We start from the raw sequence: 60,948 nt of genomic DNA, 5'->3' as shown, positions 1-60,948 counted from the left end.
CTACAGAGTAAAACCTCTATTAAATTCATATCGTACATAAATAAGAAGAATACCTATTTGTGCAGGTATGAACAACCAAAAGCCTCACCATACAAGTATTTATTTATAAGCTAAAAATGTACAGGTCCCTTGAGATGAAAAACAAAACAAATATAAAACTGAATATAGATAAATAACTTGTACAGTAAGTCATATTTTGATAGTTATTATTCTCAAAATAACTATCAGAGATATCAACCGCTAAAGTGGAAGGATCATTGTTTTAGGGGAGATTAACAACATGAATATTAAATAGAGGGGATTATGTTCCATCAGTGACCCTCTTGGAGCAGATGTTAACATGGAGAGGAGGGATAACCTCCTGGGACATGATGGGGGCAGGAGAGACCCAGAGCTGATTCACACTATGCCAATCTCCTTCGTAGGGCCATTGTCAGTGTGTCAGTGTGCATCCCATCACCATGCATCTCCAAGTATCTGTCTCCTATTACAGGCCTCAGGCCAGATTAACTCTGACAGCCACTGCCATTAGACTTGACCTTGGTTAACTGGTAATATGATATTTGATGCTCAGACATCACCTCTCATTAACTTTGCAAATCACATTGTTTTCTGTGTTTTGAACTTGTTTACATCCTTAATATAAAACAAAGGACACAAGAAGAATTGCGGGTGTGGAAACATATGGGCTAGTGTCTATATGGGCTATAGACATCCCATCTCATACAGCAGAGCAGCCGAAACAGGTCGACTGTATAATGGTATTGTATTAATACAGCCACCAGCCCTCATTCTGCTTGTTAATTTCTTTGGAATGAAAGGACAATTTTAGTATTTTCCAGGTCACAGTGAAATAATCCACCATTAGTCTCTCCTTCAGTTTTGTTCGCCCATCCCCTATCCCCCATCCCTCATTTAAAGATGAGGTGTCATGTGACTGGGGGATACTGTGGAGGAAGCTTGATGGATTTTTGTTTGTGAATTTCCAGTTTTTCTTCCGTGTGTCTCTCTGTAACTCTTGTTCCACATTTTCTTAGCTAAAGCCATATTAGCATATTAGCATATTAGTAGGATGTTATTGTAAAATGTATTATTAATTAACTGACTTGCCTAGTTAAATAAAGGTTAAATAAAAATTAAATACAAAAATAACAACACTGTTCATTTCCTGCATATATTTCATAATGTTGATCTTAACGAAAGTGTAACAAAATGCAATATTAGAAAAAATATATATTTAAGACCAGACCATGTGACATAGGAAGAGTTCGTTTTTGTGTTAATTTGAAAAAAATGCAAACATTCTTACTCTAGAAAACACTTTCAAATACAATTTTAACATTAACGACTATTCTAAAACATTAATAGATTTTTTATAATATTTTCAAGCTACGTTTTTTATCCTGGTTTTGACGACATCAGTTTGTACAATATTTGTACAGCGATAACAGACTTGAGTGGATAATCCTGGACTTCCTCTTGATTTACACTACCATCTAGTGGATTTAATGTACACTAATTGGCACAGTAGCCTAATATCTTAATTTATGCCAGAAACATTTTGGTATAGTATTCTAGGTATTAAAAACAACAATATTGTAGAATATCTTTAGTTTGTAACATGTATAAATTGCATTATTTTAGCTGGCTTTTGTTTTCTCTGTATATGCCTAATCATCACCACTGAGGAACGTCACAGAAAACAATCAGTTGTTTATTTTATTTGGCGCCATCTAGAGTGTTCAGAGTACATAACTGCGGAAAATAACAAATGTTTTCAAATGACAGTTTATCAAATTTGTTTAGGATATTTGTATTTTAGCCACTGTCAATACGTGCGAAAGTTTCACGGGGAAAGAATGCCGTCAGACTCAGGAATTGTTCCAGATATTGAGGTCGACAAAGATTTTCAGGACGAATCCAAAACGTTTAACGAGTTGAAAAGCAAGCCCTTGAAAAACAGGTCAGTCCAGATGTTTACAACCTACTGCCTGCCCTGGAGCTGGATGAGTATGATGATGATTCATTTATGAATGTTCTTTATAATTGCTGATAGACAGATCTGCACATTCAGCCAAAATGTTTCACCAGAAATGTGAGATTTTATTTCTAAACCTTTCAAGCAACTTTCCTGACATTTTAGCAACATATTGTGCAGATACCATGCTACTTAAATAAAACATCATAACCCAATAATCCATTGCATTTGGGGACACCAGGTTTAAGACTAAAGCAAACCAGATATGTATCCCTGTATGCATATTTCCCACTCTGGATTTTCAGTGCAGATTAAGCTAAATTTGTCAACACCGTGTAGTGCAGTAAATCTGACAGACAGGCTCATTAAAGTGCACATGGTTTGTTGATGTTTTCAAATATATGAATGTGTCTAATTAGCTAAAATTATGATGGATCATCAGAGTAAGTCTATTCTGTCCCACTGGGCACAGACGTCAGTTCATCTCTGTGCCCAGTTCACGTACATTTGGTTGAGTTGTCAACTAACGTGAATTCAACATGAAATCAACAAAAAATGTCACTATGTCATTGGATTTAGGTTAATAATAGTTGTCTGTGGAAAAAAACAACGAGTTTCCATGTTTATTCAATGTCATCAGATGTTTGTGTTGAAATGACGTGGAAACAAAGTTGATTCAACCAGTTTTTGCCCAGTGGGTGTAACATGTACATCATGGGCCATTCTCTGTTTGGACTGTAGGTAGCACCAATGTGGAGACAACATGTGACTCATTTACTGAACTGCATTACCCCTGGAATGAAGACCTTGTCTGAACACTGCTCTCCAGTGTTCATCCAATTCAATGCTTTAAGCACTGGAGCTGAGCATGTTTCACATTTCTTTCTCCCTCTCCCTTCTCTGTGGTAAATGTACATCACTGAAGTGTAGCAAGTGTATAATTCTGTCCAGCAGAATTGCTGAAACCTTATTGATATACATGAATCTTTATCATGATAAAATAATGAATATGGCCGTTGTGTGCTTATCAGGTTTGTACCTTTGTCTTAAGATTGACCAGAACTGTGCAGAAAGTAAAATTGGCACCCATAACCAAATCTCACATGGCCACAGATGTGAAAAGACTGGTATTGTCATGTGGTATCTCAGATTGTTCTAGGAGGAAGGATGTTTGACATGCACAAATATTTTCAGACTATCCTGGCATAGAATCACCTTTTTATCAGAGCAGACGTCCTTTTTGCAGAGACAGTTATCCCTGTTGTGAATGGGTTGTCCCGTCCGGCACCTTATTGTAATCGTTATTCAACTGATCCCACAGTGATGCTAACATACTGCTTTGTGTTGTCAAGCTTGCTCTGACAGGCCTCCCTGTCTGGGTGGTGTATGAAGGTGTGGTCCCTTATAGGAAAGATGCAGATTGAGAGAGCAGGAATTTGCCCCAAGGGATTGAGATGACATGTCTGTGAGCTGTACAAACATGTGACATGGATTCACTGAACGGGAAGTGTCTGTATACTCACCTGATGCAGTCAATGAAACTGAAAATGTTCAATGAGATCAGTCATGTAACTACTTTCAAAATGGACATGTTTGCTATTTAAGGCTATGCAATTTGGTTACATGAATGCAGAAATGTGAGTGAGATCTTCTGTACATGTACTGTATACAGCACAGAATGTCTTGATGATTTTGTATGGATTCAATTTGGTTGATTATAATTTCTACTCAATCATATTCCCCTCTAAGGTAAACTGTACTGAACCAGTATGCTATCTGATACTCTACTGAGTTTTTGTAATATTACAGCATTTTATACATTAAAGTAAATGTATTACAGTATATTATCTGTGTACTTGTGAAGTGAACACAAGATGGTGCTTTAACTCCCATTACTAAAGTGGTCCAAAAACACATTTTCATGTAATCACGTGATCTTGTCTGGCGTTAATTTGATAACATGTGATAACATGAAAATATACATGTGATAACACGTGATCACATGTGAAGTGTTCTAAAAACACGTTTTCACATAATTTCACATATGATGTTGCATCTGAAATCATGTGATTTCCCACATGTGAAATCAGATGTGGATTTTCATACCTCATAAAGTAGTGGACAGATATTCCAGTATACTAAAATATCTAATTAGTTACTTCATTCAGAGATACTGTGCATTTGCTATGAACCAAGTTGATATGCCAATGCGAAGACTGGTGTTACTTATGAAGCGTCTTGTGTATGTGTTGCGCAACAATCTTGGTTTGGTTTGTGTTATGGCATTACCTTCCACTCCTTGCTTTATTTAACTGCTAATGATTACCTTATTTTGCTGGGATTTCCTTTAGAATAATATCCTTGAAACAAATGTTGTTGCAAGAGAGATACTATATAGGCTCGGGCCTATTCAGTATTCACCCACTGCATTTGGATACATGCAATAGCACTTCTGTGTACCTCTCCATAACTTAAGACCCTACATGCCATTAGCTTACTTATTTGGCAGGTTAACATGTTGTCATCTGTGATATTGTGAAATGGCATGTGAATTATGAAATGGATGGCAATGCACTGATAATAATAAGTTGTGGAACAGGATCCTACAGAGTGATTCATTTTTATCTCAAAGTTATTGAACTATAGTAGAGGACTTTACTAGTAGAGGATTTCCACTCATGCAACAATAGGAAGGTGAAACATTTTACTAGAGTCTGGAACAGAGAACACTTTATTTTTATACCATTACTACATGGAAACAGTTGAATCACAGCCCATCCTTCCTGTTATTCTGTGACCACAGGCTGTACTAAATATATTGAAATAAGTGTCTTGGAAAATGTGTACTTTGAGATGGAGACTCAGATATTTTAGTAAAAATCACAAGGTCTTCCAAAGATATCTTTAGGATTGTTTTGCAGCAATTATTTAGAAACACCATGTATTTTTATGAGTTTAGTGTCTCAACATGTATTTTTATGAGTTTAGTGTCTCAACATGTCTTTTTTTTACGAGTGTTTTGTGTACGGCTGTGTGTTTTATTGTGTGCATGTGGTGTGTATCTGAGACAAACTGATCATTTACTAGGTCAGAATGATGAACAGTCATGTTTCAAAAGAAGCAAGTCAACACATTTGCGCTGCAGGATACAAACCGTTTGCGTTTACATGTTTTTACAGACATATATGTTATTGCAATAAATATAGTGTTACCCAAATTTTTCCCAACGTGAAATATGGTTAGAGGGAGTGTATCTGGATTTATTTATCATGTTTAGTGTAAATAATCAACATTATCAATGAAAGTATCACAGCTAATTGCATGTAAGGCATATTACCTCTAGACATTCAACGATACTTCAGAAAGCAGAGTGGGGATCTGAAAGTGAGACATTATTGTGTCATAACCGGAAGTACGGCCATCCTCTTGTCCTTTAAAAGGACCCTAGGTTTTAAACCACATACATATTGATGTTAGTCTCAAAAGAGCCACTGCCAATCATGATAATAAAAAGGTAGGACATTATCAACTGTCTTTCATGAAATACATTATGATACCTAATCTACAGAGTGTAATCTGCTCATACTTAACAATATTTAGGCTATTTGACACATTATTATACCTCGCTTTGTAATTGCTTTGAGAGTTTACTTCTTCCAGTTTCGATTCAACATAACTTCTGGGGTTATCTAGGTTTATTGGTTGGAACCACTTATTGATGCATGCATGCTTGGTGCTAAACCTTTCACCATTGCCATATCTACCCAATTGGCAACACTTGATGATTTGTGGCCAAGGGTAGTTGTTTACTCTGGTTTACTATTGATTACTATGGAGGAAATGGCTGGAGAACATTGTGTTTTATCTAGCGGCATGGGACATTGAGGTCAGTCCTCCCCTAGTTGTCATGCATGCTTGTTTTTCTTTGATATTTTAGGATATTTTATGGGAAGAAACAACTTTGTCAATTTTATATTTGAATACTGAATTGGTATCCCCAGTGAGTTCGGTGCATGTGCTCCCAAATTCTTCTTGCTACGTGCTTTTACCAATATTATGATTCTTTAAAAAAATATATATATATATTCCAGGTGTATGATATTGCCTGAGCATATTTGGTTCTCTTCAATCAGCCTTTTGAAGGATTGTCCCTGGCTGCAATTTGATACTTTGTAACTGCTAACCAGACCAGAAAATGTATGTTAGTGAATTGGCAAAAGCCACTCTAGTGATATATGGAACAATAACTGCATTGTTGCATATCTATACATTTCACAGTGTCTCAATACATTTCAAATATCTCAATAGCATGTTGTGCTATTTAAATGTATTAAGATTAGGAAGTAGATTAAACATTGAGACATCCTTGCATTGTGATGTGTTTAATTTATCTCAGCGGTCTGGATCATTCTGTCACCAGACCTTTTTATTAGCTTAGCATCCATAATTAGCATCCATAATAATAATGATTATTTAATGTGTGGGACACACTGCTATTACAACCTATTCTATAATTATAAATGAATCGACTGATCAGTACAAGCTAATACTACATGGTGGCCTTGCTAATTTAGCAACAACAACAAAAACTATTAAGCAGTTTCAAAAGACTTATTTTGCTCTATGGAAAGCTGAGACTTTTAAGAACACTCTCTACGATGCCCACACACTTCACAGGACTCGTGAGAAAGTCACTGTAACTGTGAGGTAAGAAATGACTGAATATGATTTTTGGGGACCAGGGTTACATATGTAACCTTTTTTTTTTTTGCTTTCCTATATCTCTCAGACACCTCAAACCATACTTCCTTTTGATACGTTTTGGGATTTAAAAAAAATAGCAATGTATGAATGTTATTCAGTGCGTTTCTATGGGATAATAGCAGTAAAGTCAAATTCAATGTTTCATCAAAAACTCTAAATCAAATAGCTAAATGGTCCATCTTATAACAATTCCATATGTTAGCTTACTAGATAACAGCATCTAGAGGCTTAGACTCTTAGGGGTTAATGTTTTGTGGCTATGGTCAATGATGAGGTCAGTCAATCACAGCCTGAAGATTACCCTATATATGCTAGTATGATAAATGTTTTCTTCGGAAGGAATGCTGTTGTCCCTATAAGGCACAATGATGATTTGATATTTGGTTTGGTAAATTTCTGTACCCTCTCCCTGATGTCTCTCTGTACCTTAAGTGGCCACAAACTACACAAACTTCATGTCTTTATAAAGGCCTTTATCAACGTATGTATAGTTACTTTAACTGTATGTCCATAGACGAGAGCCATTGCCCGGGACCTCACGATGCGATATTATCGCGATACTGAGGTGCCGAAGATACGATATGTATTAATTGCCAGGGACCTCACAATGCGATATTATCACAATACTTAGATGCCGATATGATATGTATTAATTGCCAGGGAACTCACGATGCAATATTATCACGGTACTTAGGTGCCGACACAATATGTATTACAATTCTCGCGATACTTGCGTTTCGATCCTACGATTTTATTGCGATTTGATGTTTCAAACTTATTACTCACTATATGTCTGCTGCAGCGAGACAAGAGAGCATATGAGAACATTTGTTTTGATCAGTCATGGAAATAAAAGTGCTGAAAACATGTTGGCTCACGATTTAAAAAGAAGATGGAGAACAAGCTATAGGATGGAAAATACCTGCGTTTTGGCGCAGGAACAGCTGACTAGCGCTAGCTAACACTGCCTAGCATATATATATATTTTTTACAAATCGATACTTGAAATCAAATTATCTATATAATAATGCAAAAGTAGTATTGTGATCTATAACTGTTGTCTAGACATTTATGTTGGAGCTATAAGATGATGAAGCCTCCACTGTGCTGTAGTATGTGCATGGTAATGCTAAGTGATAGTTGCAGACCGTGGCTAGATTTGACATGACTTGCTAATTAGTGCGATTATCACACAGATGCACGGGCTGAGAGGCTTTGCAGTGGTTTTATCAAAAGGATCACTTACCTAGGGAATGCCTCGTCCTGACAGCGCATGCATTGCCACATCCATTTAGGTTTGGGATGGGCAGAGTCCGTCTTGAGAAACATATTGTACATTATTTCATAAGGGAGATTATAGTGATAGATGGAGAGGAATGACTTATTGCTCATTTATGCAATGGGTGAGTCTAATCTTAAAATTCTGATTGGTTAAAACATTTGTATTTATGCCCGTGAGTAAGAGTGCATTGTTTTATGAAACTAGATGTGGAGTCTTGTTCCAAGCCAGTCTGCTGTTGCCACTTGCCAGGTCTCTGAGATTATATGAGCATGTGTTGGAAGCATGAGAAGGAGGATATGTGAAAGAGGTACATATTATGAAGGTAGCAAGCAGGTGCAGTTACATCTAGGAACTACATGTATAGGATCACTCTTTGGTTGAAAAGAATTTTCCTGCAAGATGAGCAGAAATGTAGATGAGCTTCGTGATTTACATAAATTCACTGAGAACCCGCACTAACATAAAAAAAATATATTTATTTCACCTTTATTTAACCAGGTAGGCCAGTTGAGAACAAGTTCTCATTTACAACTGCGACCTGGCCATGATAAAGCAAAGCCGTGCGACAAAAACAACAACACAGAGTTACACATAAACAAACGTCTAGTCAATAACACAATAGAGAAATGTATATACAGTGTGTGCAAATGGAGAATATTAGGGAGGTAAGGCAATAAATAGGCCATAGAGGCACAATAATTACAATTTAGCAATTAACACTGGAGTGACAGATGTGCAGATGATGATGTGCAAGTAGAGATACTTGGGTGCAAAAGAGCAAGAAGATAAATAACAATATGGGGATGAGGTAGTTGGCTGTGTACAGGCACAGTGATCTGTAAATTGCTCTGACAGCTGATGCTTAAAGATAGACAGGGGGATATAACTCTCCAGCTTCAATGATTTTTGCAATTTGTTCCAGTCATTGGCAGCAGACAATTGGAAGGAAAAGCAGCCAAAGAAGGTGTTGGCTTTGGGGATGTCCATTGAAATATACCTGCGGGAGCGCGTGCTACAGGTGGGTTTTGCTATGGTGACCAGTGAGCTGAGATAAGGCAGAGCTTTACCTAGCAAAGACGTATAGATGACCTGAAGCCAGTGGGTTTGGAGACGAATATGTAGCAAGGACCAGCCAACGAGAGCGTACAGGTCACAGTGGTGGGTAGTATATGGGGCTTTGGTGACAAAATGGATGGAACTGTGATAGACTGCATCCTATTTGCTGAGTAGAGTGTTGGAGGCTATTTTGTAAATGATATCGCCAAAGTCAAGGATCGGTAGGATAGTCAGTTTTCCGAGGGTATGTTTGGAAGCATGAGTGAAGGAGGCTTTGTTGCGAAATAGGAAGCCGATTCTAGATTTAATTTTGGATTGAAGATGCTTAATGTTAGTTTGGAAGGAGAGCTTACAGTCTAACCAGACACCTAGGTATTTGTATTCTGTAGAACCGGTAGAACCGTCCAGAATAGTGATGTTGGTCGGGCGGGCGGGTGCGGGCAGCAATCGGTTGAAGAGCATGCATTTAATTTTACTTGCATTTTAAAGCAGTTAGAGGCCATGGAAGGAGTGTTGTATGGCACTGAAGTTCGTTTGGAGGTTTGCTAACACAGTGTCCAAAGAAGGGCCAGATGTATACAGAATGGTGTCGTCTGCATAGAGGTGGATCAGAGAATCACCAGCAGCAAGAGAAAAGAGTCAGCCTGAGAATTTAACCCCCATAGAGACTGCCACGGGTCCGGAAAACATGCCCTCGGATTTGACACACTGATCTCTATCTGAGATGTAGTTGGTGCAGGGGGTGCAGAGCTGTTGGCCAGGGTAGGGGTAGCCAGGTGGAAAGCATGGCCAACCATAGAAAAATGCTTATTGAAATGATCGATTATCATAGATTTATCGGTGGTGACAACGTTTCCTTGCCTCAGTGCAGTGGGCAGCTGGGAGGAGGTGCTCTTATTCTCCATGGACTTTACAGTGTCCCAAAACTTTTTGGAATTAGTGCTACAGGATGCACATTTCTGTTTGAGAAAGCTAGCCTTAGCTTTTCTAACTGGCTGTGTATATTGATTCCTGACGTCCCTGAAAAGTTGCATATCGCGGGGGCTATTCAATGCTAATGCAGAATGGCACAGGATGTTTTTGTGCTGGTCAAGGGCAGTCAAATCTGGGGTGAACCAAGGGCTAAATCTGTTCTTAGTTCTACATTTTCTTCAAGGGCATGCTTATAGATGGTGAGGAAAGCACTTTTAAAGAACAACCAGGCATCCTCTACTGAAGGAATGAGGTCAATATCCTTCCATGATACCCGGGCCAGGTCGATTAGAAAGTCCTGCTCGCTGAAGTGTTTTAGGGAGCGTTTACGGACGCAGGCAATGAGACAGTGATCGTTGAAATCCTGGTTGAAGACATTAGAGGTGTATTTAGAGGGCAAGTTGGTCAGGATGATATCTATGAGGCTGCCCATGTTTACGGATTTGGTGTTGTACCTGGTAGGCTACTTGATAATTTGTGTGAGATTGAGGGCATCTAGATTAGATTGAAGGACAGCCTGGGTCTTAAGTATATCCCAGTTTAGGTCACCTAACAGTACAAACTCTGAAGATAGATAGGGGGCAATCAATTCACATATGGTGTCCAGGGCACAGCTAGGGGCTGAGGGGGGTCTATAACAAGCGGCAACAGTGAGAGACTTATTTCTGGAAAGGTGGATTTTTAGAAGTAGAAGCTTGAATTGTTTGGGCACAGGCCTGGATAGTATGACAGAACTATGGAGGCTATCTCTGCAGTAGATTGCAACTCCACATCCTTTGGCAGTTCTATCGTGTCAGAAAATGTTGTAGTTGGGGGTGGAAATGTCAGTATTTTTGGTGGCCTTCCTAAGCCAGGATTCAGACACGGCTAGGACATCCGGGTTGGCAGAGTGTGCTAAAGCAGTGAATAAAACAAACTTGGGGAGGAGGCTTCTGATGTTAACATGCATGAAACCAAGGCTTTTACGGTTACAGAAGTCAACAAATGAGAGCGCCTGGGGAATTGGAGTGGTACTGGGGGCTGCAGGGCCTGGATTAACCTCTACATCACCAGAGGAACAGAGGAGGAGTCGGACAAGGGTATGGCTAAAGGCTATAAGAACTGGTCGTCTAGTGTGTTCGGAACAGAGAGTGAAAGGATTTCTGGGCTTGGAAGAATAGATTCAAGGCATAATATACTGACAAAGGTATGGTAGGATGTGAGTACAGTGGAGTTAAACCTAGACATTGAGTGACGATGTGAGAGGTTTGTCTCTAGAGGCACCAGTTAAGCCAGATGAGGTCACCGCATGTGTGGGGGGTGGGACAAAAGGGCTATCTAAGGCATATTGGGTAGGCCTGGGGGCTCTACAGTGAAATAAGACAATAATCACTAACCAAAACAGCAATAGACAAGGCATATTGACATTAGGGAGAGGCATGTGTTGCCGAGTGATAATAGAGTCCAATGAGTAGCAATAGGTGAGTCAGGGAGCCGATTCAGTAGTCGCTACTATGCTAGGTGAGCTGGAAACACGGCGATTCATACAGCTAGCGGGCCGGGGATAGATGGGCTTTTGGCGACGTCGCAACGGAAGAGCCTGTTGACGATTACGCTGGCAGACCATAACATGCTGTTATGCAAATGGAATAGACAACAGGTGGAAATTATAGGCAATTAGCAAGATACCCCCAATAAAGGAGTGGTTCTGCAGGTGGTGACCAGACCACTTCTCAGTTCCTATGCTTCCTGGCTGTTTTGGTCACTTTTGAATGCTGGCGGCGCTTTCACTCTAGTGGTAGCATGAGACGGAGTCTACAACCCACACAAGTGGCTCAGGTAGTGCAGCTCATCCAGGATGACACATCAATGCGAGCTGTGGCAAGAAGGTTTGCTGTGTCTGTCAGCGTAGTGTCCAGAACATGGAGGCGCTACGAGGAGACAGGCCAGTACATCAGGAGACGTGGAGGAGGCCGTGAGAGGGCAACAACCCAGCAGCAGGACCGCTACCTCCGCCTTTGTGCAAGGGGGAGCAGGCGGAGCACTGCCAGAGCCCTGCAAAATGACCTCCAGCAGGCCACAAATGTGCATGTGTCTGCTCAAACTGTCAGAAACAGACTCCATGAGGGTGGTATGAGGGCCCGATGTGCTTACAGCCCAACACCGTGCAGGACGTTTGGCATTTGCCAGAAAACACCAAGATTGGCAAATTCGCCACTGGCGCCCTGTGCTCTTCACAGATGTAAGCAGGTTCACACTGAGCAGTCTGGAGACACCGTGGAGAACGTTCTGCTTGCCTGCAACATCCTCCAGCATGACCAGTTTGGCAGTGGGTCAGTCATGGTGTGGGGTGGCATTTCGTTGGGGGGCCGCAAAGCCCTCCATGTGCTCGCCAGAGGTATCCTGACTGCCATTAGGTACCGAGATGAGATCCTCAGACCCCTTGTGAGACCATATGCTGGTGCGGTTGGCCCTGGGTTCCTCCTAATGCAAGACCATGCTAGACCTCATGTGGCTGGAGTGTGTCAGTAGTTCCTGCAAGAGGAAGGCATTGATGCTATGGACTGGCCCGCCCATTCCCCAGACCTGAATCCAATTGAGCACATCTGGGACATCATGTCTTGCTCCATCCACCAATGCCACGTTGTACCACAGACTGTTCAGGAGTTGGCGGATGCTTTAGTCCACGTCTGGGAGGAGATCGCTCAGGAGACCATCCGCCACCTCATCAGGAGCATGCCCAGGCATTGTAGGGAGGTCATACAGGCACACGGAGGCCACACACACTACTGAGCCTCATTTTGACTTGTTTTAAGGACATTACATCAAAGTTGGATCAGCCTGTAGTGTGGTTTTCCACTTTAATTTTGAGTGTGACTTCAAATCCAGACCTCCATGGGTTGAAAAATTAGATTTCCATTGATAATTTTTGTGTGATTTTGTTGTCAGCACATTCAACTATGTAAAGAAAAAAGTATTTAATAAGAATATTTCATTCATCCAGATCTAGGATGTGTTATTTTAGTGTCCCCTTTATTTTTTTTGAGCAGTGTATAAAAATAGCAGATCCGTACCACATTTTGGTGAGGTGGGTTTCAGGAGAGTATATTCAGTCCCTAGATGGAAAGTGAGATTGAAATATATACGGAAAAAACCCACAGGAAAACAATATTTACACAGGACAGGCCGGGACAAGGCAAAACACATGTCCGACTGCTACCCCATCTTGGTACACAACTAACACACAGAAATATGAATATTCTACTTTGCATGAAGCCTCAGTTCATTAATAGCCTAACCACTGATCAAGCAACATTGTGGACTCAACATTCAAATCCTGTTGCTGCAGGATTATTTTGCTGCGACAATAAAGGTCAAATTAAGGTCCTACATCTGTAACTGCACCTGCTTGCTACCTTCATACTATTTACCTCTTTCACATATCCTCTTTCTCATGCTCCCAACACATACTCATAATGCCTCTCTCTACCTCCCTCTATCATTGAATTGTATTCTAATATGATGTTTGTTTGAACCTGGATGGCTCAGAATAATGCAATCAGCCTATCACTGTGTGTGTCCTGATTGACTGTGACTTTCTCCCCACCACTGCCCTGCTCTGGTTGGGCCGTGGCCTGCAGTGATCCTCTGGACCAACATGGGTTCCCCAAGCCCCCCCAGAGCCCCACAGTGCTCCCCACAGAGACGTCACGTGTCCTGCTCCACCAGCAGCTGATGCGGGACCAGCTCCAGGAGCAGGACCAGCGGGAACAGAGAGAACAGAGAGAGAGGAGCACCAGGCACCCCGCACACCATCTCCTGCACCCCAGCTGCCCCCAGACCCCTCCCATCAATGTCACGCTGCCCTCCAACCTGCCCACTGTGACCCATGTACCCATGGAAGTCCTCAAGGTAAGCCGTCTACAGTGCCAGGCAGGTAATTTTGGACACTCTCGTTCACCCCTCACTAGAGGAGCTGCCAGAAGGTAGGGGTTCTCATCTGAAACTTTTACTGATAGATTCCTAGGTACATGGGTTCCTATTGTTAGTGCTGCAGTGGAATTGTCTTTCAGTGCCCAGTTTTTCTGAATTTCATTTAGATCCTTGATTAAACGTGATTACAAACAGATTACAGTTTATAGCATTTTGTTTAGATTGTTAATTTAACTAGGTTATGCTACAGAAATTCTGGTGACGGTGCCACTTTAAAACTAAAAATTACAGCTCTTTAAGACTGAACTGTGTTAAATCCATAGCGGGGATTATCTCCTGAAAGAATTCCTCTGTTTCCAGACATTCAACATGTTTAATCCTATTTGCTCCACTACATTGACGTATTTTCATTGCTTTGATTTCTGGTATGTCCGAGTGCATTCTAAAAACTGATATTATGTTTCTGTAATGAGACAGAGGATGTTACTGATGTAGAAACCAATGTTTTCCCAAGCCAACTCTTAGGAATCAACAACGGGTAAGATTTGATATTCTCTACATTGCATGTATTCGTTGTTTTATTTGACTGTCACTAATCGTCGTGATAAATGGTTTTACAAAGATGATCCGTGTAGATTTACAACCCATTGTTATTTGATGCCAAATTCTCCTGATCAAACGAACCTACTGCATGGAGAATGTACAGTATGTGATTGTTATAAACAGGAAAGGGGGTCAGGCAGCAACTCTCTGCGTTTCAAATGTGTCAAATCATAACATCCTAGCAGAATAAGATTGGCTCAGTATTGGAGACTAATAGCATGCATTTGTCTGCCATTAGTCTAAGTAGTTATAAACTGTATGTTTATTTTTGCTTATGCTGGTTGACTGATTGTTTGGCAGCGTGTCCTCTTCTACTAAATGCTCCACCAGAGATGAATATTCAGAGATATGCATGAGCTGCATTTGTGGCTAATAAGATATTTGAGTAAAGAATCTAGCAATGTTATACAGATGTAGGATCTTAATTTGACCTATATTGTCACAGCTAAATAATCCTGCAGCAACAGGATTTTAATATTTACTCTATAATGTTGCTTGAGCGGTGGTTAGGCTATTAGCTGGACAAAAGTAGGCTATATGAAAAGTGCAATACTGTTAATATAGCTGTGTGTTGGTGTGTGTTTTCAGTAAATCACAAAGCTCATCTGCATTTCTCAGCAACAAAAGAGTGATCAAATTAAGATCCCACATCTATAGGTGTTCTGATCTTGATGTTATTGGTAAACAATGAGAGATCTACTGTATGTGAGCAAAGTATCCGCTCCTAACTGCACACGTGGCACACAATCGTTTTTAGGAGAAATTATGTGCAAGTTTTTGATCTGGAAGTATTTTTTAAACATTTGTATATTCTACTTACATTCTGATTATCAGTGTAGTCTGAGTAGTGACCAACAGAATTTGTCCACATGTGATATCCTTGTATCTCCATTCTGCTGCAGACTTATCAGACATCTTATTTCTATTTGAGTCACACAGTGGTTGTGGCCCCACCCTACTACAACCTTGCAAAACACGTTGGTTCATGTTTTGTTTTCATAAATGTTGTTTTTTCAAGTTTCTTTGGTTTTAAGATGGTTGTAATATATTCTGAAAATATTATACATTTTACATTCAATAACGTTAAAACTGAGCTGTGAGGCTTTACTGGAGCATCAAACTGTTTCCAGGAAAGCTTTGGGGTTACTAACTGGAGAAATAATTAACATTAAAGAGGTTCTTAGATGTGTAGGGTTTTCTTTCATTGTAAAAATTACCAACCAGAATCTAAAGACCTTGGTAAATGCATTGTGGCAGTTTGAACTTGACCTGGCTATGCTTAGATTAACAGGGTCCCACCAAAACTATGCAGGCAGGCAAAATTAGCTTAGAGAGGTACCAGGCAGAGCCGCTGGGCCATGAAAGTGAAAACATTAAGCTCAGATGAGTTTGTCTAAAGACCGAGGAGACCCTTAATTAGCAAAGTTACCTCTGACCCCGCAAGAAACTAGTAAGAACTCAGTTCAGGGATCAAGACAATGGCAGGCACAGAGTTTTACCACACACAGAACACTAAGTCAGCAAAGAATGCTCGTAATTAGGCCCAATACTTTCATTCTTGAGCTTGTTTAAGAAGAAAAAACTACTGCATTGAAATAATGATCATAGGTTAGTATCCAATGAGCTCAAAATTGTCAGACACATTAACACAGTTAATGTTTGAAATTTCAGGTCGCACATACCAAAAATACAATTTCCTAGTTACTATATGAGTGACCCTTAATAAAATTGTTAATGTCATGAAAACCTGGTGGTTCATAAGTCCTCTCCCCAAGGCTGCGTTTAAGCAGGCAGCCCAATTCTGATATTTTTTCCATTAATTGGTCTTTTGACCGATAACATCTGATCTTTTCACATCAGATATTGTTTTTCTTCACAAAAATATTAGAATTGGGCAGCCTGTGTAAACACAGACTAAGAAGACTACAATCCTACTTATTGGATTCCAAGTGAATATTACAGGAGTCTTAAAAACACAACTGCTCACTAGCCACTATAAATACAATATTTCATAGGTACATATAGCCATTTGTGTACAGACTTACAATGAAGTCTAGCTTAACCTCGGTACTGTATACAGTACATTTGCTTGTTGATTCTCAGTGGTTAATGTGATTTTCAAACTTATCTGGTGTTGGGTACTCAAGAAAACACTTAAGTTGTTATTTGGTGTGAACATGTTTTTATTTATGGCAGAGGTCCCCAATTACATTCAGCCAAGGGCCAATTCTTTTGTGTGTTCCGGCCCCCCGGATGGTCGGGGGTCGGAACACAATTAGAAATCATTTGTAAACTGCAAATTGACCGCAAGATACCCAAACAGATATATACATCATATACACATATATACATACATATATACACTGCTCAAAAAAATAAAGGGAACACTTAAACAACACAATGTAACTCCAAGTCGATCACACTTCTGTGAAATCAAACTATCCACTCAGGAAGCAACACTGATTGACAATACATTTCACATGCTGTTGTGCAAATGGAATAGACAACAGGTGGAAATTATAGGCAATTAGCAAGACACCCCCAATAAAGGAGTGGTTCTGCAGGTGGGGACCGCAGACCACTTCTCAGTTCCTATGCTTCCTGGCTGATGTTTTGGTCACTTTTGAATGCTGGCGGTGCTTTCACTCTAGTGGTAGCATGAGACGGAGTCGACAACCCACACAAGTGGCTCAGGTAGTGCAGCTCATCCAGGATGGCACATCAATGCGAGCTGTGGCAAGAAGGTTTGCTGTGTCTGTCAGCGTAGTGTCCAGAGCATGGAGGCGCTACAAGGAGACAGGCCAGTACATCAGGAGATGTGGAGGAGGCCGTAGGAGGGCAACAACCCAGCAGCAGGACCGCTACCTCCGACCTTTGTGCAAGGAGGAGCACTGCCAGAGCCCGGCAAAATGACCTCCAGCAGGCCAAAAATGTGCATGTGTCTGCTCAAACGGTCAGAAACAGACTCCATGAGGGTGGTATGAGGGCCCGACGTCCAAAGGTGGGGGTTGTGCTTACAGTCCAACACCGTGCAGGACGTTTGGCATTTGCCAGAGAACACCAAGATTGGCAAATTCGCCACTGGCATCCTGTGCTCTTCACAGATGAAAGCAGGTTCACACTGAGCACATGTGACAGACGTGACAGAGTCTGGAGACGCCGTGGAGAACGGTCTGCTGCCTGCAACATCCTCCAGCATTACCGGTTTGGTGGTGGGTCAGTCATGGTGTGGGGTGGCATTTCTTTGGGGGGCAGCACAGCCCTCCATATGCTCGCCAGAGGTAGCCTGACTACCATTAGGTACCGAGATGAGATCCTCAGACCCCTTGCTGGTGCGGTTGGCCCTGGGTTCCTCCTAATGCAAGACAATGCTAGACCTCATGTGGCTAGAGTGTGTCAGCAGTTCCTGCAAGAGGAAGGCATTGATGCTATGGACTGGCCCGCCCGTTCCCCAGAGCTGAATCCAATTGAGCACATCTGGGACATCATGTCTCGCTCTATCCACCAACGCCACGTTGCACCACAGACTGTCCAGGAGTTGACGGATGCTTTAGTCCAGGTCTGGGAGGAGACCATCCGCCACCTCATCAGGAGCATGCCCAGGCGTTGTAGGGAGGTCATACAGGCACGTGGAGACCACACACACTACTGAGCCTCATTTTGACTTGTTTTAAGGACATTACATCAAAGTTGGATCAGCCTGTAGTGTGGTTTTCCAATTTAATTTTGAGTGTGACTTCAAATCCAGACCTCCATGGGTTTAAAAATTTGATTTCCATTGATAATTTCTGTGTGATTTCGTTCTCAGCACATTCAACTATGTAAAGAAAAATGTATTTAATAAGAATATTTCATTCATACAGATCTAGGATGTGTTATTTTAGTGTTCCCTTTATTTTTTGAGCAGTGTATATATACACAGTACCAGTCAAAAGTTTGGACACCAACTCATTCAAGGGTTTTCCTTTATTTTATGTTCTACATTGAGGAATAATATTGAAGACATGAAAACTATGAAATAACACATGGAATCCTGTAGCAACCAAAAAAGTGTTAAACAAATCAAATAAATTTTAGATTTTACAAAGTAGCCACCCGTTGCCTTGATGACAGCTTTGCACACTCTTGGCATTCTCTCAACCAGCTTCACCTGGAATGGTTTTCCAACAGTCTTGAAAGAGTTCCCATATATGCTGAGGACTTGTTGGCTGCTTTTCATTCACTCTGTGGCCAACTCCTCCAAAATTGGGTCGAGGTCGGGTGATTGTGGAGGCCAGGTCATCTGATGCAGCACTCCATCACTCTCCTTCTTGGTCAAATAGCTCTTACACAGCCTGGCGGTATGTTGGGTCATTGTCCTGTTGAAAAACAAATGATAGTCCCACGAAGCGCAAACCAGATTTGCTGACAGACAGTGTCACCAGCAAAGCACACCCACACCATCACACCTCCTCCTCCATGCAGAGATCATCCGTTCACCTACTCTGCGTCTCACAAAGACACGGCAGTTGGACCAAAGGACATATTTCCACAGGTCTAAGGTCCTTTGCTCATGTTTCTTGGGCCAAGCAAGTCTCTTCTTATTATTGGTGTCCTTTAGTAATGCTTTATTTTCAGCAATTCGACCATGAAGGCCTGATTCACACAGTATTCTCTGAACAGTTGATGTTAAGATGTGTCTGTTACTTGAACTTTGTGAAGCATTTATTTGGGCTGCAATCTGAGGCTGGTAATTCTAATGAACGTATCCTCAGCAGCAGAGGTAAATCTGGGTCTTCCTTTTTTGTGGCGGTCCTTATTAGAGCCAGTTTCATCAAAGCACTTGATGGTTTTTGCGACTGCACTTGAAGAAACTTGAAAAGTTCTTTGAATGTTCCGGATTGACTGACCTTCATGTCTTAAAGTAACAATGGACTGTTGTTTCTCTTTGGTTATTTGAACTGTTCTTGCCATAAAATTTACTTGGTATTTTATCAAATATTGATATCTTCTGTATACCACCCCTACCTGGTCACAACACAACTGAATGACTCAAACGCATTAAAAGGAAAGAAATTCCACAAATAAACTTTTAAGAAGGCACACCTGTTAATTGAAATGCATTCCAGATGACGACCTCATAAAGCTGGTTGAGAGAAGGTCAAGCGGGTGCGAAGCTGTTATCAAGGCAAAGGGTGGCTACTTTGAAGAATCTCAAATATAAAATATATTTAGATTTGTTTAACACTTTTTTGGTTACTACGTGATTCCATATGTGTTATTTTATAATGTTATTCTACAATGTAGAAAATAGTAAAAATAAATAAAAAGCCTTGAATGTGAAGGTGTGTTCAAACGTTGGACCGGTACTGTATATAGAGTGCATTCGGAAAGTATTCAGACCCCTTCCCTTTTTCCACGTTTTGTTACGTTACAGCCTTATTCTAAAATGGACTAAATACATGTTTTTCCTCATCAATCTACACACAATACCTCATAATGACAAAGCAAAAACAGGATTTTAGAAATGTGTGCAGATTTATTTCAAATAAAAACAGAAATGCCTTATTTACATAAGTATTCAGACCATTTGCTATGAGACTCAAAATTGAGCTCAGGTGCATCCTGTTCCCATTGAACATCCTTGAGATGTTTCTACGACTTGATTGGATTCCACCTGTGGCAAATTCAATTGATTGGACATGATTTAGAAAGGCACACACATATCTATGTAAGGTCCCACAGTTGACAGTGCATGTCAGCGCAAAAACCAAGCCATGAGGTCAAAGGAATTGTCCATAGAACTCCGATACATGATTATGCCGAGGCACCAATCTAGGGAAGGGTACCAAAATATTTCTGCAGCATTGAAGGTCCCCAAGAAGACATTGGCCTCCATCATTCTTAAATGGAAGACATTTGGAACCACCAAGACTCTTCTTAGAGCTGGCTGCCCGGCCAAACTGAGCAATTGGGGGAGAAGGGCCTTGGTCAGGGAAGTGACCAATAACCCAATGGTCACTCTGACAGAACTCCAGAGTTCCTCTGTGGAGATGGGAGAACCTTCCAGAAGGACAACCATCTCTGCAGCACTCCACCAATCAGGCCTTTATAGTAGAGAGGCGAAACGGAAGACACTCCTCAGTAAAAGGCACATGACAGCCCACTTGGAGTTTGCCAAAAGGCCCCTAAAGGACTCTCAGAACATGATAAACAAGATTATCTTTGGCCAGAATGCCAAGCGTCACATCTGGAGGAAACCTGGCACCATCAGTACGGTGAAGCATAGTGGTGGCAGCCTCATGATGTGGGGATATTTTTCAGCGCCAGTTACTGGGAGACTCGTCAGGATTGACGGAAACATGAATGGAGCAAAGTAGAGAGAGATCCTTGATCAAAACCTGCTCCAGAGCTCTCAAGCTGGGGCGAAGGTTCACCTTCCAAGAGGACAAAGACCCTAAGAACACACCCAAGATAACACATGAGTGGCTTCGGACAAGCCTCTGAATGTCCTTGAGTGGCCCAGACAGATTACAGACTTGAACCTGATCTAACATCTCTGGAGAGACCTGAAAGTAGCTGTGCAGCGACGCTCCCCATCCAACCTGACAGAACTTGAGAGGATATGCAGAGAACAATGGGAGAAACTCCCCAAATACAGGTCTGCCAAGCTTGTAGTGTCATATCCAAGAAGACTCAAGGCTGTAATTGCTGCCAAAGGTGCTTCAACAAAGTACTGAGTAAAGCATCTGAATACTTAAGTTAATGTGATATTTCAGTTGTTTATTTTTAATAATTGTGCAACATTTTCATAAAAACTGTTTTTGCTTTGTCATTATGGGGTATTGCGTGTAGATTGATTAGGGGGAAAAACAATTCAATACATTTTAGAATAAGGCTGTAACGTAAAAAAATGTGTAAAAAGTCAAGGGGTCTGAATACTTTTAGAATGCATTGTATATACACTACATGACCAAACGTATATGGACACCTGCTCATCGAACATCTCATTTCATAATCATGGGCATTAATATGGTGTTGGTCCTCCTTTGCTGCTATAACATCTGTGAAAGCTTTCCTCTAGTTGTTTGAACATTGCTGCATGGACTTGCTTCCATTCAGCCACAAGAGCATTAGTGAGGTCAGGCAATGACGTTGGGCTATTAGGCCTAGCTCGCAGTCTGCATTCCAATTCATCCCAAAGGTGTTCGATGGAGTAGAGGTAAGCGCTGTGTGCAGGCCAGTCATGTTCTTCCACACCTATCTCGACAAGCCATTTCTGTATGGACCTTGCTTTGTGCACGGCAACATTGTCATGCTGAAACAGGAAAGGGCCTTCCCTAGACTGTTGCCACAAAATTGGAAGCACAGAATCATCTAGATTGTCATTGTATGCTGTAGTGTTAAGATTTTCCTTTCCTGGAACTAAAGGGCCTAGCCCGAATTATGAAAAACAAGAAAAACATCACCAGACCATTATCCATCTTCCACCAAACTATACAGTTGCATTCGCCAGGTAGCGTTCTACTGGCATCCGCCAAACCCAGATTACTCCATCGGACTGCCAGAGGGTGAAGCATGATTCATCACTCCAGAGAACACTTTTCCACTGCGCCAGAGTCCAATGGTGGCGAGCTTTACACCACCAACCAACTCTTGGCATTGAGCATATTGATCTTAGGCTTGTGTGTGGCTGCTCGGCCATGGAAACCATTTCCTCAAGCTCTCGAGGAACAGTTATTGTGCTGACATTGCTTCCAGAGGAAGTTTGGAACTCGGTAGTGAGTGTTGTAACTGAGGAAAAATTATTTTTACGCGCTACGCGTTTCAGCACTCAGCGGTCCTGTTCTGTGAGCTTGTGTGGCCTACTCCTTCGCGGCTGAGCCGTTGTTGCGCCTAGACATTTCCACTTCACAATAACAGCACTTACAGTTGACGGGGAAGCTCTAGCAGGGAAGAAATTTGACAAACTGACTTGTTGGAAAGGTGGCATCCTATAAGGTTGGCATGTTGAATGTCACTGAGCTCTTCAGTAAGGCTGTTCTACTGCCAATGTTTGTCTATAGAGATTGCATAGCTGTGTGCTTGATTTCATACGCCTGTCAACAACGGGTGTGGCTGAAATAGGGGTGTCCACATTCTTTTGTATATATATATATATATATATATATGTATATATATATATATATATATATATATCCTATTGGGGAACCCAGATGTATGGCGTCCACTAAATTAATGTAAGCCCATTCAGAAAAAACATCTACTCTTGTCATTTTTCAAATCAGTTATCGGGCAAAAGGGAACATTCCGATTTCTTTCATACACAAAAGCAAGTGTAAGTACTGTAAGTTAGTAGTTAAATTAGGAGAATCACTTGAAACTAGAACAGACAAACATGAACAGACAAATGAGAAAAAAACTAAAAGCAACGATTGTTCTTGTAGACATTATCTGTGTTCCAAGGGATCTTCTACAGAATGTTCAATCAAACCTGTGCTGCAGTTATACAGACTGTGGAAAGATCACATTGTTCATGTGGGCTGAATATGTACACTTTTGTACAATAACAATAACCATGTGTACAATAACAATGGGTTTTTTATTAGGGCTTATCACTTGACAGTCATATTTTCTGTTTGGTTCTGACCTGTAGAGGCTATGGTAGTGCTGTGGTGGTTAGTGGTGGGTAGTGGCGGGTAGTGCAGAATTAGGATTAGGGGATTTTAGGATGATTATCACAGCTTGACATCAATAAGGTATTTTGTAACCATTGAGCTCAACAAAGCTTCACCTGGGTGGGCACAGTAGGAGTCGTAGAGGGCTGAACTGGAAGGGGACTCGGACTAAATAATCTAAATTCATAAATAATCTAAATTCATAAACTGTATTGATTAGATATCCGATAAAGTTGGCCAGACTGCACTAAGTGGAGATGCTTTCCATACAGTTGACTTTTAAATACCATCAGATTTAGCTCCACGTGCAGAGTAGACTTGCTGTCTTTTCCCTCCCTCTGATAGTTGGTAGTCGGGTTGAACTTTGGAAATGTTCAGCTCGGGGCCTAGTGTGGAGCTGCATAATGCTTTATCATTGTGCTCCTCATTTTGGTGAGCCCAGCGCTGAGGTTTAATGCTTTGTCAAAATCCAGCAATGTGAAAAAGGTCTTTGTTTCAACATAGTTCAGTAAGAAGACCAACATAACTCTGGATTTCTGAGGACTTTCTTCCTACAGATTTTGGATCTTAATTTGATCACTCGTTTGTTGCTGAGAATTTTCCTGCACAATGCAGATGGGTTTCGAGATTTACATAAATTAGCTGAAAACCTGCACTAGCACACGGTTATATTAACAGTATTTTAGCATACTTTTGTCCAGCTAATAGCTTTACCACCGACCAAGCAACATTATGGACTAAACATTTAAATCCTGTTGCTGCAGGATTATTTTGCTAAAACAATACTGGTCAAATTAAGATCCTACATACAGTATGTCAGATCTTAATTTGATCCCTTTTGTTCCAGGAGGAAAATAATCAGTGCCATTTATTCATGGAGGCCAAAGGAAGCCAGGCTTCCCAAAAATTAATAATATTTTTTTTAAATTATAAAACCATTTCTCTCTTTCATTTACATTTACATGTAAGTCATTTAGCAGACGCTCTTATCCAGAGCGACTTTCAAATTGGTGCATTCACCTTATGACATCCAATAGAACAGTCACTTTACAATAGTGCATCTAAATCTTAAAGGGGGGTGAGAAGGATTACTTATCCTATCCTAGGTATTCCTTAAAGAGGTGGGGTTTCAGGTGTCTCCGGAAGGTGGTGATTGACTCCGCTGTCCTGGCGTCGTGAGGGAGTTTGTTCCACCATTGGGGGGCCAGAGCAGCGAACAGTTTTGACTGGGCTGAGCGGGAACTGTACTTCCTCAGTGGTAGGGAGGCGAGCAGGCCAGAGGTGGATGAACGCAGTGCCCTTGTTTGGGTGTAGGGCCTGATCAGAGCCTGGAGGTACTGAGGTGCCGTTCCCCTCACAGCTCCGTAGGCAAGCACCATGGTCTTGTAGCGGATGCGAGCTTCAACTGGAAGCCAGTGGAGAGAGCGGAGGAGCGGGGTGACGTGAGAGAACTTGGGAAGGTTGAACACCAGACGGGCTGCGGCGTTCTGGATGAGTTGTAGGGGTTTAATGGCACAGGCAGGGAGCCCAGCCAACAGCGAGTTGCAGTAATCCAGACGGGAGATGACAAGTGCCTGGATTAGGACCTGCGCCGCTTCCTGTGTGAGGCAGGGTCGTACTCTGCGGATGTTGTAGAGCATGAACCTACAGGAACGGGCCACCGCCTTGATGTTAGTTGAGAACGACAGGGTGTTGTCCAGGATCACGCCAAGGTTCTTAGCGCTCTGGGAGGAGGACACAATGGAGTTGTCAACCGTGATTGCGAGATCATGGAACGGGCAGTCCTTCCCCGGGAGGAAGAGCAGCTCCGTCTTGCCGAGGTTCAGCTTGAGGTGGTGATCCGTCATCCACACTGATATGTCTGCCAGACATGCAGAGATGCGATTCGCCACCTGGTCATCAGAAGGGGAAAGGAGAAGATTAATTGTGTGTCGTCTGCATAGCAATGATAGGAGAGACCATGTGAGGTTATGACAGAGCCAAGTGACTTGGTGTATAGCGAGAATAGGAGAGGGCCTAGAACAGGGCCCTGGGGACACCAGTGGTGAGAGCGCGTGGTGAGGAGACAGATTCTCGCCACGCCACCTGGTAGGAGCGACCTGTCAGGTAGGACGCAATCAAGCGTGGGCCGCGCCGGAGATGCCCAACTCGGAGAGGGTGGAGAGGAGGATCTGATGGTTCACAGTATCGAAGGCAGCCGATAGGTCTAGAAGGATGAGAGCAGAGGAGAGAGAGTTAGCTTTAGCAGTGCGGAGCGCCTCCGTGATACAGAGAAGAGCAGTCTCAGTTGAATGACTAGTCTTGAAACCTGACTGATTTGGATCAAGAAGGTCATTCTGAGAGAGATAGCGGGAGAGCTGGCCAAGGACGGCACGTTCAAGAGTTTTGGAGAGAAAAGAAAGAAGGGATACTGGTCTGTAGTTGTTGACATCGGAGGGATCGAGTGTAGGTTTTTTCAGAAGGGGTGCAACTCTCGCTCTCTTGAAGACGGAAGGGACGTAGCCAGCGGTCAGGGATGAGTTGATGAGCGAGGTGAGGTAAGGGAGAAGGTCTCCGGAAATGGTCTGGAGAAGAGAGGAGGGGATAGGGTCGAGCGGGCAGGTTGTTGGGCGGCCGGCCGTCACAAGACGCAAGATTTCATCTGGAGAGAGAGGGGAGAAAGAGGTCAGAGCACAGGGTAGGGCAGTGTGAGCAGAACCAGCGGTGTCGTTTGACTTAGCAAACGAGGATCGGATGTCGTCGACCTTCTTTTCAAAATGGTTGACGAAGTCATCTGCAGAGAGGAGGAGGGGGAGAGGGGAGGAGGATTCAGGAGGGAGGAGAAGGTGGCAAAGAGCTTCCTAGGGTTAGAGGCAGATGCTTGGAATTTAGAGTGATAGAAAGTGGCTTTAGCAGCAGAGACAGAGGAGGAAAATGTAGAGAGGAGGGAGCGAAAGGATGCCAGGTCCGCAGGGAGGCGAGTTTTCCTCCATTTCCGCTCGGCTGCCCGGAGCCCTGTTCTGTGAGCTCGCAATGAGTCGTCGAGCCACGGAGGCGGGAGGGGAGGACCGAGCCGGCCTGGAAGATAGGGGACATAGAGAGTCAAAGGATGCAGAAAGGGAGGAGAGGAGGGTTGAGGAGGCAGAATCAGGAGATAGGTTGGAGAAGGTTTGAGCAGAGGGAAGAGATGATAGGATGGAAGAGGAGAGAGTAGCGGGGGAGAGAGCGAAGGTTGGGACGGCGCGATACCATCCGAGTAGGGGCAGTGTGGGAAGTGTTGAATGAGAGCGAGAGGGAAAAGGATACAAGGTAGTGGTCGGAGACTTGGAGGAGTTGCAATGAGGTTAGTGGAAGAACAGCATCTAGTAAAGATGAGGTCGAGCGTATTGCCTGCCTTGTGAGTAGGGGGAAGGTGAGAGGGTGAGGTCAAAAGAGGAAAGGAGTGGAAAGAAGGAGGCAGAGAGGAATGAGTCAAAGGTAGAAGTGGGGAGGTTAAAGTCGCCCAGAACTGTGAGAGGTGAGCCGTCCTCAGGAAAGGAGCTTATCAAGACATCAAGCTCATTGATGAACTCTCCGAGGGACCTGGAGGGCGATAAATGATAAGGATGTTAAGCTTGAAAGGGCTGGTAACTGTGACAGCATGAAATTCAAAGGAGGCGATAGACAGATGGGTAAGGGAGAAAGAGAGAATGACCACTTGGGAGAGATGAGGATCCCGGTGCCGCCACCCCGCTGACCAGAAGCTCTCGGGGTGTGCGAGAACACGTGGGCGGACGAAGAGAGAGCAGTAGGAGTAGCAGTGTTATCTGTGGTGATCCATGTTTCCGTCAGTGCCAAGAAGTCGAGGGACTGGAGGGAGGCATAGGCTGAGATGAACTCTGCCTTGTTGGCCGCAGATCGGCAGTTCCAGAGGCTACCGGAGACCTGGAACTCCACGTGGGTCGTGCGCTGGGACCACCAGATTAGGGTGGCCGTGGCCACGCGGTGTGGAGCGTTTGTATGGTCTGTGCAGAGAGGAGATAACAGGGATAGACAGACACATAGTTGACAGGCTACAGAAGAGGCTACGCTAATGCAAGGAGATTGGAATGACAAGTGGACTACACGTCTCGAATGTTCAGGAAGTTAAGCTTACGTAGCAAGAATCTTATTGACTAAAATGATTAAAATGATACAGTACTGCTGAAGTAGGCTAGCTGGCAGTGGCTGCGTTGTTGACTTTGTAGGCTAGCTGGCAGTGGCTGCGTTGTTGACACTACACTAATCAAGTCGTTCCGTTGAGTGTAATAGTTTCTACAGTGCTGCTATTCGGGGGCTAGCTGGCTAGCTAGCAGTGTTGATTACGTTACGTTGCGTTAAAAGAACGACAATAGCTGGCTAGCTAACCTAGAAAATCGCTCTAGACTACACAATTATCTTTGATACACAGATGGCTATGTAGCTAGCTATGTAGCTAGCTACGATCAAACAAATCAAACCGTTGTGCTGTAATGAAATTAAATGAAAATGTGATACTACCTGTGGAGCGAAGCGGAATGCGACCGGGTTGTTGAGAGCGGAAGTTCTATTCAGTAGACGTTGGCTAGCTGTTGGCTAGCTAGCAGTATCTCCTACGTTAAGGACGACAAATAGCTGGCTAGCTAACCTCGGTAAATTAAGATAATCACTCTAAGACTACACGCTCTAAACTACACAATTATCTTGGATACGAAGACAGCAAAGACAACTATGTAGCTAGCTAACACTACACTAATCAAGTCGTTCAGTTGAGTGTAATAGTTTCTACAGTGCTGCTATTCGGTAGACGGTGGACGTTTGCTAGCTGGCTAGCTGCTGGGCAGATAGCAGTGTAGACTTTCTTTCTTTTCTTTCGTCTCTCTGTGTTTTCATATTTTCCTTCAATTAGCAATTGGGTGTATCTATCCCACAGGAGAAATCATCAGAGCGAGTGAAACAGCGCCCAAAAGTCTCAGTATGTGTAGCCCATGTATCTGATGCTGTCTGGACAAAAAGAGTATGACATGTTACCGCTGTAGCATTTGATGGATGGATGCCAGTGAACATTTGGCTTCCATTGATAAAACATTGATAAACAATTTAACCATTCAGCGTTGCATTGAGCTAAACTGTGGGTGATCTTGGTGAAGCAAAACGTCCCCCAAGGGAGGCCTGTTTGGATTTAGCATCACACCAATCAAATCACATCAAAAGCATATGTTTCTGGTAGCATTTGATGTGTTGATTCCTGCTGTAGCTAGCTAGCTAAATCTTTCTTTTCCTAAACCATGAATGGAGATGGGTATTTGGACTTAGTGTTTTTACTTCATTCTCTGTACAGGCCAATGATTATGATAGCCTGGCATGAGACGATTGAAGTGCAATATGTAGCTTAGATGTAGTAGGTACACGTTAACTAGCTAGCTATCTAACTTAGCTGTTTTTTGCCCATGCAAGGAAGTTAGGCTAGCAACCATTTTGGCATGGGACTAGTATTACTATATAACGTTGGTTATGTAATTATTATCCCAGCATATTCCTTTTTCCAGTGGACTATTCGGAAGGGATTAGTTTTACCAAACTAACCCTGTAATATTGTTTTTTTCCTCATTCAAAATTGATCGTTATGATGAGGCATGGAGGCTCTTTATTTTTATTTCACTTTTATTTAACCAGGTAGGCCAGTTGAGAACAATTTCTCAATTACAACTGCGACCTGGCCAAGATAAAGCAAAGTAGTGCGACAAAAACAACAACACAGAGTTACACATTGGATAAACAAACATACAGTCAATAACACAATCTGTATACAGCATGTGCAAATGAAGTAAGGAAGAAAGGCAATAAATAGGCCAATAGTGGCGAAGTAATTACAATTTAGCAATTTACACTGGAGTGATATATGTGTAGATGTGGATGTGCAAGTAGAAATACTGGTGTGCAAAAGAGCAGAAAAACAAAAACAAATATGGGGATGAGGTAGGTAGTTGGTTGGATGGGCTATTTACAGATGGGCTGTATACAGCTGCAGCGATCGGTACGCTGCTCTGACAGCTGACGCTTAAAGTTAGTGAGGCAGATCTCCAACTTCAGTGATTTTTGCAATTCGTTCCAGTCATTGGCAGCAGACAACTGGAAGGAAAGGCAGCCAAAGGAGATGTTGGCTTTGGGGATGTCCATTGAAATATACCTGCTGGAGCGCGTGCTACGGGTGGGTGTTGCTATGATGACCTGTGAGCTGAGATAAGGCAGAGCTTTACCTAGCAAAGACTTATAGATGACCTGAAGCCAGTGGGTTTGGTGACGAATATGTAGCAAGGACCAGCCAACAAGAGCATACAGGTCACAGTGGTGGGTAGTATATGGGGCTTTGGTGACAAAACGGATGGAACTGTGATAGACTGCATCCAATTTGCTGAGTAGAGTGTTGGAGGCTATTTTATAAATGATATCGCCAAAGTCAAGGATCGGTAGGATAGTCAGTTTTACGAGGGTATGTTTGGTAGCATGAGTGAAGGAGGCTGTGTTGTAAAATGGGAAGCCGATTCTAGATTTAACTTTGGATTGGAGATGCATAATGTGAGTCTGGAAGGAGAGTTTACTGTCTAGCCAGACACCTAGGTATTTATAGTTGTCCACATATTCTAAGTCAGAACCGTCCAGAGTACTGATGTCAGGCGGGCGGGTGTGGGCAGAGATGCAGAGCATGCATCTCGTTTTACTAGCGTTTAAGAGCAGTTGGAGGCCACGGAAGGAGTGTTGTATGGTGTTGAAGCTTGTTTGGAGGTTTCTTAACACGGTGTCCAAAGAAGGGCCAGATGTATACATAATGGTGTCATCTACTTAGAGGTGGATCAAAGAATCACCCGCAGCAAGAGCGACATCATTGATAGATACAGAGAAAAGAGTCGGCCCGAGAATTGAACCCTGTGGCACCCCCATAGAGACTGCCACAGGTCCAGACAACAGGCCCTCCGATTTGACACACTGAACTCTATCTGAGAAGTAGTTAGCGAACCCGGCGAGGCAGTCATTAGAGAAACCAAGGCTGTTGAGTCTGCCGATAAGAATACGGTGATTGACAAAGTTGAAAGCCTTGACCAGGTCGATGAAGACGTCAGCAGGGCAGGATGGATATAGGTCTGTAACAGTTGGGTTGGGTCTAGAGTGTCTGAAGAGGGGGATGACCGCAGCCACTTTCCAATCTTTAGGAATCTCAGATGATACGAAAGAGAGAGGTTGAACAGACTAGTAATATCGGTTGCAACAATGGCAGCGGATAATTCTAGGAAGAGAGGATTCCTGATTGTCAAGCCCAGCTGATTTGTAAGGATCCAGATTTTGCAGCTTTTTCTGAATATGAGCTGTCTGGATTTGGGTGAAGGAGAAGCGGGGAGGGGGGCCTTGGGCCAGCCATAGAGAAATGCTTATTGAAATTCTCGATTATCATGGATTTATCAGTGGTGACAGTGTTTCCTAGTCTCAGTGCAGTGGGCAGCTGGGAGGAGGTACTCTTATCCTCCATAGGAGAATACAGTGTCCCAAAACATTTTGGAATTAGTGCTGCAGGATGCAAATTTCTGTTTGAAAAGCTAGCCTTTGCTTTCCTAACTGACTGTGTGTATTGGTTCCTGACTTCCCTGAAAAGTTGCATATCGCGGGGACTATTCGAAGCTAGTGCAGTACGCCACAGGGTGTTTTTGTGCTGGTCAAGGGCAGTCAAGTCTGGAGTGAACCAAGGGCTATATCTGTTAGTTCTACATTTTTTGAAAGGGCCATGCTTATTTAAGATGGTGAGGAAGTTACTTTTAAAGAACAACCAGGCATCCTCTACTGACAGGATGAGTCCAAAATCCTTCCAGTATACCCGGGCCAGGTCGATTAGAAAGGCCTGCTCGCAGAAGTGTTTTAGGGAGCATTTGACAGTGATGAGGGGTGGTCGTTTGACCTCGGACCCATAACGGACGCAGGCAATGAGGTGGTGATCGCTGAAATCCTGGTTGAAAACAGAAACAACATGTTTACGGATTTGGGGTTGTACCTGGTAGGTTACTTGATAGTTTGTGTGAGATTGAGGGCATCTTGCCTAGATTGTAGGACTGCCGGGGTGTTAAGCATATCCCAATTTAGGTCACCTAGCAGTACGCACTCTTAGATGTGGGGCAATCAATTCACATATGGTGTCCAGGGCACAGCTGGGAGCTGAGGGGGGTCTATATCAAGCGTCAACAGTGAGGGATTTTTGTCTGGAGAGATGGATCTTTAAAAGTAGAAGCTCAAATTGTTTGGGCATAGACCTGGATAGTAGGACAGAACTCTGCATGCTACTTCTACAGTAGATTGCAATTCCGCCCCCTTTAGCAGTTCTGTCTTAAGCCAGGATTCAGACACGGCTAGGACATCAGGGTTGGCGGAGTGTGTTAAAGCTGTGAATAAAGCAAACTTAGGGAGGAGGCTTCTGATGTTAACATGCATGAACCCAAGGCTTTTACGGTTGCAGAAGTCAACAAATGAGAGCGCCTGGGAACACACAAGGCCTGGGTTAACCTCTACATCACCAGAGGAACAGAGGAGTAGGATGAGGGTACGGCTAAATGCTATAGGAACTGGTCGTCTAGTGCTTTGGGAACAGAGAATAAAAGGAGCAGATTTATGGACGTGGTAGGATAGATTCAGGGCATTGTGTACAGACAAGGGTATGGTAGGGTGCAAGTACAGTGGGGGTAAACCTGGGCATTGAGTGATGATGAGAGAGGTTGCATCTCAGGAGGCGCCACTTAAGCTAGGTGCGGTCTCCCCATGTGTGGGGGGTGGGACAAGGGAGCTATCTGAGGCATGTTGAGCAGGACTAGGGGCTCCACAGTAAAATAAAACAACGAGAGCTGCCCTAAACCACAGTATATTAGAGAAAGTAGAAAGGCGTAAGGCAATCACAGGTGTTGATTGGGAGAGCTAAGACAACAACGGGTGAGACAACAACTGGTAAACAGCTAGGACAACAACAACTGGTAAATGGCGATGAATGGACAGAGAGGGTCAGATAGCTACACACAGGGCCTGAGTTCGAGGCTGGGGCAGACAGATAAAGAAAATGAAGTACCATGTTAATGAACAGTCCAGCAGGCATCAGCTGTGTAGCAGAGTGATCATTGGGTCCTTCTAGGCGTAAAGATATTTAAAATGTCTAGTGAAAGCCTAATATTGGCCTAATGACCTTCAGTTTGGAGAAAGTCTAAATAATAATCCATATCAATAAGAACCATGAACTGTAACCATTTAATTCAAATGAAATCAAATTGTATTTGTCACAAAGCCAAATACAACAAGAGTACACCTTAGAGTGAAATGCTTAACCAAAAACGCACTACCCTCCAGTACATCACTGGGGCCAAGCTTCCTGCCATCCAGGACCTCTATACCAGGCGGTGTCAGAGGAAGGCCCTAAAAATTGCCAGACTCCAGCCACCCTAGTCATAGACCGTTCTTTCTACTACTGTACGGCAAGCTGTCCCGGAGCACCAAGTCTAGGTCCAAAAGGCTTCTTAACAGCTTCTACCTTCAAGCCATAAGAATAGCTAATCAAAAGCCTAGCTACTGTTATTTTATTGTTACTCCTTAATTATTTGTTATTGTTCTATTTTTCTTAATTTAAAAAAATATATATATTTTTTTTACTTCAGTTTATTTTAGTAAATACTTTATTAATACTTATTTTTCTTAACTGCAGTGCCCTTTTGGTATCTTTAAGTTTGTTTTCACCGTATTAGACTGTATCACCGTATTGTAGATTTGATGTTTAAATGTTTAAGTTGAAATGGTGATGGAATAGCTGAGGAAAGACCTTAGGTTATGTATAATTTGTCAACATAGCTAACTAGAAAAAGGGTACGAGCATCCACACTGGAGGAAAGTTTATTGTTCTACAGTAGGCCTACATCTGTCAATCGACTGATGGCCCAAATCAGTTCATCAACTCAGCCAGGGAAACACAAACAGTAGGCTAGCCAATTATAGGTTCACACCTTGCACTATGTGGATAGGCTAACGGGTAGCCTACAGAATGTAGCCTATTGGAATATAATCAATTAAAAAGGGCATATTGCAACCATTATTGGTCACCTCATTACTGCTCCAGATGATGTCAGTCTTTCAACATATGTTCACCCTCTGGTATTGTAATCGGAACAACTGAGTCCTTTTTTAACTATGGGTGATGTATCTACTTGCCAAGCATCCCATACAATATAAATAAAGTATTTCCTTGTTTACCATGTAAATGTGTAAATAAATCAAGGGGATTGAGGTATTCATGCCAGAAGGATGTTGGCTGGAATATAACCCACACCAGGCCTGTATGTGCAGGATGTAGGCAGTGGCACTAATCACTAGACCACCCCAGGTCACAATTGAACAGAATATTGACCATAGCAAACACTTGACACTTGTATGTCATAGCCTAATGGAGACCAAAATATATCTTGTGTTATTAAGCTTCATAAAATGATGGTTGTTGAGAGTATGGCTGCATTTCAGATGTATTTTTGTACATTTGAATGTATCAGTAGGAGCTACGTTTAGCGTTTGAGCAAGAGAGAACATTATTTTGATTGCAAGCACTGATCCCAATGACTCAACTGCTCTCACATGGAGAGAAAGAGAACTTCTAATTTTCAGGGACTCACAAGGCTCATTGAATTTCCTTGATGCAGCAGGAAAATTCTCTGCCACAAAAGAGTGATCAAGTTCAAATCCGACATCTGAACCTCTGTTTTCATATCATTTTAAGGGCATTACATATGAGGGTATACAGTTGAAGTCGGAAGTTTACATACACCTTAGCCAAATACATTTAAACTCGGTTTTTCACAATTTCTGACATTTAAAATTCCCTGTCTTAGGTCAGTTAGGATCACCACTTTATTTTAAGAATGTGAAATGTCAGAATAATGGTAGAGAAAATTATTTATTTCAGCTATTATTTCTTTCATCACATTCCCAGAAGTTTACATTCACTCAATTAGTATTTGGTAGCATTGCCTTTTAATTGTTTAACTTGGGTCAAACATTTCGGGTAGCCTTCCACAAGCTTCCCACAATAAGTTGGGTGAATTTTGGCCCATTCCTCCTGACAGAGCTGGTGTAACTGAGTCAGGTTTGTAGGCCTCCTTGCTCGCACACACTTTTTCAGTTCTGCCCACAGATTTTCTATAGGATTGAGGTCAGGGCTTTGTGATGACCCCTCCAATACCTTGACCTTTTTGTCCTTAAGCCATTTTGCCACAAATTTGGAAGTATGCTTGGGGTTATTGTCCATTTGGAAGACCCATTTGCGACCAAGTTTTAACTTCCTGACTGATGTCTTGAGATGTTGCTTCAATATATCCACAATTTTCCTTCCTCATAAAGCCATCTATTTTATGAAGTGCACCAGTCCCTCCTGCAGCAAAGCACCCCAATACATGATGCTGCCACCCCCATGCTTCACGGTTGGGATGGTGTTCTTATGCTTGCAAGCCTCCCCTTTTTCCTATAAACATAACGATGGTCATTATGGCCAAAAAGTTAGATTTTTGTTTCATCAGACCAGAGGACATTTCTCCAAAAAGTATGATCTTTGTCCCCATGTGCAGTTGCAAACCGTAGTCTGGATTTTTTTTATGGTGGTTTTGGAGCAGTGGCTTCTTCCTTGCTGAGTGGCCTTTCAGGTTATGTTGATATAGAACTTGTGTTACTGTGGATATAGATACTTTTGTACCTGTTTCCTCCAGCATCTTCAGAAGGTCCTTTACTGTTGTTCTGGGATTGATTTGCACTTTTCGCAACAAAGTACGTTCATCTCTCGGAGACAGAACGCGTCTCCTTCCTGAGCGATATGACGGCTGCATGGTCCCATGGTGTTTATACTTGCGTACTATTGTTTGTACAGATGAACGTGGTAACTTCAGGCATTTGGAAATTGCTCCCAAGGATGAACCAGACTTGTAGAGGCCTACAATTTTTTTTCTGAGGTCTTGGCTGATTTATTTTGATTTGCCCATGATGTCAAGCAAAGAGGCACTGAGTTTGAAGGTAGGCCTTGAAATAGATCCACAGGTACACTGCCAATTGACTCAAATAATGTCAATTAGCCTATCAGAAGCTTCTAAAGCTATGGCATCATTTTCTGGAATTTTTCAAGCTGTTTAAAGGCACAGTCAACTTAGTGTATGTAATTTTCTGACCCACTGGAATTGTGATACAGTGAATTATAAGTGAAGTAATCTGTCTGAAATCAATTGTTGGACAAATTTGTAGATTAAGTAGATGTCCTAACCGACTTGCCAAAACTATAGTTTGTGAAAAAGAAATTTGTGGAGTGGTTGTTAAACGAGTTTCAATGGCTCCAACATAAGTGTTTGTAAACTTTCGACTTCAACCGTAACTTTGAAAGATTGAGTCTGTGATTTTGTTGTAGGCAGAGCCAGAGCGCAATGGAGTAGAATTCTATTGGCGGGGGTAGCACACTAGCAGTCTTTCAATCACCAGCAAGTGAATGCGCTTTTCAGATCATAGTGCACGTTTGTTTCTATTCTTTGCTAGTTAATGAGTTATTAGTCCAGTTATAGATAAGTATAGGTCAGCAATGGAGAGTTACTGTGTAACGGCGTTCGTCTGTTGAAAGAGAGTCGGACCAAAATGCGGCGTGGTGGTTACTCATGTTCTTTAATGAAAATGAACAATACATGAAATAACTAAATATGCAAAACAACAAACGAAACGCAAAAACCTATACAGCCTATCTTGTGACAACAAACACAGAGACAGTAACAATCACCCACCAAACACTCACAGAATACGGCTGCCTAAATATGGCTCCCAATCAGAGACAACGATAATCACCTGACTCTGATTGAGAACCGCCTCAGGCAGCCATAGACTACGTAGACACCCCACAAAAGCCCAAGACAAAAAACACACCACAATAACCCATGTCACACCCTGGCCTGACCAAATAAAGAAAGAAAACACAAAATACTAAGACCAAGGCGTGACATACTGCTTCCTACAAGAGCACAAAACCTGAAGGCTACATTTCATGCTGTCTTTGAAAAGCCAGTCAGGTAAAAAGCTTATGTCTTAATTAAAGAGGCAGTTTTATATTTTGAGACAGACTTGAATTTGCAAATAAGCTAATAGGCAGATGTTCTGTATGGTAATAATAATACATTTTATTTTTTAAAGTGATTTATTGCATCATACAACACAATGCAATTTACAGTCCCCTAGTTAGCCCATGGTGTTACAGACCAAGTAAAAAATTATGAATTAATGTCAAGCCCTTCATAATGTAAAAACGTTTTTAAAAAGTATCATGCAATGTAGACCTGCAATGAACACCACATATAGGCTACTGTAGGCTATATCGTAAAAATCAAAAGCTATTTCCATTTGAAAATGTTATGGGATTTTCACCATTGGTTTTGTTGGTAGGCCAACATTATACTCAAATAGCCACAATAGCCTATTGGCTACTGTCTAAAACTGTAAGGGTACAGCTCCAATGTTCACTGTAAACGCGCCGGAAGTTGCACAAAATTCTCTCAAGTTTCCGACCACAAAGCCTACAATTTGCTCAGTGCCCCCCAAAATTAGAGGGAACATTGCTCAAAATATATGCCATTTATCAGACACAATTCACAGTCATGTGTGCATGCGTTTTACGTATGGGTGGTCCTGGGAATTTAACCCAAAATCTTGGCATTGCACCTGCCATGCTCTACCAACTGAGTTACAGAGGACCAGCTGAGGCGTGATGGGGGATATGGTTTCAGATTTGATAAATGCATTGCAGCCTCCACTTTTGATTCACCGAGTAGTTTAAAATATACAGTGGGACAAAAAAGTATTTAGTCAGCCTCCAATTGTGCAAGTTCTCCTACTTAAAAAGATGAGAGAGGCCTGTAATTTTCATCATAGGTACACTTCAACTATGACAAACAAAATGAGGGGGAAAAATCCAGAAAATCACATTGTAGGATTTTTTATGAATTTATTTGCAAATTATGGTGGAAAATAAGTATTTGGTCAATAACAAAAGGTTATCGCAATACTTTGTTATATACCCTTTGTTGGCAATGACAGAGGTCAAATGTTTTCTGTAAGTCTTCGCAAGGTTTTCACACACTGTTGCTGGTATTTTGGCCCATTCCTCCATGCAGATCTCCTCTAGAGCAGTGATGTTTTGGGGCTGTTGCTTGGCAACACGGACTTTCAACTCCCTCCAAAGATTTTCTATGGGGTTGAGATCTGGAGACTGGCTAAGCCACTCCAGGACCTTGAAATGCTTCTTAAGAAGCCACTTCTTCGTTGCCCGGGCGGTGTGTTTGGGATCATTGTCATGCTGAAAGACCCAGCCACGTTTCATCTTCAATGCCCTTGCTAATGGAAGGAGGTTTTAACTCAAAATCTCACGATACATGGCCCCATTCATTCTTTCCTTTACACGGATCAGTCGTCCTGGTCCCTTTGCAGAAAAACAGCCTCAAAGCATGATGTTTCCACCCCCATGCTTCACAGTAGGTATGGTGTTTTTTGGATGCAACTCAGCATTCTTTGTCCTCCAAACACGACGAGTTGAGTTTTTACCAAAAAGTTATATTTTGGTTTCATCTGACCATATGACATTCTCCCAATCTTCTTCTGGATCATCCAAATGCTCTCTAGCAAACTTCAGACGGGCCTGGACATGTACTGGATAAAGCAGGGGGACACGTCTGGCACTGCAGGATTTGAGTCCCTGGCGTCGTAGTGCGTTACTGATGGTAGGTTTTGTTACTTTGGTCTCAGGTCTCTGCAGGTCATTCACTAGGTCCCCCCTGTGTGGTTCTGGGATTTCTGCTCACCGTTCTTGTGATAATTTTGACCCCACGGGGTGAGATCTTGCGTGGAGCCCCAGATTGAGAGAGATTATCAGTGGTCTTATATGTCTTCCATTTCCTAATAATTGCTCCCACAGTTGATTTCTTCAAACCAAGCTGCTTACCTATTGCAGATTCAGTCTTCCCAGCCTGGTGCAGGTCTACAATTGTGTTTCTGGTGTCCTTTGACAGCTCTTTGGTCTTGGCCATAGTGGAGTTTGGAGTGTGACTGTTTGAGGTTGTGGACAGGTGTCTTTTATACTGATAACAAGTTCAAACAGGTGCCATTAATACAGGTAACGAGTGGAGGACAGAGGAGCCTCTTAAAGAAGAAGTTACAGGTCTGTGAGAGCCAGAAATCTTGCTTGTTTGTAGGTGACCAAATACTTATTTTCCACCATAATTTGCAAATAAATTCATTAAAAATCCTACAATGTGATTTTCTGGATTTTTTCCCTCATTTTTCTGTCATAGTTGAAGTGTACCTATGATGAGAATTACAGGCCACTCTCATCTTTTTAAGTGGGAGAACTTGCACAATTGGTGGCTGACTAAATACTTTTTTGCCCCACTGTATATATGTTAGACACACTGAACAAATGTTCTGCCTTCTGCATTCATTAGTATTTTTAGTGTTAGTGCTTTACATTACATTGCTGAACTCATGACACATTTATAGATTCTGCGCCTCTTGACCCTACGGCAGGATGTACAGTATCAGACCTCCCTTGTTTAATGGACTTACATTGTCATATCAAGTTTATCTGAGATCTCATAGTCCCATACCAGGCTATGATAAACCAGCTCTGTGAGTTTACGCGGCTGCACACATAAGCTCTTTTGTTCATAATTTAGGCAAGTGCATTTTCTTAATCCCTCATAAATTGGACAATGTTTGCCATTCTGGGCAGAGAAGGGTTACATTCTTGTTAACGTCTCTTGCCACAGGCCCAATAGCACACAGCACAACCCCTGGTCTAAGTAGAAGACGCCTCTTTGTCCGTTTGCCATCCTCTTAGCTGAGCAACCCATGTCATCACAGCAGCTCCCACGCCTGCAATGTCAGAGGCTTGTAACTATGGGCTGGAAGGCGAGAGAGCAAGACCCAGTGCCTTGGGGCTTTGATGGAACCCAACACATAGCGGTCAATTAAACACTCACAAAGTCTCTCTTGTTTTCAACGAAGAGCTGTCTTTCACAGATATGCATTCAGTGTTTTGTCTGGTCTCAACAGCTTCCACGCTGTATCTCTCTGCCACTCTGTTCACCAAATCTCTACCTCCTTGACACATATCTTAACCCTGCATCTAAGAAATCAAAGTCCAAGGGAAGAAGGGGTGAATAAGAGTGTATACATCCCATCTGTGAAATGGTTTAAAGGCACAATCTATAAGGCTTTCTGCTGTTGAAGATAAATACCCATTGATTTTTTTAGGAAGGTAATTTATACAGCACATGACTTATGAGCTTAGTACTTAGCTGTTTCTATGAATGTGAGATAAGCTTGGGTTTCCCCTGCCCCATCCCTCAACTGACCAAACAAGTTGGCAGTTGCAGGCGGTTTAAAATTCAGATTGGTCCTAAAAATGATTTAATAGTCACCTGTACAGTGGGGCAAAAATGTATTTAGTCAGCCACTAATTGTGCAAGTTCTCCCACTTTTATCAACCCATGGAGGTCTGGATTTGGAGTCACACTCAAAATTAAAATGGAAAACCACACTACAGGCTGATCCAACTTTGATGTAATGTCCTTAAAACAAGTCAAAATGAGGCTCAGTAGTGTGTGTGGTCTCCACGTGCCTGTATGACCTCCCTACAACGCATGGGCATGCTCCTGATGAGGTGGCGGATGGTCTCCTGAAGGATCTCCTCCCAGACCTGGATTAAAGCATCCGCCAACTCCTGGACAGTCTGTGATGGTGCAACATGGCGTGGATGGAGCGAGACATGATGTCCCAGATGTGCTCAATTGGATTCAGGTCTGGGGAACGGGCAGGCTGCTGACACACTCCAGCCACATGAGGTCTAGCATTGTCTTGCATTAGGAGGAACCCAGGGCCAACCGCACCAGCATATGGTCTCACAAGGGGTCTGAGGATCTCATCTCGGTACCTAATGGCAGTCAGGCTACCTCTGGCGAGCACATGGCGGGCTGTGCGGCCCCCCAAAGAAATGCCACACCACACCATGGCTGACCCACCACCAAACCGGTCATGCTGGAGGATGTTGCAGGCAGCAGACCGTTCTCCACGGCGTCTCCAGACTCTGTCACGTCTGTCACATGTGCTCAGTGTGAACCTGCTTTCACCTGTTAAGAGCACAGGGCGCCAGTGGCGAATTTGCCAATCTTGGTGTTCTCTGGCAAATGCCAAACGTCCTGCACGGTGTTGGGCTGGAAGCACAACCCCCACCTGTGGACGTCGGGCCCTCATACCACCCTCATGGAGTCTGTTTCTGACCGTTTGAGCAGACACATGCACATTTGTGGCCTGCTGGAGGTCATTTTGCAGGGCTCTGGCAGTGCTCCTCCTTGCACAAAGGCGGAGGTAGCGGTCCTGCTGCTGGGTTGTTGCCCTCCTACGGCCTCCTCCGCGTCTCCTGATGTACTGGCCTGTCTCCTGGTAGCGCCTCCATGCTCTGGACACTACGCTGACAGACACAGCAAACCTTCTTGCCACAGCTCGCATTAATGTTCCATCCTGGATGAGCTGCACTACCTGAGCCACTTGTGTGGGTTGTAGACTCCGTCTCATGCTACCACTAGAGTGAAAGCACCGCCAGCATTCAAAAGTGACCAAAACATCAGCCAGGAAGCATAGGAACTGAGAAGTGGTATGTGGTCACCACCTGCAGAACCACTCCTTTATTGGGGGTGTCTTGCTAATTGCCTATAATTTCCACCTGTTGTCTATTCCATTTGCACAACAGCATGTGACATTTATTGTCAATCAGTGTTGCTTCCTAAGTGGACAGTTTGATTTCACAGAAGTGTGATCGACTTGGAGTTACATTGTGTTGTTTAAGTGTTCCCTTTATTTTTTTGAGCAGTGTATGTCACTCTCCCAGGTTCACTCACCAGTTGGTGTTGTTCTTGTGTATCAGCGTTATGCCTTATGTTAGTGTCGTGTTCTTGGTTTTGTTGTTTTATTAAAACATTTCACCTGCTTCCCGACTCACCACCCCACCATTAAAGAATAGTCCAAAGAAAGCAAACGTTTTTTGGGGGACATAAGGTTTTGCCAGGACTGGTGATATGAAGCCTGAAGGGTCATTTAGGAATATATCATGGGGCATGAACCTCTCTTGTGTCCATTGACTGGTTTCTGGTCCAGTTTTATGCACCCTAATGTCAAATTTTCATGGAAATACAAGATGAGTGGCAGACTGATGCATGTGAACACTTATGTCTCAAGTTAGGATAAGACCTCAGAGTATCCCATTTTAGGCAAAGGGGCTATCATCCACAACAGACAGTTTTAACATAGAGCAAGAAAGCGTCTGCAGGTCAATAGTAGGGCTATGATACCCTACAAAGATTTCTGAAATAAACATAATAGTTACATTGTCTCTCTGATTAGAAGAATGTGAGGTGGTAATGTATAGTAAACTATACTTTAAGTTACTTTAGTTGGAGAATAACATTTGTTCAATGCAGTTTGATAAATAGTCAAGAGTTTTTCCTCAGCAGTGTGTACAAGTAGTTATACAGGGGCCAAGGGATCATGGCAGCCAGTGGCTATAGCCATCAATGTAAGCCCATGTGCTCTCTGTAAGTAGGTGATAAACCTCCGTCTCGCGAAGAGGCTATAAATAAAAGAGGGGTAAAGTCGCTGTGGGGAGATGAGGAATACTGCTCTTCTTCACGTATGTGTCTTAACCCAAAGGTTTGGCTGAAGGAAAAGGCCACAAAATGAGGGCGGAACAAAGACGTCCTCTACTATGTTAGCACAAAGAGATCTTTCTCTGAGTTATTATCGGTGAAGGTTCTGCCAGGCCGTAGGGCACTTCCCCTGCATGTGCTTCACCTCTCTATCTCTATCTGGAAGGCCGTTCCTCCACTCCAAGTCACGGTTTCCAGTAATCCCAACAAAGGCATGATACTGTTTAGGAGGGAATGGTAGACCTTTACGTTAGTTAGAGCGGCTATTGACATCGCTTTATCTCGTGTGAGGATCCTCATAAATTTGGACTCACGGCTGCGCAGTTCCTTCACCAACTTGTTCACCTCCCCTCCGTGGAAGGGTTCACAGAGTTGGCACTATTAGCACAGTCATTTTGTATACTTCTCTAGTCAATTAAATTAGTATGTGGTTAGGAGACATCGATGGGGAAATATGCATGTTCAGACCAGCAGTTTAGTGTGTTGTAATGACTAGGCTTCTATCCTCATCTCTTTTTTTCAGACAGAGAAAGACACATTACATTTTTTTGGTTTACACTTTGACCCATTCAGAACAATGTTTGTCTCTTTGACATAATGGTGTACAGCGCTGAACAGCTTAGTAAACAGAAGTTCCTAAATTAGAAAGGACATTCTATGTTAAAGATATTGAGCTCCATTTTTCTTTTCAAGGGTTATTTCCAAGAATTACTTCTCGACTAGTGCAGCATATTATGGTGTGCATGGCTCGAAGGGCAGCATATTATGGTGTGCATGGCTCGAAGGGCAGCATATTATGGTGTGCATGGCTCGAAGGGCAGCATATTATGGTGTGCATGGCTCGAAGGGCAGCATATTATGGTGTGCATGGCTCGAAGGGCAGCATATTATGGTGTGCATGGCTCGAAGGGCATGCAGAACTTAAAGATCTAATGCAGCTGTTTTTATCTCAATGTCAAATCATTTCTGGGTACAACTAAGTACCTTACTGTGATTGTTTTCAGTTAAAATGTTCAAAATAAACTAAATAGCTTCTTAGCAAAGAGCAATTTCTCAAGCAACACATTTGCTATGACTGTCTAGGAGTGGTTGGAGTGGGGAGGGGAATACTGAAAACCAGCTGTTATTGGCAGAGAGGTTTGGAACTCTTTCTTATTCTATTCTATTATATGCTATTGGAATTATCTTTTTTATTATATTCTATTGGAACTCTTTCTTATTCTATTCTATTCTATGCTATTGGAATTATCTTTTTTATTCTATTCTATTCTATGCTATTGGAATTATCTTTTTTATTATATTCTATTGGAACTCTTTCTTATTCTATTCTATTCTATGCTATTGGAATATCTGTTTTATTATATTCTATTGGAACTCTCTTTCTTATTCTATTCTATTGGAACTCTCTTTCTTATTCTATTGGAACTCTCTTTCTTATTCTATTCTATGCTATTCTATTGGAACTCTCTTTCTTATTGTAGTCTATGCTATTAGAACTCTTTCTTATTCTATTCTATGCTATTCTATTGGAAATCTCTTTCTTATTTCCTATTATATAATTTCGCACCTGATGATAACACCAGGCAGGCCAAAACTCCATCCTACCAAAACAGGCAGAAATTTCAGGTGCTCTTTTTAAACAGCTCTAACACTAAAAGGGCATTATTATCCTTTTTACAAATTCACAATATTATTACAACCTGTGGAAATATATACAGTGGGGCAAAAAAGTATTTAGTCAGCCACCAATTGTGCAAGTTCTCCAACTTGAAAAGATGAGAGAGGCCTGTAATTTTCATCATAGGTACACTTCAACTATGACAGACAAAATGAGGAAAGAAAATCCAGAAAATCACATTGTAGGATTTTTAATTAATTTATTTGCAAATTATGGTGGAAAATAAGTATTTGGTCACCTACAAACAAGCAATATTTCTGGCTCTCACAGACTTGTAACTTCTTCTTTAAGAGGCTCCTCTGTCTTCCACTTGTTTCCTGTATTAATGGCACCTGTTTGAACTTGTTATCAGTATAAAAGACACCTGTCCACAACCTCAAACAGTCACACTACAAACTCCACTATGGCCAAGACCAAAGAGCTGTCAAAGGACACCAGAAACACAATTGTAGACCTGCACCAGGCTGGGAAGACTGAATCTGCAATAGGTTATCAGCTTGGATTGAAGACATCAACTGTGGGAGCAATTATTAGGAAATGGAAGACATACAAGACCACTGATAATCTCCCTCGATCTGGGGCTCCACGCAAGATCTCACCCCGTGATGTCAAAATGATCACAAGAACGGTGAGCAAAAATCCCAGAACCACACGGGGGGACCTAGTGAATGACCTGCAGAGAGCTCGGACCAAAGTAACAAAGCCTACCATCAGTAACACACTACGCTGCCAGGGACTCAAATCCTGCAGTGCCAGACGTGTCCCCCTGCTTAAGCCAGTACATGTCCAGGCCCGTCTGAAGTTTGCTGGAGAGCATTTAGATGATCCAGAAGAAGATTGGGAGAATGTCATATGGTCAGATGAAACCAAAATATAACTTTTTGGTAAAAAACAACTCTTCGTGTTTGGAGGACAAAGAATGCTGAGTTGCATCTGAAGAACACCATACCTACTGTGAAGCATGGGGGTGGAAACATCATGCTTTGGGGCTGTTTTTCTGCAAAGGGACCAGGACGACTGATCCGTGTAAAGTAAAGAATGAATGGGGCCATGTATCGTGAGATTTTGAGTGAAAACCTCCTTCCATCAGCAAGGGCATTGAAGATGAAACGTGGCTGGGTCTTTCAGCATGACAATGATCCCATCACACCGCCCGGGCAACGAAGGAGTGGCTTCGTAAGAAGCATTTCAAGGTCCTGGAGTGGCCTAACCAGTCTCCAGATCTCAACCCCATAGAAAATCTTTGGAGGGAGTTGAAAGTCCGTGTTGCCCAGCAACAGCCCCAAAACATCACTGCTCTAGAGGAGATCTGCATGGAGGAATGGGCCAAAATACCAGCAACAGTGTGTGAAAACCTTGTGAAAACTTACAGAAAACGTTTGACCTCTGTCATTGCCAACAAAGGGTATATAACAAATTGAGATAAACTTTTGTTATTGACCAAATACTTATTTTCCACCATAATTTGCAAATAAATTCATTAAAAATTCATAAAAATCCTACAATGTGATTTTCTGGATTTTTTTTCTCTCATTTTGTACGTCATAGTTGAAGTGTACCTATGATGAAAATTACAGGCCTCTCTCATCTTTTTAAGTGGGAGAACTTGCACAATTGGTTGCTGACTAAATACTTTTTTGCCCCACTGTATAAAACACAAGAAAATCACACTTTGGACTGCACTGGGCCTTTAACAAACGTGTACAATGGTTAAATAAACCTGGAACAAACATATTATTGTGGTTTTTCGGATAAATCCAAAGCCTACAATGTATAAAGGACGATAAAGACAGATTAATTACTGTATAGTGCTACTGGTCAAGCATGTGCCTTGTGGAGTCTTTCTAAGTTTTATTTATGTTTTGATAAGGGTTCCTTCTTCATTCTCAGTATACACAGTCTTTGTCAGGTAGATCTGATTGGTCAGTGGTGAGGGTGTGGTGTTAGCCTTTATTTAACTAAGGCAATAGACACTGATATGTGCACAGTCTGCACACACATGTTTCTACATTCTGTGTGATATTTTAAAGAAGTACATTCAAGCAAAACAATACTTTAATGTATGACAACTTGATTATTATGACCTGTGTGAAAGCATGTATGTATAGGCATCCACTGTATGTGCTTAAGGGTGCAAGGAGTGGCAACATAATATACTGTTGACAGGTAGCTAGAGAAGAACTACATCTAATTACTAATAGTAATGTGGAGAGAGAGAGAGCGAGAGAGCGAGAGAGATGTGTGCAACATCACACGTGTTGGCTCCAGGCATGACGCCTGCTGTATAACTCTAAATTACTGTCCCAGAATAATGGGCCAGCTTTGTTAGAATAGAATGGTCAGATGTGAGCTCAACATTTATGATAATAGATTTTGGAGGAAAGGGTGTTTCTAATGAGGATTTTTGGAACGATTTGTAGATTAATTGTTTTGATTTATTTTTATTCTACAATTTTTGGTTGCATATTCCTCTATACTAAAAATGAATAGTTCTATAAATTAGCTAATATTTTCTTTGTTTTTTGCATAGTGGAAATCCCAGTGGGCATATAGACTCACACTTTGCTCATAGCTTCTATACACATGCAGAGACAGGCCAAAACCAGTCAAAACCAATGATCTTTCTATAGAAGGGTGTGAGAGTGAGAATATGCTGTTTATATGAATCTTAACTGATTCATTTATATACAGTACAGTTGCTCCTTGTGTTAGATACAACTACTTATATTGTCTTTATTTATTTATATTTGACATGGTTTTGGAACCATGAATGGCCATGTGTCTTCTGAAAACCAGATATAACAAATGTCACTAAGCAGTGTTGAACTTTATTAGCATACAGGCCTAGTGATCTGGATCAACTATTGAACTTTGGCATAGATTAATGTTAATGTTAATGTTCCTAATTACACAGTTATATTTGTTTCTGGTAATGTCATATTCCAGAGGTTTCAAGGCAGCAGTGATTCCATTATTGTGCCATGCCTGTGGCACATTTTTTGTATTTTTAACCCTAGTGGCCTCTTAAGTGGCAGACTAAGTAGGAACTGGCTATGACTTAGTTGACTAGTGGATCCTGGCACACCATTTGCGAACCACTCAGACTAATGCTTAAATACTTAACACCAAAAGTTGGTAGGGGGATGGACAATCTGTTTAAAAATGCTGCTACATTTTGGGATTTATCTTTTCATATGCTGTTTGTAATGGAACAGTGGTGTCAATTGTATTCCGTGTTCTCAGAACAAATTATGTTTTATACTAGATGAGCGGAACTAAAGATGAAACGTTAGTTAGCCGTGAGCGAGTTTCAGTTTGGAGACTAGTAACCCACCAGCAGAAAGGGTCCTTTGTGAGAAAGAGATGTTGACGTCAAATGAACCCTGTGAAGACATAAATTCTCAGTTTAACTAGAACAACACAACACAGGGAGGATGAGCCCTGGTATCCTCCCCCTGTCTCCTAACTTACATAACTCATGAGGGGTTTTCCTTTAATAACTTCAACTGACCAAGTCTGTCCTCTTATTTTCATGTTAGCCCTGTGTCCACACAGTTGACTGACCAGAACAAGGGAATATCTGATACATACTATCATACAAATTACAATATGTTGGAGATGCTTGAATACAGCCATTACCAGGTGAGATGTGCTACTGAACTGTTTTTTTTGTTTGGTTTTCTATCAGGATGCAGTATTACTATATTTATAGTATATTACAATACTATGTTTGTTCTGAGAATTCGAATAATATAACAGAAATGTTCACTAATCAATGACAATGTCCTAAGTGTGTTGTATAATTGACTGTCATTGAGTAATATAAATAAAGAGGCATATAACTGGAGGCGCTGATTGAAATGATTCCGTCCATTGTTTCTGATTGTGTCACATCCATGTGTGTTGATCTTCAGGGATGCATTCTAGTCTGAAAACCAACCCACACAATGTCAAAGATCTGTATTGTGAGACAACATTTTACGAAGCCATATTTCAGTGGATAACTATGCATTTCCATAGGATAAGATGACTACCTCAATACCGACATTGAATAAAACTGAAAAATGTTAATCGCCTTCCATGTCTCTCCTTTTCCCCCACCAAGGTACAGACACATCTGGAGAACCCCACCAAGTACCACATCCAGCAGGCCCAGAGGAAGCAGGTGAGGCAGTACCTGTCCACAACCCTTGGGGGTAAGCCTGGCAGCCAGGCCGGAAGCCTGCAGTGCCCCAGCCAGCCCCCGGAGCACGGGATGCCCCCCGGCCCAGGCAGCAGTGCCCCCAACAGCCCCATGGCCCTGCTGACCCTCAGCTCCAACTGCGAGAAGGAGGTAGGCATAACAGAGATGCCACAGAGATCCAATGTACCATTCACCCTGGTTTCTCATTTGGATTTCACAGTGGATTTATAACTAACTTCATGAAAATGGCAAACTGTTTACAAAATACATGTAGATTTCTGGTACATCTTTCAATGTTGTTTATCAGAACATTATTTTAATACAAATCTGGTACTACTATATAGGTTGGTTTCAAATGTGTTTTCCATCATTATTACAGATGGATGATGTCATCGATGACATTATTAGCTTGGAAACAAGTTATAATGAGGATATTTTTGGACTTATGGACCCAGGACTCCAGGTTACTAATACAGTAAGTTGACATCCTTTACAATTTAAACAACTTTTCAAGTGAAGAGTGGAATAGCTACAGGCCCTACAACACATTTACTGAATAGGCTTTTTATGCTATAGAATATAAATCTCTTTCTTACTTGTTGCATTGCAATCATTGAATGTTCTGTTCATTTCCTCAGCTCCCTGTATCTGGTAACCTTCTGGACATGTATGGGAATCAAGGGCTTCCCCCAAATGGACTTGCCATAAGTAACTCCTGCCCTGGTAGCTTATCCAACATCAAAAGGGAATTCTCAGGTTAATGTTTTTTGTCTACCGGGTATAACACATTTTAACACCCTCAGCAAAGCAGCTCCATATTAATAATTTCAACCCTTTCAAATTAAAAAATATTTAAAGATGTTTATATTCAATTTGTGAAACCATTGTAGTGACAGTTAAAGCAGCAAAGATGCACAAATACTCTGTACAATTTGTAAAATGCATAAATATACTGTTAGCTATACATTAAATTGATCAAATAATTTATCAATACTCCAGCTCCTGGCATGATGCACGTACTGGACAACACTGGATCCTATGGCCAGTTTGACAACTACCAAAGGCCCGAGGGCTTTCCAGTTGGTACGTTGTCACTAGATTTTCAGATTTTTAAGCCATTGTCATTTGAATTATTTTAATACATTTATGAAACTATTTTCATGGCAGCTCACTAATGTACCTAAACTAAAATGCCAATGGGAATTCATAATAATCTACCTCAGATTGGATAATTTGTGTATGTTATATGAAATGCAGCATTAAAGGCCTCTGTGAAGTATTTTGTGCATATTGAAAAATATAACACAATATGGATCTATATACTGTCTCAGTAAAATTGTAGCAAAGATAGCTAACATGAATGGTATTTAGCCAGAAATGGGTTGTAATCATCTTGAGTATGTATGGAATAGGACACCTTCTTTTGTCACTCAAAAGTGTTTCCCTTCCGCCCAAAAGCTGAGGTTCGAGCGATGGCCAAGGAGAGACAAAAAAAGGACAACCACAACTTAAGTGAGTTTCTATGGCAAAGAGGAGTAGTCAGTTATTTGGGATACATTGATCTTTTTCAAGAGTTGATTTGCAGATCCTCACGATACTTTAACTGATTCCTCATTTTTGTCTCTTCGCCCGGTAGTTGAACGAAGGAGAAGGTTCAACATCAACGATCGAATCAAAGAGCTTGGAACCCTGATTCCTAAGTCTAATGATCCGTAAGTAGCACAGTTTATACCACTTTTGGATATTCATCTTTTTTATCTACCAAAAATCTCTGGCTGCTTCCAGATGGCATAAAGGTTCATGTAGTTTAAGGATCTGCTTAGTTGCTACATGTACACTACATGTATGCACTGACTGTTGTCTCCCGCGGTCCCTAGGGACATGCGCTGGAATAAGGGCACCATTCTGAAGGCCTCAGTGGACTACATCAGAAAGCTGCAGAAGGAGCAGCAGAGAGCCAAGGAGGTGGAGCTTAGACAGAGAAGGCTGGAGCATGCCAACCGCCATCTGATGCTGCGCATACAGGTACGCCATTCCAGAGGGAGCCAGTGGGCATGGTACAGGGGCGCCTTGAGGGAAAACCTTTGTACTTCTGTACTTTAATACTCTTTGGAATGTGTACTTTAATACTCTTTGTGGGTTAATGTGTTTTCTGTGTGTGTTTCTGTGTAGGAGTTGGAGATGCAGGCGCGGGCTCATGGTCTTGCAATTCTGCCGTCGTCTTCCCTCTGCTCCTCTGAGCTGATAGCCCGAGCCATCAAGCAGGAGCCCATCTTAGGAGACTGTCCCTCAGACCTGTACCAGCAGCCAGGTCCCGACATGTCCCCTCCCACCACACTGGACCTCAACAACGGTACCATCCACTTTAACGACAGCCCTGTGGATGCAGGTGACCCAGGGGCATATGGCTCCAGCAAAGCATCCACTAAACTGAAGGACATTCTAATGGACAACACCCTGTCGCCCATATCATCCAATGACCCCCTTCTGTCCTCAGCTTCCCCAGACACCTCCAACAGCAGCAGCAGGCGTAGCAGCAGCTCAAGCATGGAGGAGAATGATCATGGTTGTTAGCACTGCCCACAAGCTCAAATCACACTGACATTTTATAAAGTAGCATTGTTATTACTGGAGCCAACGCTAGGTGCTGCTATGGCCTATTCCTTGAGATAAAGACAGTGGGATTTTCCCTCCCATTGTGTTCAGAAGTTTTGTCTTTTGTTTTTGTTTGTTTTACAATATTGTGTCTCTTTCTGGATTCAAATCTGGTTGTTCAGATTAGGCTACCCTGCCTAAGGTGACTGCTGAGATTTCACTGTACTGTAGCGTTCACTTTTCATGTGAATTATTTGACAGGAAGTGCACAATAACATGGCAATAATATATTTTATGTGTAATATTTCTATATTTTTTTCATATCATGACCATTTGTTGAATTAGTTTAAAACATTTGTTTTGTGAGACATCATAGAGAAATATATATTTAGTTGAATACTTAAATTAACTGATAATAACATTTCACCAAGATTTTAAGATGAGATAAGACACATTTTTACCCTTAAATTTAGAAGCAATGGTTTGAAACCTACAATATTATTTGAGACTAGAAACAACTTTCAGGAACAATGAATACAATTTCAATGAATACAACCTGTTGATGAATTTTGTTTCCGACGTGGTGATATCTAAAGTGAAGATATTTGTACAAAACACTGTAAATACACATATTTTGTGATTTAGTTTTTTGAAGTAGGCCTTTAATTAAGTATTAAATTGAAAGTGAATTCATTTTATTTTTATTTCCTTGGCTATCTCAACCATATAATTTAGATCGTTGCTCTTACCCCATAGAAAGTTGTAATGCACATGAAGATAATATTTTGTCCAGGTCAAACCAATGACACATATTTAGCTCAGAATGAGCACCTGCGACCATTGTTTTTGAATGTCAGACTGCTGAATTACTATCCCTAATATAACTTTATGATGACTAATATCAATTCCTAATATAACTTTCCATAAGACCACTACATGGTCCTCTGTGTATTTCATATTTTATTAGGATCCCTATTAACTACTGCTAAAGCGGCAACTACTCTTCCTGGGATCCACACAAAACATGACATAATACATTTTTTATATGTTTTTATACATAACATAGGCTAACACTTTTTGCTAAACTCCGCTGACTGGAATATAGCAACCTTGTTTTGCTAAACTCCCCTGATGTGAATATAGCACGTGCATATAGCACCTCAGCTAACCTGTATCGCCGTTAACAGGTTAGCTGAGATTTTGTGTAACGCCTTACAGTACCACCCATGAAGGGTTAGCTGAGGTATTGTGCCAGGCTTTGGACCTGCTCATGAACAAGGTTCCTGTGAATCAGATGGAGTTGTTAGGCTCCTACTCGTATAAAATTAACCAGGATCAGGAGTTGTTAGGCTCCTACTTATATCAAATTAACCAGGATCAGGAGTTGTTAGGCTCCTACTTATATCAAATTAACCAGGATCAGGAGTTGTTACTTGGAGTTGATTCCTTATATCAAATTAACCAGGATCAGGAGTTGTTACTTGGAGTTGATTCCTTATATCAAATTAACCAGGATCAGGAGTTGTTAGGCTCCTACTTATATCAAATTAACCAGGATCAGGAGTTGTTACTTGGAGTTGATTCCTTATATCAAATTAACCAGGATCAGATGGGAGTTTTAACTAAGGTCCTTGGATTCTGCTGTGGCTTTCAACTCAGCCACTGTGATCAGAATTAATAGACGTGATCTCAGCAACCTTGAATCGTGTAGTTTCCTCCCTCTAAAGTTTCAACTTGATGGTTTCCAATTTAGCAACTTGTCTAACATTTCCACCTTCATTCCCCCACACCAGATTCATACTCAGCAGCGTCCACCGGTACACACTTTATACACTTAAACCCAACATTCCATACATCAATAATACTTTGCTCTACTGAGGCAGGCCCTGATAACGTAATGTCACTGCACCAATGTTCTTTAAACAACCTGAGAGACTCTCACAACCTCAGTTAGTCAGTGAGCTGAGCAGAGTATAATATCATGCAGAGCATGACCGAAGTCCTTAATCTACTGGCTTTGTTTACATTATTTAAACAGGACCTGATATCCTAATGCCAAGGGTACATCTTATCTTTAACTTGAACCCAAACACCAGATGTGCTCAGGAGGGAGATGATATAAGCTATTTAGGTCAGAGGTGTTGTTCCGTGATTCACTGTAGCCCTTTAGTAAATACTGTTGGTAATGTAACCCAACACGTCATATTTAATTTAGTTTTAGTCATTTCTATGTCTATTAAGATAGTCCCCCCCCCCAATACAAAAAAAATATAATAAATAAATACTTTTTGCGTCCGAAATCTGGCTTGCCTACTACTTACATACTTTCAAGACAACTGGGAACTCGGGGAAAAAACAAGGTCAAATCATGTCGTCAGTGACCTTCATGTCGGAAAGTAGGAGCTCTAGAAAGATGCCCTCAGCAAAGATTTTTCCCGGTCGGAGCTCGTTTTTTTCGCGAGTTACCAGTTGTCTTGTAGTCAGAAGCCTGAGATTTCCGAGTTCTGATGACCAGTTGTTTTGAACAATGAATTTAACTGCATAATGTGTGCTAATTGTACTATGTACTACAGTTGAAGTCGGAAGTTTACATACACCTAAGCCAAATTAATTTAAACTCAGTTTTTCATAATTCCTGACATTTAATCCTAGTAAAAATTCCCTGTCTTAGGCCGGTTAGGATCACACTTTATTTTAAGAATGTGAAATGTCAGAATAATAGTAGACAGAATGATTTATTTCAGCTTTTGTTTCTTTCATCACATTCCCAGTAGTATTTGGTAGCATTGCCTTTAAATTGTTCAACTTGGGTGAAACGTTTCGGGTAGCCACTCCAATACCATGACTTTGTTGTCCTTAAGCAATTTTGCCAAAACTTTGGAAGTATGCTTGGGGTCATTGTCCATTTGGAAGACCCATTTGCAACCAAGTTTTAGCGTCCTGACAGATGTCTTGAGATGTTGCTTCAATATATCCACATAATTTTCCTTCCTCATGATGCCATCTATTTTGTGAAGTGCACCAGTCCCTCCTGCAGCAACGCACCCACAACACAATTCAAATAGTCCGGGTAGCCATTTGATTACCTGTTCAGGAGTCTTATGGCTTGGGGGTAAAAACTTTTGAGAAGCCTTTTTGTCCTAGACTTGGCACTCCAGACCCATCTTTGACCATTTTTAGGGCCTTCCTCTAACACCGCCTGGTGTAGAGGTCCTGGATGGCAGGCAGCTTAGCCCAAGTGAAGTACTGGGCTGTACGCACTACCCTCTGTAGTGCCTTGCGGTCAGAGGCAGAGCAATTTCCGTACCAGGCAGTGATGCAACCAGTGCATGCTCTCAACAGCTGTAGAACCTTTTGAGGATCTCAGGACCCATGCCAAATCTTTTTAGTTTCCTGAGGGGGAATAGGCTTTGTCGTGCCCTCTTCACGACTGTCTTGGTGTGTTTGGACCATTCTAGTTTGATATTGGTGTACTATACTACAATAAAACATTATTGGGATGAGGTAGGTAAAAATGGGTGGGCTATTTGCCGATAGACTATGTACAGCTGCAGCGATCGGTTAGCTGCTCAGATAGCAGATGTTTGAAGTTGGTGAGGGAGATAAAAGTCTCCAACTTCAGCGATTTTTGCAATTCGGTCCAGTCACAGGCAGCAGAGAACTGGAACGAAAGGCGGCCAAATGAGGTGTTGGCTTTAGGGATGATCAGTGAGATACACCTGCTGGAGCGCGTGCTATGGATGGGTGTTGCCATCGTGACCAGTGAACTGAGATAAGGCGGAGCTTTACCTAGCATGGACTTGTAGATGACCTGGAGCCAGTGGGTCTGGCGACGAATATGTAGCGAGGGCCAGCCGACTAGAGCGTACAAGTCGCAGTGGTGGGTGGTATAAGGTGCTTTAGTGACAAAACGGATGACACTGTGATAAACTGCATCCAGTTTGCTGAGTAGAGTGTTAGAGGCAATTTTGTAGATGACATCGCCAAAGTCGAGGATCGGTAGGATAGTCAGTTTTACTAGGGTAAGTTTGGCGGCGTGAGTGAAGGAGGCTTTGTTGCGGAATAGAAAGCCGATTCTTGATTTGATTTTCGATTGGAGATGTTTGATATGAGTCTGGAAGGAGAGTTTACAGTCTAGCCAGACACCTAGGTACTTATAGATGTCCACATATTCAAGGTTGGAACCATCCAGGGTGGTGATGCGGGTGCAGGCAGCGAACGGTTGAAAAGCATGCATTTGGTTTTACTAGCGTTTAAGAGCAGTTGGAGGCCACGGAAGGAGTGTTGTATGGCATTGAAGCTCGTTTGGAGTTTAGATAGCACAGTGTCCAAGGACGGGCCGGAAGTATATAGAATGGTGTCGTCTGCCTAGAGGTGGATCAGGGAATCGCCCGCAGCAAGAGCAACATCATTGATATATACAGAAAAAAAGAGTCGGCCCGAGGATTGAACCCTGTGGCACCCCCATAGAGACTTCCAGAGGACCGGACAGCATGCCCTCCGATTTGACACACTGAACTCTGTCTGCAAAGTATTTGGTGAACCAGGCAAGGCAGTCATCTGAAAAACCGGGGCTACTGAGTCTGCCAATAAGAATATGGTGATTGACCGAGTTGAAAGCCTTGGCAAGGTCGATGAAGACGGCTGCACAGTACTGTCTTTTATCGATGGCGGTTATGATATCGCTTAGTACCTGGAGCGTGGCTGAGGTGCACCCGCGACCGGCTCGGAAACCAGATTGCACAGCGGAGAAGGTACGGTGGGATTCGAGATGGTCAGTGACCTGTTTGTTGACTTGGCTTTCGAAGACCTTAGATAGGCAGGGCAGGATGGATATAGGTCTGTAACAGTTTGGGTCCAGGGTGTCTCCCCCTTTGAAGAGGGGGATGACTGCGGCAGCTTTCCAGTCCTTGGGGATCTCAGACGATATGAAGGAGAGGTTAAACAGGCTGGTAATAGGGGTTGCGACAATGGCGGCAGATAGTTTCAGAAATAGAGGGTCCAGATTGTCAAGCCCAGCTGATTTGTACGGGTCCAGGTTTTGCAGCTCTTTCAGAACATCTGCTATCTGGATTTCATCTCCTTAGTCTTGGTTACGTTGAGGGATAGGTTGTTATTTTGGCACCACCCGGCCAGGTCTCTGACCTCCTACCTATAGGCTGTCTCGTCGTTGTCAGTGATCAGGCCTACCACTGTTGTGTTGTCTGCAAACTTAATGATGGTGTTGGAGTCGTGCCTGGCCATGCAGTCATGGGTGAACAGGGAGTACAGGAGGGGACTGAGCACGCACCCCTGTGGAGCTCCAGTGTTGAGGATCAGCGTGGCAGATGTGTTGCTACCTACCCTCACCACCTGGTGGGGGCCCGTCAGGAAGTCCAGGATCCAGTTGCAGAGGGAGGTGTTTAGTCACAGGATCCTTAGCTTAGTGATGAGCTTTGAGGGTACTATGGTGTTGAACGCTGAGCTGTAGTCAATGAATAGCATTCTCACATAAGTGTTCCTTTTGTTCAGGTGGGAAGTGTGGATTGCAATAGAGATTGCATCATCTGTGAATCTGTTTGGGTGGTGTGCAAATTGGAGTGGGTCTAGGGCTTCTGGGATAATGGTGTTGATGTGAGCCATTACCAACCTTTCAATGCACTTCATGGCTACAGACGTGAGTGCTATGGGTCTGTAGTCATTTAGGCAGGTTGCCTTTGTGTTCTTGGGCTACGTCCTGGTAACCCATCTGGCCCAGCATCCTTGTGTATGTTGACCTGTTTAAAGGTCTTACTCTCTTTGGCTACGGAGAGCGTGATCACACAGTCGTCCAGAACAGCTGATGCTCTCATGCATACCTCAGTGTTGCTTGCCTCGAAGCGAGCATAGAAGTGATTTAGCTCGTCTGGTAGGCTCGTGCCACTGGGCAGCTCGTGGCTGTGCTTCCCTTTGTAGTCTGTAATAGTCTGCAAGCCCTGCCACATAAGACAAGCGTCGGAGCCGGTGTAGTATGATTCAATCTTAGCCCTGTATTGACGCTTTGCCTGTTTGATGGTTCATCGCAGGGCATAGCAGGATTTCTTCTAAGCTTCTGGGTTAGAGGCCCGGACCTTGAAAGCGGCAGCTCTACCCTTTAGCTCAGTGCGAATGTTGCCTGTAATCTATGGCTTCTGGTTGGGGTATGTACGTACAGTCACTGTGGGGACGACGTCCTCGGTGCACTTATTGATAAAGCCAGTGGTTGATGTGGTGTACTCCTCAATGCCATCGGAAGATTCCCGGAACATGTTCCAGTCTGTGATAGCAAAACAGTCCTGTAGTTTAGCATCTGCTTCATCTGACCACTTTTTTATAGACCGAGTCACTGGTGCTTCCTGCTTTAATTTTTGCTTGCAAGCAGGAATCAGGAGGATAGAGTTGTGGTCGGATTTACCAAATGGAGGGCGAGGGAGAGCTTTGTATGCGTCTCTGTGTGGAGTACAGGTGATCTAGAATGTTTTTCTCCCTCTGGTTGCACATTTAACATGTTGATAGAAATTTAGTAGAACTGATTTAAGTTTCCCTGCACTAAAGTCTCCGGCCACTAGAAGCGCCGCCTCTGGGTGAGTGGTTTCCTGTTTGCTTATTTCCTTATACAGCTGACTGAGTGCGGCCTTAGTGCCAGCATCTGTCTGTGGTGGTAAATAAAGAGCCACGAAAAGTATAGCTGAAAACTCTCTAGGCAAGTAGTGTGGCCTGCAATTTATCACAATATACTCTACTTCAGGCAAGCAAAATCTAGAGGCTTCCTTAGGTTTCGTGCACCAGCTGTTGTTTACAAATATGCACAGACCAATATGCATTTTACCGGAGTGTGCTGTTCTATCTTGCCGGTGCAGCGTATATCCCGCTAGCTGAATATCCATGTCGTCATTCAGCCACGATTCCGTGAAACATTGGATATTAAAGTTAGGATATTCGTGATGGTACCTCGTCTAAAAATATTGTCCAATGATTGCACATTGGCGAGCTTCACATACAGTATGAACCGAAAAGGATAGTCTGTAGCCTTACTCAGTGATATTTTGTGCTCTTGTTTTGGGATAACATTAGCTAAGTATCTAGCATTTGGAACAACGTATTTTGGAGTAAACTTGAGTATACCCTAAGCCTACGCATGTATCAATTGAAGAGTCACCTGAAGCTTGAGAGGAATGGGAGATGCAGTAGACTGAAAAGAGGAATAAAACCAGTTCCTAATCATGCCCTCTAAAATGGCCAGAAGGCCTCCATGGCAGTCACCTCCTTCTTGCGCCTCCACATCTGGACCCTTCTGGGAAGGAGACAAGCCCACTCTGCACCTTGGGAGGATGAGGAGATGATGATCGGTGGGGTGATGGAGTGAAAAGCCCTGCATTGCCTCATCCATCACAGTATACCACTTCCAGGCTGAGGCCTCTCCTCCCTCCTTGCTGACTCTGGTGGTGGGAGCGTTCAACTCCTGGAAAATATGGAAAAGACATAGCATGGCAGCAACGCATAACAACACAGCATGGTAGCAACTAGAGGTCGACCAATTAATCGGAATGGCAGATTAATTAGGGCCGATTTCAAGTTTTCATAACAATCGGAAATCTGTATTTTTGGAAACTGATTTGTCCTTATTTAACTAGGCAAGTCAGTTAAGAACACATTCTTATTTTCAATGACGGCCTTGGAACGGTGGGTTAACTGCCTTGATTAGGGGCAGAACAACAGATTTTTACCTTATCAGCTCGGGGATTCAATCTTGCAACCTTACGGTTAACTAGTCCAACGCTCTAACCACCTGCTTTACATTGCACTCCATGAGGAGCCTGCCTGTTACACGAATGCAGTAAGAAGCCAAGGTATGTTGCTAGCTAGCATTAAACTTGTATTTTAAAAACAATCTATCACTCAAGCAATCATAATCACTAGTTAACTACACATGGTTGATGATATTACTAGTTTATCTAGCGTGTCCTGCATTGCATATAATCGATGCGGTGCACATTCGCGAAAAAGGACTGTCGTTGCTCCAACGTGTACCTAACCATAAACATCAATGCCTTTCTTAAAATCAATACACAAGTATAGATTTTTAAACCTGCACATTTAGTTAATATTGCCTGCTAACATGAATTTATTTTGCCTCGGGAAAATGTGTCCTTTCTCTTGCAACAGAGTCAGGGTATATGCAGCAGTTTGGGCCGCCTGGCTCGTTGCGAACTGTGAAGACTGTTTCTTCATAACAAAGTCAGCAACCTTCGCTAAACGGAGGATGATTTAACAAAAGCGCATTTGCGAAAAAAGCACAATTGTTGCACAACTGTATCTAACCATAAACATCAATGAATTTCTTAACATCAATACACAGAAGTATATATTATTAAACCTGCATATTTAGCTAAAATAAATCCAGGTTTGCAGGCAATATTAACCAGGTGAAATTGTGTCACTTCTCTTGTGTTCATTGCACGGAGAGTCAGGGTAAATGCAACAGTTTGGGCCGCCTGACTCGTTGCGACAGTTTGGGCCGCCTGATTCACCTTATGACATCCAGTGGAACAGCCACTTTACAATAGTGCATCTAAATCTCTCCGGAAGGTGGTGATTGACTCCGCTGTCCTGGCGTCGTGAGGGAGTGTGTTCCACGAACTAATTTGTGGTAGGGAGGCCAGAGATGGATTTACGTAGAGCCTGGAGGTATGACATAACATTGAAGGTTGTGGAGAGAGCAATGTAACAAGGAATATTTGTAGAATGGCACAGGCAGGGAGCCCAGCCAACAGCGAGTTGCAGTAATCCAGGATGACAAGTGCCTGGATTAGGACCTGCGCCGCTTCCTGTGTGAAATAAAATGAACCTACAGAAGGGTTCCAGGGTGTTGTCCAGGATCACGCCAAGGTTCTTACTGAAAGAATAAATGTTTTGTTTGCCACCCGTTAAATAAAATACGGAAATGATAAATGTTTTGTTTTCCGGATTCGACCATATTAATGACCTAAGGCTCGTATTTCTGTGTATTATTATGTTATAATTAAGTCTATGATTTGATAGAGCAGTCTGACTGAGCGATGGTAGGCACCAGCAGGCTCGTAAGCATTCATTCAAACAGCACTTTTGTGCGTTATGCCAACAGCTCTTCGAAATGCTTCAAGCATTGCGCTGTTTATGACGGAAGCTATACTGTTACACTGGCAATACTAAAGATCCTATAAGAACATCCAATAGTCAAAGGTATATGAAACACAAATCGTATAGAGAGAAATAGTCCTATAATTCCTATAATAACTACAACCTAAACTTCTTACCTGGGAATATTGAAGACTCATGTTAAAAGGAACCACCAGCTTTCATATGTTCTCATGTTCTGAGCAAGGAACTTAAACGTTAGCTTTCTTACATGGCACATATTGTACTTTTAATTTCTTCTCCAACACTTTGTTTTTGCATTATTTAAACCAAATTGAACATGTTTCATTATTTATTTGAGGCTAAATTGATTTTATTGATGTATTAGATTAAGTTAAAATAAGTGTTCATTCAGTATTGTTGTAATTGTCATTATTAATTAATCAGTATCGGCTTTTTTGGTCCTCCAATAATCAGTATCGGTATCAGCGTTGAAAAATCATAATCGGTCGACCTCTAGTAGCAACACAAAATGGCAGCAGCACAACATGGTAGTAGCACAAAACATGGTTCAAACATTATTGGGCCCATACAACAGCACAAATGGCAAGAAGGTAGAGACAACAATACATCATGTGAAGAAGCCACAGCTGTCAGTAAGAGTTTCCATGATTGAGACTTTGAATGAAGTGATGGAGATAAAAAGGTCCAGTTTGAGTGTTTGTTGCAGCTCGTTCCAGTCGCTAGCTGCAGCCAACTGAAAAGAGGAGCGACCCAGGGATGTGTGTGCTTTGGGGACCTTTAACAGAATGTGACTGGCAGAATGGTTGTTGTATGTGGAGGATGAGGGCTGCAGTAGGTATCTCAGATAGGGGGGAGTGAGGCCTAAGAGGGTCTTATAAATAAGCATCAACCAGTGGGTCTTGCGATGGGTATACAGAGATGACCAGTTTACAGATGAGTATAGAGTGCAGTGATGTGTCCTTTAAGGATCATTGGTGGCAAATCTGATGGCCGAATGGTAAAGAGCATCTAGCCGCTGAAGAGCACCCATATCTGCCAATCTATAAACTACGTCTCTATAATCTAGCATGGGTAGGATGGTCATTTGAATCAGGATTAGTTTGGCAGCTGGGGTGAAAGAGGAGTGATTACAATAATAACCTGCAGATTTTATACAGTATGTGCTGAGAGAAGGACAGTGTACTGTCTTGTCATACTCTCAAGTAATTGTATGAGGTGACTAACTTAAGCTCTAAACCCTCAAGAGGTAGTAATCACACTTGTGGGGAGAGCGGCATTCTTCTTACCAAACCACATGACCTTTGTTTAAGAGGTGTTCAGAACAAGGTTAAGGGCAGAAAAAGCTTGTTGGACACTGAGAAAGCTTTGTTGTAGA

At 42.3% G+C, this 60,948-nt stretch overlaps 1 protein-coding gene across 4 annotated transcripts; it reads left to right on the top strand.

Moving 5' to 3' along the window:
• Positions 1 to 1,530: 1,530 nt before the first annotated feature.
• mitfa (melanocyte inducing transcription factor a) lies at positions 1,531 to 51,133 on the top strand. Of its 4 annotated transcripts, none has more exons than XM_035777294.2 (10): positions 1,531 to 1,963; positions 13,673 to 13,943; positions 47,763 to 47,990; positions 48,220 to 48,315; positions 48,479 to 48,596; positions 48,840 to 48,923; positions 49,299 to 49,352; positions 49,477 to 49,552; positions 49,718 to 49,865; positions 50,013 to 51,133. In XM_035777294.2, the coding sequence occupies exons 1-10, from the start codon at positions 1,782 to 1,784 to the stop codon at positions 50,412 to 50,414; spliced, it is 1,659 nt and encodes a 552-aa protein (XP_035633187.1). In that variant the 5' UTR covers positions 1,531 to 1,781; the 3' UTR covers positions 50,415 to 51,133. The 4 variants fall into 4 exon arrangements, with proteins under 4 accessions (XP_035633187.1, XP_052382598.1, XP_052382599.1 ...); XM_052526638.1 differs by lacking the exon at positions 1,531 to 1,963 and adding an exon at positions 8,013 to 8,145; XM_052526639.1 differs by lacking the exons at positions 1,531 to 1,963; positions 13,673 to 13,943 and adding an exon at positions 14,318 to 14,502.
• Positions 51,134 to 60,948: the final 9,815 nt, after the last annotated feature.

This window comes from Oncorhynchus keta, chromosome 10 (genome assembly GCF_023373465.1).
Source record: "Oncorhynchus keta strain PuntledgeMale-10-30-2019 chromosome 10, Oket_V2, whole genome shotgun sequence".
NCBI lineage: Eukaryota > Metazoa > Chordata > Actinopteri > Salmoniformes > Salmonidae > Oncorhynchus > Oncorhynchus keta.
Note: the sequence above shows the minus strand (reverse complement) of the source record. Positions and strands in the feature narration are given on the sequence as shown.

Coding starts and splice junctions, on each gene's coding strand:
- mitfa (XM_035777294.2), top strand. CDS start 1,782: ATGACAGTTTATCAAATTTGTTTAGGATATTTGTATTTTAGCCACTGT. Junction 13,944..47,762: donor TACCCATGGAAGTCCTCAAG/GTAAGCCGTCTA, acceptor TCCCCCACCAAG/GTACAGACACATCTGGAGAA. Junction 48,924..49,298: donor GCCCGAGGGCTTTCCAGTTG/GTACGTTGTCAC, acceptor TCCGCCCAAAAG/CTGAGGTTCGAGCGATGGCC.